At 46.4% G+C, this 72,089-nt stretch overlaps 2 protein-coding genes and 1 long non-coding RNA gene across 9 annotated transcripts in view; all 3 read left to right on the forward strand.

Annotated features, from left to right (window-relative positions):
* The first annotated feature begins 8,347 nt into the window (after window positions 1–8,347).
* Window positions 8,348–11,598, forward strand: LOC120695852 (putative receptor-like protein kinase At4g00960). 3 transcript variants are annotated; one of them, XM_039979084.1, is made up of 8 exons: window positions 8,348–8,884; window positions 9,072–9,466; window positions 9,619–9,747; window positions 9,832–9,953; window positions 10,055–10,265; window positions 10,743–10,812; window positions 10,905–11,052; window positions 11,129–11,598. In XM_039979084.1, exons 1-8 carry the CDS (start codon window positions 8,448–8,450, stop codon window positions 11,465–11,467), a joined length of 1,851 nt encoding a protein of 616 aa, XP_039835018.1. In that variant the 5' UTR covers window positions 8,348–8,447; the 3' UTR covers window positions 11,468–11,598. The 3 variants fall into 3 exon arrangements, with proteins under 3 accessions (XP_039835018.1, XP_039835012.1, XP_039835008.1); XM_039979078.1 differs by having other exon boundaries at window positions 8,351–8,870; window positions 10,575–10,812; XM_039979074.1 differs by having other exon boundaries at window positions 8,352–8,884; window positions 10,575–10,812.
* Window positions 11,599–20,090: 8,492 nt separating this feature from the next.
* LOC120695875 lies at window positions 20,091–21,955 on the forward strand. The gene is made up of 3 exons (XR_005683933.1): window positions 20,091–20,458; window positions 20,585–20,760; window positions 21,051–21,955. It is a non-coding gene; the product is annotated as an uncharacterized LOC120695875 (long non-coding RNA).
* Window positions 21,956–71,893: 49,938 nt separating this feature from the next.
* The window catches only part of LOC120695883 (glucan endo-1,3-beta-glucosidase 7-like), a 3,012-nt gene continuing 2,816 nt past the window's right edge, over window positions 71,894–72,089 (forward strand). For 2 of the 5 annotated variants that reach the window (XM_039979115.1, XM_039979107.1), the window contains exons 1-2: window positions 71,903–72,016; window positions 72,088–72,089. The exon at window positions 72,088–72,089 is cut by the window's right edge and continues 105 nt beyond it. Coding sequence is in view for 1 of the 5 variants with exons in the window: in XM_039979097.1 (XP_039835031.1) it covers window positions 72,053–72,089 (37 nt within the window). In the remaining 4 variants the exon portion in view is untranslated. The other 3 variants (XM_039979105.1, XM_039979120.1, XM_039979097.1) reach the window with 3 other exon arrangements.

A 72,089-nucleotide genomic window follows, 5' to 3' on the forward strand; every position in this document is an offset into this window, starting at 1 on the left:
TTACCAAAATCATACACAAAGGTCCCTTGGCAAGTTTGTTTGCGTGGCTAGGGATGATATTACGGACTTGCGAGCAAGTGGGCGTGTAGCAACTTGACAGCGGGCCAAACCGCAAAAGATCTTATCTCCCGCGAGCACAGAGGATCCGATCCGTCGAAGAACAAAATCGGGCACGCGCCGCGCGCTGGCCGCAGACGTCGGCGCGAGCACAAGATAGCAGCAATAATGCCGGCCCTGCCGGATCTTGTCCGCCACTGGCCCCTTCCTCCCGTCGCCGTCGCTTTCTCCCTCCCTCACAAAACCTACCGGCTGGGCCGGCCGGCCACCGGTTCTGCATGCTTTGCTTGCCTGGAATTCAGGTACTGCCGCCTCCGGCTCCGATCCACTTGGCCACCCATGGCCAACAGCAATCGCAGGCTGTTAGGCGATTGATTATTATAGTTAGTATCCTAATCACCCAATCAAGTTGCCGGCTTGCTTTGCTGCACATTATTGGACGGAACCTTTTTTTTTTGGGAACAATTATTGGACGGAACCTGGCGGTGCCTGATGATGCTTTGCTAACTTCACACTCCAGAAAGACCCTCCCCCCCAGGACCCTATATAAGCACACACTGCCCTGCACCTTTGGCAACCAAGGCACTCAGACTCAGCTGCATCTTCCTCCTTCCAACCCCTCCAAGCACCAATTGCCATTGTGTCCACTGCTAGCTCCACTTCGTTGCGCAAGATATCTAAGCTGCGCACGCATGGCGGCTCAGATGTGGAACCTGCATGGAGAGGATGGTGGTGGACGTGGCATGGGAGAGAGCTGCCACGTCGGCCCCGGCCAGGCCGCGGACCTGCCCGGGGCCGAGGGGGCGCTCCTGATGGAGCTGATGGAGGAGGATTTGCCGGCCTCGGATGCGCTGGATGGTGACGTGGATCGGCTCAGCCACGTCATCCGGTCACTTGAGGCGGAGATCGGTGACGTGGGGACAGGGATGGTCGACAGCGAGGGCGTGGCCGTGGCCGGAGCGTCGGGCGAGGATGGTGTTATGCTTGAGGACATGTTGCTGGAGCTCGATGATCACCATGAGGGTGGGTTGTCGTTCGGGTGTTGGCCTGAGGTGCCCTTAATCGGGCACGAGGCAGAGGCTAATTGGTATGTGTACTCTAACGGGTATGAGGGTGGCGTTGTGGGGTATCAGGACATCGATCACCAGTACCAGTACCAGTATCATTGCTGTGCAGTAGAGGGCTTTGTTGAGCAGGTGTATAGCCCCTTGTGGGAATGATAGAAAAAGGACAACATGTATATATGTGAATAGTTTTCTCTTAATTTGTGGAAAAAATTGTACAAGTTAAAGAAAGGTGATCGAGAAGGTGGAAATCCAACAAGACACAATGCAAGTTTATTCTCCCGACCATGGCCTGAATGTTCAATTTTGTCCCGTTATTAACAAGGAAGAACCCTTGTGATGATTAGAGTTTCTAAAATGTAGAAGTGCACGCAAACACCACTACAAAAATTGATTAACCAAGGCACTTTGAAAAGGTCTTGGAGGCGCGCACGTTAAAAAACCGTCTCGGTTAATGCCTGTGATTAACCGAAGCAGTCATTTTTTTATTAATAGGCGGTCTAAAAAACCGCCTCGCAAAGTCGATTAACCGAGGCGGACACCTTATAAGAAACTGCCTCGGTTAATACCTCTATTTTCTGAGATGGACACCTTATAAAGAACCGCCTCGGTTAATGGACTGAGCCCAAATAAAACTCATATGAGCCCAATTATTTAGAAGACTATATAAATGAAGCAAAACCCTAACCCTACTCACTCTCTCACACTCCCTCCCCTCCCGCCGCCCCTCTCTTCCTTCTCATCTTTCCTCTTCCGCAGCCGCCTCCTGGGTCGCGCCGCGCCGCGCGCGGAGGGAGGGAGGGACGCCGACAACGGAGCCGGCCGGCCGGTGCGCGGATCCCCCTCCGTGCGGCTCCTCTTCCGTGTGCGCGAGGGCTCGCTCGCCGCCGACTCCCGCGCCGCCGTCTCCGTCGAGATCTACGCGACCGTCGAGGGCTCCTCGTGGGCTCCGCGCCGTCCCCGCCGTCCTCGGCCGCCTGCCACGCCGACGCTGCCCCACCTCCGACGCACGGCGCGGGCGCGGCCGAGGCTGATCCGGCGGCAAGCAAGGCGAATCCGGTGGCGCTAGAGGCTAATCCGGGGGCGGGCGGGCCGGATCCGGCGGCGCACAGGGCGGATCCGCCGGCGGCGGCGGCGGCCTCCCCGTGGATGGGCTCGGCGGGCCTGTCCACGGGCTTTCTATTTTTTTTGTTTTTTCTATTTGATTAACCGAGGCAGGCAAGCAACCGCCTCGGAAAATGAGTTATTTACCGTGACATTGTGTCGGAGGCGGTTGCCCAAAACACCTCGGTTAAGCGTTTTTGCCCGTCTCGGTTAATGTTTTTTGTAGTAGTGAAAAGCCGGCATATCCAATAATGTCCCTTCGTTTCTATACATATAACTAGTTGAATATCCGGCGTGTTGCTGCAGGATTTTAGAGCAAAAATATTGAAATTGAGTGTGCAGAAGTTATGAAGTTGCAGATAATTTTAGCATTGGAGATATATGACATGATTGTATATAAAAAATGCTTAAATACTGAAGTTGATGTACATATAAGAGATTCGAGTTGCTGAAACCGATAAAAAGAGAAACCATAATAATTACAATAAGGACACTTTAATGTTATTCTGGGAGGAAATGGAAATGTCTGTATCATTTTGTGAAGCAAGAGATTGGACTTTGCATTGACTCTCTTGGATAAGTGAAGTTTCTGCAAAAAAATTTAAAAAATTAAGTGTTGGCAACATAGTTGTGTAAAATGTTGATAATTGGAAAGAAGTATTTTGTTTAAGGGAAAAGTCTGTTTTTCAACCCTGAACTATCACGATAGTCCGATTTTGGCCCTTGAACTACGAAACCGGACATCCTACACCTCCAACTAACGAAACCGTTTGAAAAGCAACCCTGACTCAGCCAAAGGCCGTTTTGCTACAGTTAAATTTCCGAATTTCTGAAATTTCACACCTCTCTCAATTAAATAATAAAGAAAGCATAGTTAATATTGTCTAAAAATCATGATATTTTTTTGAGGGGTAGATCAAAACACAAGGAATCTATTTTAGCTAGATGTGCTACAATAGACATAAAGGAATTTGAATTATAAAATTTTAAAAATAGGTAGAATTCAAAATTCCTTGAATTTTTAGGTCAGCTAAACCTATGATAAAAATGCATTAAAAATATGATAATTCATAATTTTTTATTTAGTTTAGTTAGGTACTTTTTATTGGCCCAAGTTCTATAGAAAATTCATAAATTAAAATTTGAGGAATCAAATTTGATTCAAATTTGAGCATTGCGAAGGAATTCAAAAACTTTCATAAAAACTTGGGCCAATAAAAAATACCTTATTAAACTAAATAAAAAATTATGAATTATCATATTTTTATTTCATTTTTATCAAAGGTTTAGCTAACCCAAAAATTCAAGAAATTTTAAATTCTAAATATTTTTAAAATTTTATAATTCAAATTTCATTATTTTTAATGTATCACATCTAGCCAAAATAAATTCCTTGTCTTTTTATCTACCTCCCAAAAAAATATCATGATTTTTAGACAATATTAACTATGCTTTCTTTCTTATTTAATTGAGAGGTGTGAAATTCCAGAAATTCGAAAATATTACTGTAGCAAAACCGCCCTCAAAACAGCTTGCTACAGTGCTCGAGGGGGTGATTCGGACGGTTTTGCCAGTTCGAGGGCCTATGTTACCCGGTTTCGTAGTATGAGGTTGAAAAACAGACTTCTTAACTAGTTTGAGGTTGTAAAATAGACTTATCCCTTTGTTTTTGTTTAATGGTTCTAGTACCTATGTTTCATTGGACGGATGTAGATATTTTGAATTGGTTATGGATTCTCCACCATCGTGATCTGCATCACTATAGTATAATAGGATGTTAAGAATGAGCGTGATAAAAATGAATGAGGGATGTTAGCACATACATTATTTTGTGATGTTTTGTTGCTAATTCCGTCATATGGCAATAATAAAACCAAGTAAAAAGGAAAGAACTTTCAGTGGGTTGCGGAAGGCTAGGATATGAGCTTTTATTTTCATTCAGATCCAATGGTGGAAATAAAATGATGACGTGGCTTCACCATATGTGAGAGAAATAATTATTAATGACTCTTAGTGGGCTGCACTTATATAAGATATATAGATATAGATGTCATATATTTAAAAACGAATGTAATATTAACATTAGTAAAGCTGACTTCCATGTGGTAACCACTTTAGGATCCGTCGGCAACACTTGGAACGAGGCCCGTTCAACCTGGAACGCTGCGGCTCTTATTGAAGCCAGGTGGATTCATTTTGGCCTGTTTGGTTCGGCCTGGCGTGGAATGGAAACCAGCCCGGCATGGCCAATCCGCCCCTCACCACGACGGAACATATCGACAAATGTTAAAAGTCACACATATAACTGGCAGTCAAATCATCACATAAGATAAAATAATTTTTTATTACTGAAACAATTGAAAAATTATTTCGTAACAAACAAAATTATTCCAACAATAAAAAGTTATTCTAGCTATGAAACATGAGTGGATCGATTCGTTGGACCGATTTTAGGTCCAAAACACAGAATCCGGGAGGGATGGGCTGCATGCGGCAGGTTCACTCGGGGGTCACGTGCGTAACCTTGAGCAGCACCCGCTGGACCTCCCACCCTCCGGATCAAATCCTGCCTTGTGTGAGAAGGAATGATTGGAGGAAGAGGATCCACTAGATCCTATCCTGATCTGGTTTTGGACAGGAACCAATCCATCATCTGCCAAACGGGATCTCGTTTGGTCTTGTTTGGACTTCTAGAGTGTAGAATGTCATATTCAGGGAGCGGGACTGCTCATAGGCGTAGAATGTTCTAGAATAAGAGATGTCACGTGGACCATATCTTATCCTCTTGTAACTACTCGGACACGAGTAAAACTAGTCGAAATAGAAGAAAACTACTCGATCGTGTTCTAGTAGGACTCCTAAGCTCGTATCTGGCTAGAATTTCCATGTAACCATATCCCCTCAAACTATATAAGGGCGTGCAGAGACCTCCCACTCTAAACACATCAACCTCTAAGGCAATACAAACCAACACACATGACATAAGGTATTACACTCTCGGCGGTCCGACCTGTCTAAAGTTTTGTATTCCTTGCACCATCGTGTTCCAGATCTCGGCGATTTCTCACATGAAACTAACCACCTTGGGGTATCTTTCGGTGGGCTTAGTGGCTAATAAACACCAACATAGAAGCAATGGCAAACATAATTAGATACTGCTAAAGTGCTACAATACCCGTTTCCTCTATCTAGCTTCTGCCGTAGTTGCAACGAGCCCAAAAAAATGGTTTGCAAAGTTTTCTTTTCGACAAATTTGTACTCTGTCACTATATGGAACCAACTAAGAAATTCATTGCAAAGCGCCAAAGCCTCTATGCAGTTGAGCAAAGCATTTTTTGGGCCCCATCTTAACGGCTGCCCGCTTGGTAAGGCCCGTCCTCGTGGGCGTGCAGCCGGTTCAGCTGAACAGAGCCTCAATTTACAGGGGCCTCCAAATTCAAGATCTGCAACCTGCTAGGTCTGTCAATATTTGGCGGTCTATGTCATTGGCTCCTGGTTCCCAACGGAGGGGGATTAAGATCTCCTTCAGTTTTTTAAAGTAGCTATGTCACGTCGAATATTCGGATGTCAATTTAAATATTTGAATGCCAACTTAATATAAAATTAATTATATAAGTTTAATTAAAACTCTAGACAAATCTATTAAGTATAATTAATGCACGATTAACAGATATTTATCATGAGCGGATCTAGTACTGGGTCAGCCGGTGCTCGAGTCCCTCCTACATATCTAGAAGCATGAAACCCCTCCTAAGGCCCCTTATAAATTTGTAGCCATTGAAGTTTGAAAGAAGTAGCTATACGTAGATGAAGAGAATAAGTCTGTTTTAATATTTTTTCTAGATCCACCGCGGATGGTTACTACAATAATTAGTGGTCAATTATTATGAACTAATTAAGTTTAATAGATTCATCTCATGATTAAGTCACGACTTATAAAATTTGTAGTAAGTCTATATTTAGTACTGCTAATTAGTGTTTAAATATGTGATGTGACGAGACTAATGATTTAAACCGAAAAACCAAACCTAACCTATGGGTGAGAGAAAACACACCAACCACAAGAACTTTGGCTTATAAAGGCATGTACAACGGCGAGCCGGTGCCGTCGACTTGCATCAAACCAAACAAAATGCATCCTCCGTGAGCCGATACAATGAGGAGAGAGAGAGGCGTCGTCGCCTCCTTCGTCGACTGCGGGGGTGCGTGCTCCGATGGAAATCGACAGCTCCGAGCGACCGCTGCAGGAGCGGAGGCGAGTCGTCGCCGGCTGCAAGGATCCGATGCGCGGGCGGGAGGGCGCGCGCCGAATCCATTTTGGCGGCAAATCGAGCGCAATCTCCGCTCCTCTATACCAGGCCTCTCCTCCGACTGCCGTGGCTGCCAACACAACCGGGTGATAAAGGAAAACCTACTATGATCCTTGAAGCGGTAGCATCTCGGGATCTTCGTATATGGCATGTTTTTTTGGTATCGCTGGATCTAACAATGATATCAATGTTTTGAATAAGTCACCACTATTCATTGATGCGATAAAAGGAGAAGCCCCGGGAGTTAATTATAATGTAAATAGAAACCACTATGACAGGGTGTACTATCTTCTGATGGGATTTATCCACAGTGGGCTGCTTTTGTGAAGACAATATCAAAGCCTCAAGCGGAGAAACATAGATTATATGCACAACATCAAGAAGGGGCATGGAAGGATGTTGAGAAGGCCTTTGGGGTATTACAGTCCCGTTTTGATATTGTCAACCGTCCGGCACGGTTTTGGAAACCGAGTGATGTTGTTAACATAATGCAAGATTGCGTTATCCTTCATAATATGATAGTCGAAGATGAAAAAAGAGTTGGTTACAATTTCATTGGATTTGAATGAGAATCCGAGTGCAACCATTGTCTTACCACCGGAAGTGAGTACAAATGACAACCCTAGTCCATGCTTTGCGGAGGTGCTTCAAAGAAACTCGGCTATACGGGCTCGATCTACACATAGGCAACTCAAGAATGATTTAGTTGAGCACATATGGCATCGTTATGGGCGAACGGAAAACTAGAGCAACATGTTCAAGGCGAGCCATGACTTTGTTATTATATCATGTCATATATTTCTATCCATATAAATATATATTGTATACATTATTATTCTAAGAGTCATACTAATTATTTGATATATTGTGTATTCTTCCATGTATGCAATACAGTGGTTACAAAGATTAAAATATGCACTAGATCACCATGATTCATGTGTCAAAGAGTGAATTAAATACCTAACAGACAGCTAAACAGACAACCCGTTGTACAAGCTGTCTGTTTAGTTGTCTATGTGTGACAAACAGACAGCACTGTTTGGACCTTTGTACATGCCCTAAAGAGGAGTGTACCAAAATCAAGCTCGGGCCACTGCCATCGACCTATCATCACCGGACAATAAAAGTTCACAGGAAGACGGATTTATTGGCATGACCCAAAGTACAACACGGCACAAAATATTTTGGACCGTGCTGGCACAACACGAACACAAGGGCCGTGCCGTGTCTAGGATCTTAGCACGATGGGATGTATGGCACGACCCGAATTTTGAGCCGTGCTTGAGCTGGCACGGCACGGAAACAGCCCATCGACCAGTACGTAGCCCGTTATTCTACTATGGCAGTTATTCTTCCTTTGTAATTAACAACAATCATGAAAGAAAATATTATTCATTGAAGAAAATCACGTAATTTTCCTACCGTCAATAGTTTATGTGTTTCCTAATTGCAATAGTAATATTTCTGCATGAATGCATATAAATCCAATTGCAAGTATCCGAAGAGCCGTGCTTGGACCGGCACGACATGAAGACGTGCCGGCGTGTTGTGGGCCGTGCTTGGGTTTGATAATAGACTTGTCATGACAGCACGGCATGACACAATGTGCCGACCGTGGTTAAAAATCTAGACCCGACACGGCACGAGGCACGTTAGCGCCAGTCCGGGCCGGGCCGGGCCGGGCCGGCACTGCACGGACCAAGTCCCAGCTCTGTCGAATAGTTGTCCTTTCCTTATCTAAAGAAAGAAAAGTTTTAGGCCATCAGGATGCGGCCTGGCAAGTTTGACTCGTCAAGTCGTCATTTTGTCGAGATCGCCGCCGCGCCAGTGCAGGCATCTTTGGTGTTGATGGATCACGACGTTCAAATAGGAAGGGAAAAACAAAAAATCCCCACCCAACCCCCTTGCAGCGATGCTCGCCGGCGCCGGCTATGGCATCCTCGCCGTTGTCCTTGTCCTCATGCTTCCTCAGGTTACCTGCTTCTCCAACCAAACCGTGTGCGACAACGGCAGCGAAGTCGCCCCCTACGCGGCCAACGGCACCTTCCGGAGGAACCTGGGCCTTCTCGCCGCGTCGCTCCCCGGCAGCACCTCCGCCGCGCCGGCGGGCTTCGCGAACGCCACCGAGGGCGCGTCGCCCGACCAGGTCTACGCGACGGCGCTGTGCCGAGGCGACCTCAACGCCTCCTCCTGCCGCGCTTGCGTGGCCGCGGCGTTCGCTGACGCGGTGCAAGGCTGCCCCGGCAACCGGGGCGTCGCCGTGTACGAGGACGCCTGCAGCCTCCGCTTCTCCGGCCAGCGGTTCACCGATTTCCTCAGGGAAGACCAGTGGAAGGTCTCGGAAATCCTGTACGTGCATGCTATTCGATTCGACCAGTAGCTTGAACTTGTAGCTTTAATAAGTTTTTTTTAGGAAAATCGTAGCTTTAATTTGTTTCAAGCGTCCATGTATGTATCTCCCAGTCCCTGACTCCCTGCTACAGACCAGAATGCAACGGGGAACTAACTGGTTAATTATTCAACTGGTTACAAGCAGTTGGGAGCCTGAGCAGGATACAGCGACCGTGGAGGTCCCAGCTGAGTGGTTCAGCGCCGCCGTCACGAAGATCCTCGCCGCCGTGATCGACCGCGCGGCGGCGGGCAACTCGACGGCCACCAAGAAGTACTTCGCCACGGGCGAAGAGGACTTCGACCCGAGGATCTACGGGCTGGCGCAGTGCTCGCCGATGACGACGCCGCCGCAGTGCCGGGGCTGCCTTGGCTTGCTCCTCGGGATCGTGGCAGCGCAGTACTTGGGCGCGCGGCCGCAGTGGGTCAGAGTTGTCTCGGACTGGTGCAGCCTGATGTACAGCGCGCGGCCATTCTACGAGGGCCGGGCGATGCTCCAGGTCTTAGCGCCACCAGCATCTGCCGCTCCAAAGGCTGGAGCAGGTACAGGTCGCCTAGGCAGTAGCCACACACTTCTCGATCGCTCGCCCAGCATTTTTGGGTCTCCTTTGCAACAGAGGGTCGTCATGCTGAAATCTTTACATGGAAAAATATGTTCTAGCTACTTCATTGAAAAAGTTCGTGTTTGTACGCAGGGAAGAAAAGAAGTGAGCCAGGAATCCTCGCAGGCGTCGCATGTAGTGTTGTTGTAGTACTGATCCTATCAGTTTTCGTGTTCGTTCGGCGCAGGAGAAGGGCTAATAAGCCAGCCGAGAAGGACCACCGTGAGTAGTAGTACAGTGAAGTCTCTTCTTCAACAGTTTGTGAATTATCTGTGTTTTGACATAGTTCTTGTCATACGGCAACAGTATCAAAGAAAATAACGAGGGCACAATGCATGATTTTCGATTTGCCTGCACTGCAAGAGGCAACTGAAAACTTCTCAGAGAACAACAAACTCGGAGAAGGTGGTTTTGGTACTGTATACAGGGTAAGTTAGCAGGGAAAATGTTTAAGTATATATTGTGCTTGAGTTTTCAAAAAAAAGAGGAATTTGTTGTTGTGTATTGTCTGACAAATTACCTGCCGCAGGGAATACTCTCAGATGGGCAAGAAATTGCAGTGAAGAAACTTCTGGGAAGAACTGGGCATGGATTGCATCAGCTACACAATGAAGTCAGGGTACTGGCAGAGCTTCAACACAAGAACCTTGTTAGGTTACAGGGGTTCTGCTCGCATCCGGAAGAGACACTTCTTGTTTGTGAATATATTAAGAACGGGAGCCTGGACAACTTCCTATTCGGTATTTTCTTTCTCACTGACATCTTCAGAAGCATACCCAGAACTAAATTTCTTGTCACCGTAGAAAAAAGAAAATTGCTGTCCCAACATACATAAGTAACAATGAAGTTGTCAGTACCAGATGAGTGAATAGAAACGTAGACCAATTATGCAAGATAGCAAATAAGAATAAAAGGAGAAATGCAAAGATGCCAGTAAATGTTTAATGTTTACCATAGCATTTCCGGGCAAACCAGTTGTGACAGATACCTAAGACATTTTCTGAATTTTATTGGCGGTATGGTTGAGTTGAGTATTTTTGTCCCAATAGATGACAGTAGGGAAATTTCTCTAAATTGGGAGCAAAGGTACAACATCATTCTTGGAATTGCCAAGGGTATACTGTATCTTCATGAGGACTCCAAAATGAGGATCATCCACCGTGACCTGAAAGCAAATAATATTCTACTTGATGAAGACATGGATCCAAAAATTGCAGACTTTGGATTGGCAAGGCTGCTAGGAGAAGATCATTCACAAACTAAGACAACTAAAGTTGTCGGAACATTGTAAGCTCATCACTATAGAAACTATAATATCATACACAACAGCAGCTATCTAAAAAAACGCAGCAGATCGATTAACTGCTCATTCTCTGCAGCGGTTATATGGCACCCGAGTACGTAATAGATGGAAGTGTGTCAACTAAGATCGATATTTTCAGCTTTGGTGTGTTGGTCCTCGAAATTGTGACTAGGAGAAATAACAGCAGTTCTGAAGATCACGACGCGGTGAATCTCCTTAGCGATGTAAGTGTTAATCATACTCCCCTTGCATTGTATACTGAATTTTGAAAGTACTCACTATTACTATTTGGGTGGGCAGGTTTGGAATTGTTGGACAAAAGGGACAGTTTCACAAATGGTGGACCAACACCAATCCCTCGATGGATACTTTCTTCGACAAGCACTACGATGCATTCACATCGGCTTGCTCTGCGTCCAGCCGGACCCTGACGACAGGCCTCGCATATCATCCGTAGTTTTCATGTTAACCAGGGGAAACATGGAGCTTCCGCCACCGGCACAACCTGCATTCTACTTTGGAAGAGAATCTAACTTACCTTCTCCATCGTGTGGGCAACGCAGCTATGCTTATGGTCGACCTAATATAGGGGGCATTTCTGTAAATGAGGTTACACTTACTGAGCCGTATCCTAGATAACCGTGGGGGTATTGGAACATTTCAAATGCAGGAGAATCCAATTGTCAATTTCCTCCGGCGCCACCAGACTAGATGGAAAACGCTGTCGTTACGAATCATGCAATTCGTTCAATGCATTTTGTTTTACCACACTAGCCTTGCAAAATGATTATATTCAACATGTATTCTTCCTACACTACACCATGATTTAGTGGAGTGAGGCAAACTATATTTATGTTGGTCATTCACCCACCCCCTCCACTAACAAGGACAAGGTGGAACTAGGTTTCACTACTTCCACCATTCTATTAAACAGATGGGCCTTCAGCACGCGAGCTCCACCCGCCGGGGGCCGTGAGGCTTGCCCGTCGGCATGGGAGCTCCGCCAGTAGGGTTCGCTAGAGCTCTGTCAGTTGGAGGACGGCGGGGGCGGTGGGGTCACGGGGAAGGGAAAAAAAAATATATCGGTAACCAAGTTGAACCAACGAGCCATCGAATCGAGAACTTGAATGGTTAATCACCGGTCTGATTCTAATAACTATGGTTTTCATTTATGAAATAGACAATCTTCATAGTGTTTGAGCGACTTGTTCGACTGCTGTGAACAAGACCCTGTTTTTGTTCTTCTCGGCAGTGGAGACAAGTCCTGTCGAATAATATCAACAACATATTCTATCCATTCGCATACTTTATATACATCTACAATTTCATATTGTATTCTTTTACATTTTTACTTGTGTTCTTCGATTGCTTGCGGAGAAAGCTTTTTTGGTGGAATTGAATTGTGCTTTGTTGATAACCAACAGAGTAGCGGTGTAGCGATTGCAGAATTTGGTCATGTCTGATTCGAAGCCCGGAACGTGACCGTTGAGTGTTCCACCCATCGAATCTATTGTACTTATTAGAAGATTGGACCCGCCCCTATCACCCGCTAGGCCGCTATCCTTATGATCAGTAGGCCTAGGCATCTATGGGGTGGGCCAAGCCATGGAAATATGGAAGGTGGCACATGGTGCAAGACGCCATGGATCACAAGATATGATAGGAACTAGCCGAGTATAAAGGAAACCTCTGTTGTAATAGTATCTGACTCACTTTTCTTGTAACTGACTCCGATTTGTAACCCTACACCCCATCCTATATAAGGTAGATATAGAGATCTACCTGGTGCAACCCTAGCATCAACCACTACTACAGAAGCACCAATTAGTCCCGGTCCCTAAGCCCCTTTAGTCCCGTTGTAGCAACCGGGACTATGAATCCGGGACTAAAAATCCCGAGCTTTAGTCCCGGTTGCTACAACCGGGACCAACTACGAAAAATCCCGAAATTTAGTCCCGGTTGCTACAACCGGGACCAAAGGGTCCGTGATGCTACAAAATTTTTTGCGCCCCATGGGAATCGACGGATCTGGGATCTCTTGCTTCGCGCGTAGGTTGCTTACCACACCATCTACATAGCATATGTGATTCTACATGGGATGCCTTTCTTTTGAACTAACCCATGGAGGGCCTTTTACTCCCGAGTGGTACCACCTGGGACTAAAGGGTTGGGCCTTTTAATCCCAGTTGGAGCCACCAACCGGGACTAAAGATAGATTTTTAGTTCCGATTGGTGGCTACAATCAGGATTAAAGGGCCCTTTGGTCCCCTAGGGGTTGGAATCGGGACTAATGTCTATTAGTCCTTGGTCCAATACCAGCTGTGACAAATATAAAGGATCAATGATCCTTTCTGTAGTAGTGAATCTATACAGAATACGATTTGCTCCTTGTCAATCGGTTGAGAATATGTATATCCATCAATCGACGCTATAAGCCATCCGATCAAGGCTGAATGTCTGTGATGATTCAGTGTGTAATTTGTGTTGTCGGGTCCGCATGCGAGTTTCTTGTTGCCCGTTTAGATGTTGTCGGGTCCGTTTGTCTTGTCCACCTACCTGTTTACCTCACCGGCCCGGCAAACATCACTATCGCCCCAACCCATCCTCACTCTCCCGGAGCCGTAGCAAACATCGTGTCTAAACCTAGATCTAGACTTCACCTCCGGCGATCTCCCGGCCATGTCGGCATGCCAACCTGTCTCCTCTCTTCTCCGCTCCTCTTCCTGTCTCTATGAAGCCTCACTCGCTGCCCCCACGCCCGCAGCTGCCGCCGCAGCACTGCCCATCCCCGTCCAGGGGTAACTCATGAATCACTCAGCCGCTTTTGTCTTGTCCGCTGCAGCTCAGGCAGCGCCTCGCCACCCTGCCGTGAGAGACCGAGAAGATCAGGTAATTAAGCACCCAATGTATGGACGAGAGTTTGAGACAGAGTAGCTGTTTGCGGTTAGCGTGTCCTCAACACTGGCTCCTCCATCGATGTAAGGGCGCCCTCCATTTGTCCCCGCTGCTGACCCGCGTTCCATTTTGTGATGATACAACTTGATCTGATGAAGGGTGGATCCAATAGTGTCAGATTGATCTGGGGCACGCATATCTGAGTAGCCTATGATTAGGATTTTAGATCTTCCGCTGTAGCATGATCATTGATCATTTATCCGGTGCCTTGTGGTTTATTGGTGTTCATGACCTTTTGTATTGTTTATGGTTTATTTTCCTGTATACACATTTTCAAATATAATTTGTTGTGAATTTGTTTTTTTTGTCATTTTCAATTATAATGTAAAGGATTTAAGTTGGTAGGTGCGTGTTTTCACAAGTTTATCTATCTTGTCCCTTATTTCACAATATCTTTTTTGAATGAATCCCTTGTTCTGGGCCTTCTAGTTTGTGATGGTAATTTGGGGTTGTCTGATTTGTGCAGGTTCTAGATGCCCCAGCAAAGGAAGTCTACACTACTATCAATAATTAATATACTATGGTCGCAATCCAGTTTTCCTGACTTTGAATCGAAGACTGCAAATATTGTGCCTTGAACATGCTGGGACAATTCATTTTGGACAGGTGTAAGTCAAAGCGTCGATATTTATTTTCAAAAGTATAATTTTGTCCAACAGATGGCAATGACCTTTGCGGTATGGAAAAGTCTATTATTTGTCCATGCCATGAGTGTGGAACTAATAACCTGACACCTTTTACTCAATAGAGTTTTGTTGTTTCTCTTACCTACGTTTTATTGTTTCTAAAAAATATCTAAAATTTGTGTGTATTAACTAGCACCTCTAGCTAAGACAAGGCTGCTAGAAAGGCAGTTACACTTTAGCAACTAGCATGTTTTGCATGCTCTATTCAGCTTGTGCCGAGATTACAATTTTGTACAATGTTCAGAGATTTAGCAGCAGCTCTATTCAAGGTCAGTGGGAGCGTCCTTCCCTGTTGATCGAGTTTTTTATTCAACTTGGTTGTACCGAGTAATATAATGTACTTTTGAGCTCAGAAAAATGAAAAATCTTGTATATGATAATTTTCTAACATCATTTTTACTCAAAACTTCCTCTGGTTTTCGTGTTTCATGAATTAGTTATAGTTTCCATCTAAAAACTTACAAGTTTTACATATAAATATTACACTTTTATTGTTTATGTAATTTTCAATATAATTGCATTGCGCCTTTGGTATATTTTTTTTTCAGTTTGACCAAGACTGATACGTGCATTGCCAAATAAGACAAGTGATGTTTGTTTGCAGTAACTTGATAATGAATATTGTAGTGTCATTGCATAATTTTCGTGCCTCTACTATGTTGGAGTCTTGACTCCTATGGTGGAAAGACCTTAATATTGCAATGCTCACTTTTACTAGACTGACACAATTTTTTGTTATATTTTACTACCAGTGCTTCACTTTTGAAAGAGGTTAATTATAACTTTTAAGTTTCCGATCCGTTGAAGTACTTAAATTTTAGAACTTATTGTGTATTCTTTAATTCCTTAATGATAATTTATCTAAACCCCTACCAGACGACCCATTCTCTTTTTAAGTAATCCATTTCTCTAGTTACTAGTTCATAGCACATTATACTGTGATGTATAATCGACTAAGTATTTGTTTCTCTTTTTTTGTTCTTATATGGCGATTCTTTGGAATTCTGCTTTGCAGGTTGAGGTACACCAAAAGCATGTTATTGGTTGAATTTATAATTATTCCTTTGTAAATTTTATTTATTTACTGGACTTTATGTCTATGAATTATTTTGTCAAGTCCGAAAGCAGGTTGCCGGTTGAGGTGCACCAAAAGCCTATCTCTTTCATTGCGATAGAGGCACCAACCCACTCATCAACTCCAAGTCCAAGGTACACATTTCATAGTCAACAAACATGTTGAGTTCCCTTTGTTGATATATATGATGAGCATCCTCGTTTCTCATTTTAAGTTTATACAATGTTCTTATGGCGTTAAGGCGAGTTGTGGTGAGTCACCACCGCCTAGCCGCCTAGGCGGGCTAAGGCGACGCCTAGGCGGGCTAAAACGCCTAGGCGGGCCAAAATAGGGGAGCGCCTTGTCACCTAGGCGACGCCATAAGAACATTGAGTTTATATAGGACTAAAAGCTGATATTTCACTTATCTCTACTCATTTGTCAAGAATCATATTATTAGATTGTTGTCTCTTTTATAAAATTGATGTTGTATCATAGAGACCACTGTTGTGTTGTTTACTCAAAACTTATTTTTCAATTTAAAAATTCAAACAGCATACATAAATATTACACAACTACTACTTATATAATTTCAATAAAATTGTAGCATAATTTTTTTTGTTTAAGTGTTACCTACAATAGAACTTCTGGTCGATATGGGTATTCCTCATCGAATTTTTCTTTGTCCAGTTTATAGTTGACTAGATTTCCATTTTTACTGTATCTTGCTAGCTGGTACAAATCATACTTGATGTGAGCTTTTCCCTTGTGATCAAAGTATCTCTGAAAATTTTAATTTAATCACACCCTGATGTAGCAATATATTTCTTTTCTTATTTTGTGGTCAGTTGACCGAATCATTGTGGCTGTAGCTAGCTATAGATGTCATCACTATAAAGGATTATTATGATTTGATTTCATTATGTGTACACCATCTAGATGATGATTTTTATGCAGATTTACAAGAGTCTTGTGGTTCTGAATGCCTCAGCAGATAATTCCATCTTAAGCATACTAGCTTATAGAATTCTATGGTAGATATCTCTGTCGGTCCAATCCTGCCCTCATTTTGTGTTGTGCTTGTATGCCATCTATAGCCTGTTTAATTTCTTAGCATTTTTGTGCGATGGCTATCTTGGTCGGTCAAGCTGTACTGTAAATATGTGTTCTTTTTTGGTTATTTGACCCATTCGGCCTTGTAAAAAATAACTGTCAGAAGTTATGTGCTTAGTTACTATCATAGTCAACTAATTTTTCTATGATACAAGTGGTGTGATTTTTCTTGAACAAGATTAGTGTAATTTTTATTCAATTATACACATTATTTGTGTATTCTGCTACTTCCATCCATGCTCACTCTACCTTCATAGTTGTATTTTATCACAACTGTATATTTCTATACTTTGAATTTTTCTGTCCCTCTATCATATTAGTAGCATTGTAACTTATATAGTGCATATGAACTTAATGTAGGTTCATACATAACTACTATCAAATTTAATTCTAATTACGTAATATTTTGACTATGTAAACATTTAATTAGTCGGGTAAGTTTTGTATCTTATACTTGATATAAACTCATACTTTTTTCTCTTAGGATGTACATGTATAGATGGGTTCTGCAGAGTTTCTTCCAAACTCGCTAGCTCTGTCCATGACTTCATTGTCAATGTTCTAAATTCTAGTCTCCATCATTCCCTCCATTTCTCTCTATGATGTCCATTTTTCTTATCAAGCATGTCTTGGTTTTAAATATGAATCTTTGAACTGAGTGCATTGTTTTTTTAATGAATGGAATTGGACTATGTATGAAGAAAAAAAACTTTCAGATTCTTAGTTTTCTTTTCATAGTTATGGGATTTGAAACCTTGAATCCCATAATTTACTTTGCAGGACGCAATTCAAAAATGGTGTGGATCATATATATATAAATATATATATATATATATATACATATATACATATATATATATACATACATATATACATACATACATATATACATACATACATACATACATACATACATACATACATACATACATACATACATACATACATACATACATACATACATACATACATACATACATATATACATATACATATATACATATATATATACATATACATATATATATACAACATATATATACATATATACATATATATACATATATATATACATATATATATGTATATGTATATGTATATATATATGTATATGTATATATATATGTATATATGTATATGTATATATGTATGTATGTATATATGTATATATATATACTCCCTCCGTATCGTGAATAGATGTCGTTTTGGGCGATGGGTGCAGTTGCACAATAGATGTCGTTCCTCCCATCGCCAGCCAAAACTGACGTCTTTGCCCCTGCATGCCTCTTCGATCGCCGCACGCGCTGCTTGGCTCAACGCCGCACGCGCCGCTTCGCATTAACTCCGTTGTTTAATCGTGTGCTGCGCACCTCGCCTCTTCTCGTCTCCCTCGCCATCGCCCGCCGCTCGTCTCCCTCGCCGCCGCTGGCCGCTGCACGAACCACCCGCGCTCCTCGCTTGCTGGTCGATGGACCCTAGCGCTCGCGAAGCCATGGATGCGCCGGACTTGGCGCTGGACTCCATGGAGGCGGACGAGTTGGAGCTCACGCGCACGCCTGGCTCATCACCGGCCTGGCTCACGCGCACGACTTCTTCATCTCGTTTCGTTGCTATGGAGACCGGCGGCGCTCGGGTGCTGGTCGCCGTGGAGTCGGAGGCGCTCGTCACGGAGGACATCGGGCAGGAGTCAGAGGAGGTCGCCGCGGAGGACGTCGTCGACCCGCTGCTGTCCGTGGACGACTCCGACCCGCTGCTCTCCGTCGCACAGGATTCACAAGAGCCGGATGAGGTTATCGTGGTGCTCGCCGCGGACGGCATGGTGCCGGATTCGCAGGAGGTCGCGGCGGATGGCGTGGCGCTGGACTCACAGGAGCCGGACGAGGGCATCATGCCGGAGTTGCTGGATCCCCCGCCGGACTCCATGGAGGTGGTGCCGGATTCGCAGGAGGTCGCCGCGGACGGCATGACGCTGGACTCGCAGGCGCCGGACGAGGGCATCACGCCGGAGTTGCTGGATTCCTTGCTGCCGGACTCCATGGAGGTGGTGCCGGATTCCTTGCAGCCGGACTCCATGGAGGTGGTGCCGGATTCCTTGTCGCCGGGGGCGTTTGTATGCCGTCGCTGTGGTCTCGTTCATGAGGATCGCGAAGCATGGAACCGTGCACACTCGCGGTTCCATCCATGCCCTAGCTGTGGTCTCGTCCACGCGGACTACTCCATCGGCGCCATGCTCGGGCGCATCAAGGTGGACTACGAGATTTTCAAGGAGCAGTACAAGGGCTTGCTGCCGAACGACGCCAATGCATCGGTAAGAAGCATGTTCTAGATAAATGCTAAACTGTTACAAGAATGCCTACTAATTAAATTGTTTCATGCAGCAAGAATGACTACTCCTCGGCAAGACATTCCTCGGCTTCATGCAGCACTGATGGATCACAAGGGATACAAGATGGTAGCCGATCTTCTCTTTCTAGAGTTTCTTTTTTCATGTGAGGAATCTGAAACTTGTTGCAACCTTTCACTTTCATTGCTTCCATGAAGACACCTTGTAGTGTTAGAAACATCCGGTTTGCAAGGTGTGGCGAGTACTCCATAAAAGCCTACAAAACAATTGTGCAACAAATGAATGAATGAGAAAATTTGTTGTTCAAAAAAACATTGAAACATGTGTGACCAATTTGAATTGCTTCCATGAATTGCAAATTACCAACGCGCCAGCATGCGTCCCGTGTCCCCGGCCCAAAACAACACGCATGCACGTCCGCGCGCCATCGCGTCCCGCCCGAACGAAAGCAACGCGCCTGCATGTGTCCGGTGTCCCTGGCCGAAACCAACGCGCATGCACGCCCGCGCGCCATCGCGTCCCGCCCGAACGAAAGCAATGCGCCTGCATGTGTCCGGTGTCCCTGGCCGAAACCAACGCGCATGCACGGCCGAAACCAAACCAACGCGCATGCATGTGTCCCGCTCGAACGAAAGCAACGCGCCTGCATGCACGCGCATGCACGCCCATGCAAAAACATGATAAACAAAATAAAACGGGGCCACTAGTACTCGAACCGGCGAGCCCGCACCTCGGGACCAGCTTCCATGACCAATCGAGCAGCGTGTGTTTTATGCTCAGGGTGCACCCAACACCATATTTAATAAGGGCAAACATGGAAAAATCACCCCTAATCAATCACTCCTTGGTATGCTAACTCATGTCCTAAACGTCATCTAATTAGGATACGGAGGGAGTATATAGTATTGCTATATGGTACCCGGGTACCGAATACTTATTCAGTACCCAGCAGCACCGCGTCCGCGTCCGCAGGCTCCAGGCCCCTGTCCGCTCACGCTCAGGCTCCCAGGCCAGGCCCAGTTTTTTCCACGCCGATGCCCGGCCCAGTTTCCAGTGCCGAGGCCCGAGCACAATCACATCTCGTCAGCTCCCCCACTCCACCCACGATAGCACGTTCTTTTCGGTTACCCCAAACTCGTCCGCTCGCCTGCTCCATACCACCCGCCGCCGGCACTACTCCTCGACCCACCACCTTCGTCGGCGCCGCTCCTCAACCAGGCGCCAGCGGCCTCACCAGCCTCGCCGGAGCAGGATCCCACACAGCCAAGGCCCGTAACTGCGGAAGTAGCGCAGCACGGTCCACACGGATGGTGTCGTTCCGGTTGCGGATCCCGTCCATCGGCGCACCACGGGACCGATTCGTTGGCACCTCGTCGTCATCCATGCTACCAGCGTCCTGCTCCCTCCTTAGTCCATGGAAGCGGCGGGCCATGGTGGAGTGCCCCTGGCTGTCGAGCTGGGATCCACGGAGGCTGGAGGTTTTTCCATCTCCTTTTTCGTTCTTTTTTTATTACCTTCTCGGTGAACTCCTTGTGTGCAGACGTTGTGACTGCTTAATTTATGTTGATAACCATTCTTGCTTTCCTTGGACGTGGATCTTGCAGTTGCTGGCTGATTTTGCACCTATTCTCACCGCCTCACCGGCACTGACTCCTCTTGGATCAGGCGTAGTAGGCCTAATGATGGATCAGGCGTAGTAGGCCTAGGGAGCAGCTGATCCCCACTGTCTGGCTGTATCGATGCTTTCTCCCACAACCAAAGATGGCATCCAGTTCCCCAGGTTGTCTTCCCGTTTGTTATCTTTGCTTCACCTGTCTGGACATGGCGTTGATTCCTATTTTAGTTCCGTTAGAGATTGTAGTATAAAATCAATTTCTTTTTTGTGTAGTCACATCTATAAATTCTATTTGCCTGTGATCTTTGACAAATCCCAGAGATCTCCATCCTATTCTCAAAATTTCCACTTTACTCTGATCTGAATATTTATTAGTTATGCTTCCTGGTTCTAGCTAATAGTTTCATCAATGTTATTTATCCTCTTCTCACTTTTTTTGTATTTTTTTTTTGCAGATCACAAGCGCTTGCCATCAAAGCATCCTCATCCATCTGCTCTTCATGATTGCTCACATAGGTAGTTTCTTCTACAATTACTGATTTCTACAAAGCACCCAGCACCTTTTCGCAACTCTTTATGCTATGTACTTTCTAAACAACAAAAGCCTGCTAAGCACAATATGTATTTACCAGCCTTTATGTGCATTAATTTTTCAGAATATGCAGTATCAGTTCTAGCTGAGTTCACTGGTTAGTTTTTTTTTGGTTTATATGGAACGAAATTGTAGCATGTTCATGGTCAGATTACAATCAGAATTCTAGGTGTGCTTGATTTTAATCTGCTAACTGCAGGGGGAAGAATAATTATATAGTCAATTCCAAAGTCATCTCAGTATACATATGATGAAATCATAATAAATGGTTGCATACTCGTTTTCAATGATACTTCTCTCCACCAAGTTCATGGCTTTCTATATCACGTCTTCAATTTTTGTGTATGAATTTTTGACCGCTGAACTTGGTGATGCTGACCATGGTGTTCCTCTGCAACGACACTGGCATCACCTGTGACCATGCTGGCTGCATGAGATTTTCGAGCTCTGGGATGGCAAGTTCAAGCTGCCGAGCGACCGTCATGTTGCATGTGGAGCTAGCCTTGTGCCGCGTCGCTCTAGTGTGTGAAGATTCGATCTTTGTGATCCTAACATGTGAATTGTGTTGACAAAATCTGTGTGTTCAAACTGCAAAATGCTAGCTTTGATGACCACTGAAATGATCTGGTTTCGCCCTAATTGTACTCAAGTTGGAAATTTTAGCTTTTTATACATGGTAGAGACAAACCAGCCATTGATGAATGAAACAGATACTGGTTGTTACGACAACAAGGTGAGAATGTAAATTGCTAGCTTTTCCGAGCTCAACTGCAATGAATGATAGTAAAAAAGACTTGTCACAACTCAATTCAAATAAATAAGTGATTATGTAGTACGGTATTAAAAATTCCTTTCAACGAGCAGATAAAGGTACCAAATCAAACAAGTTTGCAAGCCTTTGGATCCGGTTGTAAAAGGCAACCAGCCACGACCCCCACGACCCAGGTCGGAAAAAAGAAGAAAAAAAACGGAAACAGTAGCGATTCCCACGACCCCAGGTCGGGAAAAAGAAAAAAAATGGAAACTGCAGCGACAGGAAAACCACGAGGGGAGGAAAACCAGGGGTGCGACATGACTCGGACGGCTCCGGGGCTCGTTCTCCTCGGTGGAGATTGGACGCTGGGGACCAAATGCCTATTTGGAACCCGGGGACTAAATAGTGCTGCCCTATATATATATATGTATATATGTATGTATATATATATGTATATATGTATATATATATGTGTATATATGTATATACATATATATGTGTATATATATCTATATGTGTATATATATATGTAAATATGTATATATATATGTATATATATATGTAAATATGTATATATATATGTATATATATGTATATGTGTATATATATATATGTGTATATATGTATATATATATATGTGTATATATATATATGTGTATATATATGTGTATATATGTATATATGTATATATATGTGTATGTATGTATATGTATATATATATGTATATATATATACACACACACACACTAGGGGCAGATTATGCTTATTGTGAAGATGTGAATTTGGTTTCCCGATGGTTAGTCTTCTCTAATTTCATTCATATGCTTCAACAAAATTTTCCTTGTCTTTGTGTTTGTTTCTCTAACTGACTTTTATGCCCTTGAGTGGTATAATGAATTCCACATGTACTGAGAGTTGGTATCACTCCATAAGAAATATGGCGACAAAAGGTACCTTGCATACCTGTTGTTGGTCAAAACCGACTGGCGAGTAGCGACAGGCAACACGAAGAGCCGGGAGGTCGCCGGGTGAAGCGTCCCCTCATCAGAGAAGACTTAAATATGATACAAAACATCAGTCCCAGGAGGCTGATGCCACATTTATTACATCAGATGGTTCAAAACCTTACAAACCTTGGCGGGCACTCGATACAGATAATGATAATTATTAACCAGGCTACAACATAACACCAGACCGCGAACCACATAGGGTCTACTACGGGCTCAGAGTACTGCGACAGCGGAGACATCTCAACAGGGCCGGTTCCACAGGCAAGGTTGGGTGTAGAACGGTAACCCTACTCGGCATCGTCTGGCACGAAGTCTGGATCTTCTTCTGTAAAAGTAAGAGTGGGGTGAGTACAGACGTACTCAGCAAGTCCAATCACACCCACGGAGGGGGTTTATATCAAAATAATATGCATAGGTAAAACAAGGATAAGGTTACGGTTTAATTTGCGGAAAAACGATATTTCATGCAGGGGTTTATTTTAGAGAAAGCCTTTATGAAAATCAATTTCAGAAGTAACACGGAGTTTCCAAATTTTAAACTGCTACCGGACTCCCCGTCCGTCGTAGCACACGGCACCACTGCCGGACCCATTTCCAAAACAACTCACACCAGCCCATCCCAAGGAAACACTAGTTATGTGACCACACCATAACTCGCCCAATACCGTGGGCACGGACTATTCGAATAGATTCTTAACTCTGCAGAGGTGTGCAACTTTACCCACAAGTAGGATACCACAACTCGAACACCGTCGTGTCGGTGTAGATCCCAACATAGCCATTACCCACCATAGCTAAGCCTGACTAGCCATCACGGGATGTACCAAGGGGTCATCGACCGTTCACTTAGGTATAACCGGGCATAAGTCACTCGGGGCTTATCCCTTTTCCTTAGTCACCCGTTGCTCTCAGCTCTCCTGATGGCTACCACACCAACTAGTGGGATTTATGCTACGCCGTTGCCCATTCAACGGCCGAGTGGTTTGCACGATAATGGAGTTAGGTGAGATGACACACCAACTCGGTCCTTAGACGCGACAAGATGGATAACTCCCTTCTTTGCCCTGCCACACAGGCATAAGCACACCAATCGGCAAATCGCACAGAAATGCCGTCCATCTCGCCCATACTCATCTTTCGAAAAATCCACACTTTATCCCTTCCCACACGCACACATTTTCTTTATAAATCAAATAGTATTATGAGTAAAGTCCTAAGCATTCTAATATCGATTAACGTCCAAACAAAATCAGACATTAATCTAGGTGGTCAAGGAAATGGTCATCACAAATCAAAGGGTGGCTATCCAACCGTGTTTTCATGCAAATAAAACATATGCAATTTATAAAACAGGCCATTGGGTTGTGTTTATAAAAACTAGGACAGAAACATGCATCAAAGGATGGGATTGAACTTGCCGTCTTCGAGGCCTTCGGGAAAGTCCTGTCCTTCGGGCTCGGGGTCGCGGAACTGGTCCTCGCTCTCTTGCTCGCAGTACTGCTCGTTAGCGGGCTCTCCTTCGTTCACACCGCGGTCTACAGCACACACAACAAACATCCAATCAATACAAGATCTATCGTTGAGCTCGAATCGGAATCACATAAAATATGGAGATAGAAGTGACATCTTTGAGTGGTTTGGTAATAGCGCGGCCCGAAACTATAATAGAAGTGACATGGTAAAGTTTGGGGTCAATCGGAGTTGTTTAGGCGCATGAAATAATAGGTTTTATAAGGGTTCGTGGGTTAGTTAAGGGGCCAGGGGCCTGGTTGCAAATAATCTTAAGTAGGCAGGGGTCTGTTTGTAATTTTTGGAAGCTTTTGGGTTATTCTGGAGAGGTCAGGGGTATATTTGAGGTTAAGTTATACTGGAAGAGGGTTTATTTGCAAATACACTAAAGGTGGGGGTGTTTCTGCAAAAAGGCAAAAGAGTGGAATGTTTCTTTAAGAAATAAAGGAAAAGGGGAGGGGTTTTTGGCATAATCGCCATCCCCTTCCTCCCTCCCACGCTGGGAAATAGGGGAGGCGTCCCCGTGCGCCGGCGGCGGCCGATTTGGCCGCCGTGGACAACGGCGGCGGCCGGGGGTGAGGGGAAAAGGGGAAGGGCGGTTCTAGGATTCGTTTCCCCCCTTCGATTTTGGGAAAGGAGGCCCGCAGGGCGGGTTCCAGGGCGGCGGGCGGTTAGCAAGCGGCGGCGGCCATGGTGGCGCCGCGGTGGGACTCGGTGGCGGCCAATGGGAGGAGGGAGGTGAGGAGGTCCAGTGGCACCCCTTACCCAGGGCAGAGGCAGCGCGAGGAGGCGGCTCCGCGGCGGTCGGTGTGCTGGGAAGCTATGGCGGCGGCGGTGGCACTGGGAGGAGGCACGCTACGGCGGAGGCGGTTGTGGAGCGGAGGGGCGGCACTGGGGCTCCTTTATAGCGCGCGCGAGGCGGTGGGGTGGTGTGGGTCGGTGAGGAGGCCGGCGAGCGGCGCGGGGCGCTTTAATGGCGCCCGGCGTCGCGACGCGGCGGCGGCGCGGGCGGCGAGGCCGGGGCGAAAAGACGGCTCGGGCAGCGGCGCGGTGTGCGTGCACGTGGAGGGCCCCAGGGGTGCTATGCTTGTCGTGGGGCGGCGGCACTGGGCGGCCGGCGGCGAGGGCGGTTGCTGCGCGCGCGGGCGGCGCTGGGCGGGGCGGCGACCGCGTGCGCGAATCAGCGGCTTGCGCGGCGAGCGGCGCGGCACGCGAGCTAGGGAGGCGGGTGTGGGGTCGGCCGGGCGCGCACAAACGTGGCCAGGCGGCCACGGCACGGCGCGGGGAGCCCGTGTCGTGGTAGCTCGGTGCGCCGTGGCGCGGTGCGTGCGCGTGCTTGCGCGGGTGCGCACGCGTGGGCGTGCGTGGGAAGTGGCGGCGTCGCGGGCAGGGGCGGTGCGCAGGCTGGGAGCGCGCGCGGGCTGAGCGGGCGGCGGCGTGGCGTGGCACGGCCGCGCGCGCGGGCGGGCCGGTGTGCGCCGTGGCGCGGCGAGCGCTGGTGTGCGCGCGTGCTGGCCGAGCGGTCGTGGGCGCAGGGCAGGTCGGGGGCATGGGCGCGCGGGCGGGGCAAGGGGCCGGGGCGGTGGTCTGGGCGCGCTTAGGGAGGAGAGGGGAGGTGCGCGCACCGGAAGCGGCTCGGGGCAGGCTCGCGCGTCGGGGAAGGAAGGGAGGAAGGAGAGAAGGAAGGGAAAAAGAAAAGGGTGAAGGAAAAAGGAAAATAGGAGGAAGAAATAAAGAAAAAGAAAATGGGGAGAAAAGGGAGAGAGAGAGAGAAAGGAAAAGAAGGGGGAGGGGCGGTGCGCGCCAGCGGCGACCGCGGCTGCGGTCGGCCACGCGGGACGCGGGAGGTGGGGCACGCGGCCGGAGGAGAGAGGGAAAGGAGGGGGCGGGATTCGCGGCGGCCGGTCACGACGCGTCGCGTTGGATAGGAAGGAGATGAGACGTGGATTGAAATCGGGTGTCGGGTCAGATCTCCGGGGATTGGGAGATTGGAGCAGGAGGGTTTCCGGGAAGTTAGGGTTCAAGGTTTAAGTCGAGCTCGACGATAAAAACTTCTTTAGCGCATGATTTAATTTGGTGAGTTTTCGGGATGTTACAAACCTACCCCACTTAAAATGAATCTCGTCCTCGAGATTCGGCTGATTCCTAAACAAGTGGGGAAATTCCTTCTTCAGAGCGTCTTCGCGTTCCCATGTTGCTTCTTCTACTCCGTGTCTGCTCCACTGGACTCTGCATATCCGTACTTCAGAGTTTCTGGTCCTTCTGGTGACCGTGTCGAGAATCTTGACCGGTACTTCTTGATATCGTAGGTCTGGCTGTAGATCTATCGTTTCTACTGGCACGTGCTCTGCCTCGGGTACTTTCAAACACCTCCTTAGCTGTGAGACGTGGAACACTGGATGTATATCTGACATTTCTTCTGGCAGTTCCAAACGGTATGCTACTGCTCCAACTTTCTTCAGAACTCGGTATGGTCCAATGTACCGAGGGGCTAATTTTCCTTGTACCTGAAATCTTCGGGTTCCTCGAATGGGTGATACCTTGAGATACACAAAATCCCCTGGACTGAAACTTATTTCCCGCCTTTTCTTGTCAGCGTAACTCTTCTGTCGGGACTGGGCTGCTTTCAGCTTCTCTCTGATCTCGGCTACTCTTTCTTCTGCTTCCTTTATGAGGGCGGGCCCGACTAAAGCACGTTCTCCAACTTCTGACCACATCAGAGGGGTCCTGCATTTCCTTCCGTAGAGAGCCTCGAACGGCGACATGCCCAAGCTTGCTTGATACCCGTTGTTGTATGAGAACTCGGCATAGGGTAAACTCTGTTCCCAATCTTTGCCGTAGGTGAGAACACATGCTCTCAACATGTCTTCCATAATCTGATTCACCCTTTCTGTCTGACCATCTGTCTGCGGGTGATAAGCGGAACTAAAGTCTAGCTTGGTGCCCATGGCTTTATGCAAGTTTTTCCAAAATCTAGAGGTGAACTGGGTCCCTCTATCTGAGACGATTCGACTAGGCACACCATGCAACTTTACTATATTTTCCACATAAAGCTTGGCTAGCTTCTCTCCGCCATAGTTGGTACGTACGGGTATGAAGTGAGCCGCTTTAGTGAGTCGGTCCACTATTACCCATATGGAATCGTGTCCTTTCTGGGTCCTGGGCAGTCCTACCACAAAATCCATCCCTATTTCATCCCATTTCCAAACTGGAATGGGTAGGGGCTGCAACAATCCTGCCGGCTTCTGGTGTTCAGCTTTGATTCTCTGGCAAGTATCGCAATGGGCGACAAATCGTGCAATATCTGCCTTCATCCCATTCCACCAATATTTCTGTTTTAAGTCCATATACATCTTGGTGGATCCTGAGTGAATAGAGTAGGCTGAGTTGTGGGCTTCATCCATGATTATTTGCCTGAAATCTCCCTTCTGGGGCACACAAATTCTATCTTTGTACCACAATGTTCCCCTATTGTCCACTCTAAAGTCTGGTGCCTTATTTTCTCCGGTTTGCTTCCGGATTTCCATCAGTCCCTTGTCCGCTCTCTGGGCTTTCCTGATTCGTTCTTCTAGAGTGGATTGAACGTTCAGCACTTGGCTGGAGCCTCGAGGGACAATGTGCACGTTTAATCGCGCCATTTCCTCTTGTAAATGGTCATTCTTGGGCCCATAGGATTTCCGACTCAAGGCATCAGCTACTACATTTGCCTTTCCCAGGTGGTAATGAATTTCCAAATTATAATCCTTGACTAATTCTAGCCATCTTCTCTGCCTCAGGTTTAAGTCCGGTTGGGTGAAGATATACTTCAGACTTTTATGATCGGTAAAGATTTCGCACTTATTTCCAATTAAATAATGCCTCCAAATCTTAAGTGCGTGCACTACGGCTGCAAGTTCCAAATCATGAGTTGGGTAGTTTTGCTCATGGGTCCTGAGCTGACGGGAAGCATATGCAACGACTTTCCCATCTTGCATCAGCACACAACCCAATCCTTGTCGGGACGCATCACAATAGATGACAAAATCCCGATGAATATCCGGCAGGGTTAGCACTGGGGCTGTCGTCAATCTTCGCTTCAACTCCTGGAAACTTCTTTCACATGACTCCGTCCAGGTGAACTTCTTCTCTTTCTTGAGCAGCTCTGTCATGGGCCGGGCTATTTTAGAAAATCCCTCAATGAATCTCCGATAATACCCAGCTAATCCGAGAAAACTCCTGATCTCACTGACATTGGTTGGTTGCTGCCAGTTGGAGACTGCTTCGACCTTCTCGGGATCCACTGCTACTCCTTCTGCGGTCAGAATGTGACCAAGGAAAGCTACTTTCTCCAGCCAGAACTCACACTTGCTAAATTTGGCGTATAGCCTATGCACTCTCAATTTTTCCAGAACTACCCTCAGGTGTTGCTCGTGCTCCTGAATACTCTTCGAGTAAATAAGTATGTCGTCAATGAAGACTACGACAAACTTATCTAACTCGTCCATAAACACTTTGTTCATGAGGTTCATGAAATAGGCAGGTGCATTTGTCAGTCCAAAAGACATCACCGTAAACTCAAACTGACCATACCGGGTGACAAAAGCTGTTTTCGGGATGTCGTTCTCCCTGATCTTGAGCTGAAAATAACCGGACCTCAGGTCAATCTTGGAAAAGTATTTGGCTCCTTTTAACTGGTCGAAAAGGTCATCGATCCTGGGGAGAGGATACTTGTTCTTGATAGTAACTTCGTTCAGTGCCCGGTAATCAATGCACAACCTCATACTTCCATCCTTCTTTTTGACAAACAGAACCGGGGCTCCCCAAGGCGACGAACTTGGCCTGATGAAGCCAATCCGTTGTAACTCCTCTAGTTGTTTCTTTAACTCTGCCAACTCGGAGGCTGCCATCCTATAAGGTCTCTTGGCTATGGGGGCCGTTCCAGGAACAAGATCAATGACAAATTCTATGTCCCTATCTGGTGGCATACCGGGAAGTTCTTCGGGAAAGACATCGGGGTACTCATTCACTACTGGGACTTCTTCCAGGGACTTAGCTTCCATGCTAAACACCATCGGGTTTGCTCCACTATCCCGGGTATGGCAGGTCACTCGGACTCCCTCGGGGTTTGTTAGATGTACTACCTTATCCGTACAACCTATGAGGCCGTTGTGTTTACTCAGCCAATCCATTCCAAGGATCACATCTATCCCTTCTGACTTAAGTACTACTAGATCTGCTAAAAACTCTACCCCACTTAAATTGATCCTTACCCGTAGACAACCCAGTTGACACCTGATGTCTCCTCCGGGCGTCCGGGTTAATAGGGGTGTTTTTAGTAGTACTGTAGGTATTTTATGTTTCTCCACAAAACTCGAGGATATAAATGAGTGTGATGCTCCAGAGTCAAACAGTACTGTTGCAAGAGTTGAGCTGACAAGGTACTCACCGAGTACTACGCCCTGAGCTCCTTGAGCTTCCTGCGCGTCGATGTGGTTGACGCGAGCTCGTCCAAAAGTCTGCTGGGGTTGCCTCTGCTGGTTGCTGTTGTTGTTGGTGTTGCCACGGAGGGGCACTCGGTTGGCTCCGGTCAGCACTGGCTTGGGTCCGTTCACTGTGTTGGAGAAAGCTGAAGTGGCTGGCTTGTTCTTGGCATAAGGGCAGTCGGCAATGAAGTGACCCGTCTCACGGCAGTTGAAACAGGCCCTCACATTGCTGTTGTTGTTGGTGACTTGGCTCGCATTACTCTGTGGGGCCCTCATGGTGTTCTGGCTTCTGAGCTGTGTGTTAGGGGCCCGTGGTCCTGTTGCTTGGGACTGGGTTCTGTACTGCATTGGGGCTTGGGTCCTTGGTGCATTGTAGCTGAAACTTCTGGCCTTCTGGGAACGATCCTGCTGGCGGGCCTTACTCTCCAGGAACTTGCGCTTGTTATCCTTTCTTTCATCACTCTTGGCCTTCTCAGTGAGGATTGCCTTGTTCATCAAGGTGTTGAAGTCAGGATAGATTTGAGGGGTGAGCAGGGTCCTGAGTTCTGGATTTAGTCCCTTCTTGAACATATCCTGCTTCTTCTCATCGTCGTTCACCTCTTCTGGTGCATAGCGAGCCAATTCCATAAACTGGTGTGTATATTCCTCTACCGTCATATTCCCCTGCTGAAGTGCGCGGAATTCATCTGCCTTGCGCTTCATGGTAGCTGAGGGGATGTGATAGCGGCGGAACTCTCTCACGAATTCATTCCAGGTGATGGCGGAGGCATCTCTGGCAGCAGCGCAGTAATTTTCCCACCAGGCTAAGGCAGTCCCGGTGAGTTGATGTGCTGCCAGGAGGACTTTATCTCGATCCTGGCACCCAAACGGCTCGAGCTTCCTCTGGATTACGCGGAGCCAATCATCTGCATCCAAGGGGTTGCTGGATCCGGCAAAAGTAGGTGGCTTAGCCCTCAGAAAAGCTGTAAGCTTGTCGTTGAAGGTCTGCTCTCATGGCTGCCTGTTCATTAGAGCATTGGCCAGTGTCTCCAGTATGAGAGTCTGGTTATGGATCACTTGTGCCAGGTCCACGAAGGGTGGTGGTGGTGGTAGCTGTGCATCCTGATTTTCTCCCCTGCCCTGACTCACTTCTTGTTCTTCCTGAGGATGGTTTTGCCCGTTAAGGCGTACTCCTGCATCAGCGGCGGCAGGGTCCCTGACACGGGAGGCCCTCGTGACGCTTCGGGAAACCATCTGCAGATTTGGTAGGGTTTTTGTGAGATTGGGATTAGGTGATGTTTAAGTTATTTAATTCGTATTTTTGAAAAAGGCAGAATTAACCTTCTGCCGAAAGGCACACACACAACAAGCACACAACAAGGCAAACAAGCAACTTTTACTAAAGCGAGGTAGGGTACAACACGGGAACATGACTAGAACGCGTACTACACGTCCGGGTACAGGTTCAAACTAAGGGTACAACTTAAACCGAAAGGGCTAGAAGGGTACAACAACAGGGTAGGGTTGGACACTCTACTCGCGGGGCGAGTCTTCTTCTGGGGTGGTACGAGCTTCCGGGGAAACAAACGGCTCGTCGTCTTCCGGGTTCCCGTTCTCTTGGGGCTGAGCAGCAACTTCTCTTTCTCTGACAGCAGTAGACCCTTCGGGGTTCTCGGGTGGAGCTCGAGGGCTTCCAAAGAGCGTTCCCCATCCTATGACGGGCGTCCCAAGTAGAACATGGTCTTCTCCGATGGCCGGAACTGGGGTCCCACTCCTGGTCCATTCTTGCATGCGCCGGTCTCGGGCCTGTCTGAGGCTCTCCTGTGCCACTGCTTCACTGCTGATCGCGGCTGCGGCTCTTGCCTCGGCTTGGGCTGCTCGGACCTGTTGGAGCCTCACCGCGAGTTCAGCTTGCTCGGCACGATTGGTCTGCTCCCTCAGCAGGTGGGCCTGCTCATCGAAGAGTTGGTCCAAAGCGGCCAGATAGTTAGCCACTTGGTACAAAGGGTCTACTTCATGGCGGCGCCGTTCCAGGCTTCTCATGCGGGCTTCCCAAACAGGGGTCCTGATGGCCGGCGGAAAGAACCTCATTGGCGTGGGTGCTAGGTGTTCTTCGAAAATCCGGCATAGGTACCGGAGTGCCTTTCTGACAGCCAAGGGATAGGTGTCTTGGTGCCTGAATCCCGTAGCGGTCACTCGCCACGACTAGATGTTGGGGTGGCGCTCACTTCTGGCGATGACAATGATCACCCTGCAGCGGAGAGTGCCATGATGCTCGTACTCTCTGCTGTAGTACCTTGGGCGTTCTGTAACGCCAAGGCTTTCCAGGGCGTTGATCAACAGGCTGGGGAAGCCAGGTGCAGCTTGACAGTCGCCCTGGGTCCATCCTTCCTCAGCCATCTGAAAATAAAGATAGAGTGAATATCTTGCGCGAATATTTGCGGTACACAAAAGGGGTAGATGGTTTTTATTTATGGCATCACGATGGGGTACAACTTCATGGGTACATGATCATTAGAGCAAAGGTTCTAGCTTAGAGACTACTCCTATCATGGGGATTCTTCCTCAATTCTAAAGGAGCGCTTCTTCAGTGGAAGGTGCTGATCCATCACATCATCCTCGGTCTGAGTTCCTTTATCCCAGTGGGTTTCTTCGGGTTCTTCTTCTTCAGTCTGAGTGCCAACGTCCCAATGGGTTTCCATGGGTTCTTCCTCTTCTTCGTCTTCCTCTATCCATCCACCTATTCCCCAGCGAGCTTCGTACCTCCGCAACTGAGCTTGGAGAGCGGCCAGCGAGTTCTCGGCACGTGTGGCCCTTGTCCGCTGCTCCTCCAATTCTGCCTCTTTTTCATCCATTTGGACTTGGAGAGCAGCCAGGGAATACTCGGCGTGGAAAGTCCTCGACCGTTGTTCCTCCATCTCCTGGGTTGCTTTTTCTGCTCTGTGGACCTGCTGTTTCAGTTGTGCTGCTTGCTCGCGATAGAGCTCATCCAGGCCGGTGAGATAGATGGATAGATGGGAGACCGTGTCTTCTAGGTCTTCCTCTTCTCTTCCAAGTCCTCTCATCCTGGCAATCCATGTGCGTCCTCTTCCTTCAGTCGGCGGGAAAAATCCCATAGGAGTCCGCTGAAGGTGATGCTTGTAGATCACTCGGAGCCGTCGCAGGGCTTTACGGGCGGCTTTCCGATAGGTATCCGGGAAACGGAATCCAGTGGTGGAGATGAACCAAGGGTCCACATCAGGATAGCGGGTGCTTCTTGCTATGAAGATCATCAGGTCACACCGAAGAGTGCCCTTGGAGTCGTATTCCCGGTAAAGAAACTCTGGCGGATCCACAACTCCAATGCGTTCCAGGCTGAGTATCAACAACTTAGGAAGGCCGGGCTCTGCGAAACAGATTCCGCCGATCCATCCATTGTCAGCCATCTGGAACAGGTCAAGAACCAAAGGTAAGTGTTTGTGTGAGGAAAGGATTAAGGATAGAAAAGTCCTAAGGTGAAAGGTCCTGAAAATGGGTTTCGCTTCTAGGGTCACGTCCTACGGCCAACCTACGGCTCTGATACCACCTGAAGCGTCCCCTCATCAGAGAAGACTTAAATATGATACAAAACATCAGTCCCAGGAGGCTGATGCCACATTTATTACATCAGATGGTTCAAAACCTTACAAACCTTGGCGGGCACTCGATACAGATAATGATAATTATTAACCAGGCTACAACATAACACCAGACCGCGAACCACATAGGGTCTACTACGGGCTCAGAGTACTGCGACAGCGGAGACATCTCAACAGGGCCGGTTCCACAGGCAAGGTTGGGTGTAGAACGGTAACCCTACTCGGCGTCGTCTGGCACGAAGTCTGGATCTTCTTCTGTAAAAGTAAGAGTGGGGTGAGTACAGACGTACTCAGCAAGTCCAATCACACCCACGGAGGGGGTTTATATCAAAATAATATGCATAGGTAAAACAAGGATAAGGTTACGGTTTAATTTGCGGAAAAACGATATTTCATGCAGGGGTTTATTTTAGAGAAAGCCTTTATGAAAATCAATTTCAGAAGTAACACGGAGTTTCCAAATTTTAAACTGCTACCGGACTCCCCGTCCGTCGTAGCACACGGCACCACTGCCGGACCCATTTCCAAAACAACTCACACCAGCCCATCCCAAGGAAACACTAGTTATGTGACCACACCATAACTCGCCCAATACCGTGGGCACGGACTATTCGAATAGATTCTTAACTCTGCAGAGGTGTGCAACTTTACCCACAAGTAGGATACCACAACTCGAACACCGTCGTGTCGGTGTAGATCCCAACATAGCCATTACCCACCATAGCTAAGCCTGACTAGCCATCACGGGATGTACCAAGGGGTCATCGACCGTTCACTTAGGTATAACCGGGCATAAGTCACTCGGGGCTTATCCCTTTTCCTTAGTCACCCGTTGCTCTCAGCTCTCCTGATGGCTACCACACCAACTAGTGGGATTTATGCTACGCCGTTGCCCATTCAACGGCCGAGTGGTTTGCACGATAATGGAGTTAGGTGAGATGACACACCAACTCGGTCCTTAGACGCGACAAGATGGATAACTCCCTTCTTTGCCCTGCCACACAGGCATAAGCACACCAATCGGCAAATCGCACAGAAATGCCGTCCATCTCGCCCATACTCATCTTTCGAAAAATCCACACTTTATCCCTTCCCACACGCACACATTTTCTTTATAAATCAAATAGTATTATGAGTAAAGTCCTAAGCATTCTAATATCGATTAACGTCCAAACAAAATCAGACATTAATCTAGGTGGTCAAGGAAATGGTCATCACAAATCAAGGGGTGGCTATCCAACCGTGTTTTCTTGCAAATAAAACATATGCAATTTATAAAACAGGCCATTGGGTTGTGTTTATAAAAACTAGGACAGAAACATGCATCAAAGGATGGGATTGAACTTGCCGTCTTCGAGGCCTTCGGGAAAGTCCTGTCCTTCGGGCTCGGGGTCGCGGAACTGGTCCTCGCTCTCTTGCTCGCAGTACTGCTCGTTAGCGGGCTCTCCTTCGTTCACACCGCGGTCTACAGCACACACAACAAACATCCAATCAATACAAGATCTATCGTTGAGCTCGAATCGGAATCACATAAAATATGGAGATAGAAGTGACATCTTTGAGTGGTTTGGTAATAGCGCGGCCCGAAACTATAATAGAAGTGACATGGTAAAGTTTGGGGTCAATCGGAGTTGTTTAGGCGCATGAAATAATAGGTTTTATAAGGGTTCGTGGGTTAGTTAAGGGGCCAGGGGCCTGGTTGCAAATAATCTTAAGTAGGCAGGGGTCTGTTTGTAATTTTTGGAAGCTTTTGGGTTATTCTGGAGAGGTCAGGGGTATATTTGAGGTTAAGTTATACTGGAAGAGGGTTTATTTGCAAATACACTAAAGGTGGGGGTGTTTCTGCAAAAAGGCAAAAGAGTGGAATGTTTCTTTAAGAAATAAAGGAAAAGGGGAGGGGTTTTTGGCATAATCGCCATCCCCTTCCTCCCTCCCACGCTAGGAAACAGGGGAGGCGTCCCCGTGCGCCGGCGGCGGCCGATTTGGCCGCCGTGGACCACGGCGGCGGCCGGGGGTGAGGGGAAAAGGGGAAGGGCGGTTCTAGGATTCGTTTCCCCCCTTCGATTTTGGGAAAGGAGGCCCGCAGGGCGGGTTCCAGGGCGGCGGGCGGTTAGCAAGCGGCGGCGGCCATGGTGGCGCCGCGGTGGGACTCGGTGGCGGCCAATGGGAGGAGGGAGGTGAGGAGGTCCAGTGGCACCCCTTACCCAGGGCAGAGGCAGCGCGAGGAGGCGGCTCCGCGGCGGTCGGTGTGCTGGGAAGCTATGGCGGCGGCGGTGGCACTGGGAGGAGGCACGCTACGGCGGAGGCGGTTGTGGAGCGGAGGGGCGGCGCTGGGGCTCCTTTATAGCGTGCGCGAGGCGGTGGGGTGGTGTGGGTCGGTGAGGAGGCCGGCGAGCGGCGCGGGGCGCTTTAATGGCGCCCGGCGTCGCGACGCGGCGGCGGCGCGGGCGGCGAGGCCGGGGCGAAAAGACGGCTCGGGCAGCGGCGCGGTGTGCGTGCACGTGGAGGGCCCCAGGGGTGCTATGCTTGTCGTGGGGCGGCGGCACTGGGCGGCCGGCGGCGAGGGCGGTTGCTGCGCGCGCGGCGGCGCTGGGCGGGGCGGCGACCGCGTGCGCGAATCAGCGGCTTGCGCGGCGAGCGGCGCGGCACGCGAGCTAGGGAGGCGGGTGTGGGGTCGGCCGGGCGCGGGCGCGCACAAGCGTGGCCAGGCGGCCACGGCACGGCGCGGGGAGCCCGTGTCGTGGTAGCTCGGTGCGCCGTGGCGCGGTGCGTGCGCGTGCTTGCGCGGGTGCGCACGCGTGGGCGTGCGTGGGAAGTGGCGGCGTCGCGGGCAGGGGCGGTGCGCAGGCTGGGAGCGCGCGCGGGCTGAGCGGGCGGCGGCGTGGCGTGGCACGGCCGCGCGCGCGGGTGGGCCGGTGTGCGCCGTGGCGCGGCGAGCGCTGGTGTGCGCGCGTGCTGGCCGAGCGGTCGTGGGCGCAGGGCAGGTCGGGGGCATGGGCGCGCGGGCGGGGCAAGGGGCCGGGGCGGTGGTCTGGGCGCGCTTAGGGAGGAGAGGGGAGGTGCGCGCACCGGAAGCGGCTCGGGGTAGGCTCGCGCGTCGGGGAAGGAAGGGAGGAAGGAGAGAAGGAAGGGAAAAAGAAAAGGGTGAAGGAAAAAGGAAAATAGGAGGAAGAAATAAAGAAAAAGAAAATGGGGAGAAAAGGGAGAGAGAGAGAGAAAGGAAAAGAAGGGGGAGGGGCGGTGCGCGCCAGCGGCGACCGCGGCTGCGGTCGGCCACGCGGGACGCGGGAGGTGGGGCACGCGGCCGGAGGAGAGAGGGAAAGGAGGGGGCGGGATTCGCGGCGGCCGGTCACGACGCGTCGCGTTGGATAGGAAGGAGATGAGACGTGGATTGAAATCGGGTGTCGGGTCAGATCTCCGGGGATTGGGAGATTGGAGCAGGAGGGTTTCCGGGAAGTTAGGGTTCAAGGTTTAAGTCGAGCTCGACGATAAAAACTTCTTTAGCGCATGATTTAATTTGGTGAGTTTTCGGGATGTTACACCGGGGCGCAGGCAGGCACTGCTCCCTCGTCAACGGCCCGCAATCCTGGCACACGCCGCGGCTTTCTAAGACGCAGGGCGTGCCACCTGACCTATACCTGATCAGGAAGGTGCGAACGTACTTTCGACGATTTGCCTACAAGCACAGACACGTGTAAACATTAGTCCGAGCCGTGGTCGGCTCCCCGGGACGACTCTTGCATCAGCTTTAAAGAGCCGATCGAGTCCCGGTGTCAGATTGGATATGCATATCCAGATGGTAATGGATAAAGCAAATAACTACAAAAACTGCTTCAATTAAATCTAGCTAATCTAACCCACGACGGTAAAAGCTTCACTGCTAGATCGGAACATCCTACACGTAGTTAGGCCTAACGAACGCAAAAGATAACCGAACCTTAACCAAAAAAGAGGCCTAAGAACAAGCGAAAGCTGATTCCCGGATCAATCCCTATTAAGATCAAGGCAAAGCATCTAATACGTCGCCAGATCGTCCAACCCGTTTGCAAGGCCTAAACTAGCAGATATTACGCCAATTCTTAAGTATAAGAACAAACCATAACAGATTAGATCTACTAGATAAAATAGAAGCAGAGTGTCATCTCTACGCGACTAATTCCATGCAACGAGAATTAGTATAAGATTAAAATATAATCGCACAGAGATGACATGATATTCGTAGATGATAAGCAACAAAAGCACGCTGAATCTACTAAAAATCATGCTACGAATATCAGGATAACTAGCACTACTCGCCATAAAAAATGTTTCAGTACGAGTACTACCAAGGTAAAAGCAAGAACAACGCTGCCCTGATCGCAAGAAGCGATCAGGGCAGCATAGCTCTTACTTGGATGAAACTCTAGAATTTGCGGTGGCGGTGCGCCGAGAGTTGTTGTTTGCGAAACGTGATGACGTTCTCCTTTGACAAATGTCATAGAGTACATATTTATAGTCCGGAGACTTGGACAACAATCTAAACTAACGTGTCCATATCGGAGTCTATCTCTAACTCAAACTGAACTAAATCTAAAGATACATAGCCCACATGGCCCAAACACTCACGCAGGAGCCGATTCACAAGCCTTCTTTAATTCCTGCTTTAAGCCCAACTTGCTCGCGGGCCATTAATTAACCCTATTAATTTATGGCGATAACACATGCCCCCTAGTTTCAAATTATGAATGCTTTGAAACTTTGTATAGTCGACGCCTCAATCTGCATGATGGACTCAGCGCCTCGGCTCTTCTGATGCTGCTCTTCTGATAGCTGATGCTTTACTGATAGCCAGCGCAAAGAGACGAATCGACTTTACTCCTCCTGCTAAACAACTTGGATCTTTTGAACAAAAAATAACTTCACTCCTCAAATGATTCTCTCAAATCGCTCAATGTGTATGATTCCTCACCAAAGCATTATATTGCCTCCTTTCTCCCTATCTCTAATATGGCTTTTTGTGGAGTTCAGGGTAGGGAATGAAGAGGTAGCATACTCGGGCCGTACATGTTGCAAAATCAAAGACTAGATCCAATAGAGAAAGCAAATCATACAATCAGATCAAGATGTGCATGTGTGTGGAATTTTTGTGGCTGGAACTCGCATCTCCCTTTTGCAGAACTCTCCCTTTTATCTTTTGCTGAGATATGAGCTGTCTTTCATTTTTCTTTCTTCTTTTTTTTTCTTCTCATGCTTTTTGGGCACGGACATTTATATTTTTTTCTTCTTTTTTTACATAGCCCAAATCTTTCTACATGATGAATATAAAGAGTTCTGTCAAAAAAGGAATGGAGCATTTTTATGGATGGAAGGCATATACTTGCGTAACTTCCAGTGTAGAAGTCAGCATATGAGTGGTTGAGTACATGGAGTGTACGTGATCTTGATCTTAAAAATATGAAGCGAATCTCACAAGGATCACAAAGAATTTGACAATGCTCAAAGCAAACACAAGCAGCATATGTATAAAGGTTTTAAATGTATATATGGCTCTGGTAGGAATTTAGCATATCACTGAGGAGCTAAGCTATTTAAATTCAAAATTCCCAAGTATTTTGCAGTAGGAAATAAAGTTTGCTCATCATACCGGTATCTGCAGTGTTGGCGGCATCGACAATTTGTTGGTGATCTCCTGTAGCTTCTCGATGCTCTCAACAATTGGTCGATAGAATAGATCCTGCTCTTTTTTTACTGGCCAACTCAACGTGTTGGCCTATCTCATTTTTTACTTTTTTTTTACTGGCCAACTCAACGTGTTGGCCTTTCTCATTTTTTCTTTCTCTGGCCAACTCAACGTGTTGGCCTTTTATAATGCAGCCAGATGGATCTCATCGGCTCTTGTTAGTCGCCTTCCCACATGCTCGGAAAATATTTCTTGAGGTGTTGGCCATTGACGGCTACAGGAAACTTGACACCATCTAATTCTTCAAGCATGTACGCATTTCCAGGCAGGACCTGATCAACCTTGTACGGTCCATGCCAAGTAGGAGACCACTTACCATACTTCCTGTCTTTTGTTCCCAATGGTAGCACTGCCTTCCAAACTAGGTCTCCAACCTGGAATTCTTTCGGTTTGACCTTTTTGTTGTATGCACGAGCAACTTTAGCCTTGTTTTCCTTGATCTTCTCGAGTGACCAAAGTCTTAGCTCTGTAAGATCCTCCACATTATCACCCATTAAGGCTGCATACTCTTCAGACGATAGATCATTCTGAAACTCAACACGCCTTGATCCGGCCGTGATCTCCCATGGCAACACAGCATCTTGACCATAGACCAAATGGTATGGTGACGTCTTGATGGATCCGTGACACGAAATACGATATGCCCACAAAGCCTCTGACAACACCTCCTGTCAGCGCCTAGGATATTCATCGATCTTCCTTTTGATAAGCTTGATAAGGCTCTGGTTGGATGCTTCAGCCTGTCCGTTAGCCTGGGCATAATACGGGGATGATCTGATCAACTTGATCCCTGTGTCATCGGCAAACTTTCTAAATTCCTCCGATGTGAAGACCGATCCTCCATCGGTCATAATGGTCTGAGGAATCCCAAACCTATGAATGATGTGCTATTTAACAAAACTGATCACATCTTTCGATGCCACCGACCTCATGGGTACCGCCTCCACCCATTTTGTGAAAGAATCCGTGACAGCTAAGACCCATTGGTGACCTTTGCTAGATGGCGGGTTAATCTGGCCAATCATATCCATGGCCCAACCCCTGAATGGCCATGAGTTAATGATAGGATTCATTACTGATGCCGGCACCATCTGAATCTTGCCAAATCTCTGACATGCCTGACATCCCTTGTAATATTTAAAGCAATCCTCAAGCATGGTAGGCCAGTAATATCCCGATCGTCTAATCAGCCATTTCATCTTATGAGCCGATTGATGAGTACCCCAGGCTCCTTCATGAACCTCATGCAAGAGCCGATTCAACTCCGAAGGCCCCAAATATTTAAGCAGCAATCCTTCCAAAGTCCTGTAGAACATGTCGTCCCCTATCAGAACATACTTCATAGCTTTGAGTCTTATCCTTCTGGGTGCCCCCGAGCCGAATCCTTCAAATAATTGAAGATATCGGCTCTCCAGTCTCCAGGTTCTAGAAACTGAACCTCTACATCGACCCCATCGGCTGTTTCCTTGTATCCGGAAGCCATCTATTCAAGTCATTGGCTTCACTATGCAAAATCCTTCATATCCAGTGGAAATTAATGTACCTAAATTGTGACATCAACTCACGGCACCGCATCCATATCGGAAAAAGAGCCTCGCTCTCACATTTATATTCTTCTGTTAGCTGAGAAATCACCAGTTTCGAATCCCCAAATATTTTCACTGCTTCTGCACCAGCCTCCAGGAGTAATTCCATCCCCTTGCGAACGGCCTCATACTCTACTAAATTATTGGTGCATGGAGTAGCCATCCTGATGGAAAAAGAATAAGTCGCCCCACGAGGCGATACCAAAAGAATTCCTACGCCGCACCCATTATCACAAGCCGATCCATCGAAAAACATGGCCCAGTCACGTATAAAAAGTGCAGACATGTTAGTGTTGACCTTGTCTGCAATGATATCCGCCAGTGCCTGTCCCTTGACTACCTTTGCAGGTTGATATCGAATATCGAATTCTGACAACACAAAAATCCATTTTCCTAGTCGGCCTTTTAGAATAGGAGCCGACAGCATATGCTTGATGACATCCGATTTACATATGACGATCGTTTCCGCCGAGAGCAAAATATGTCGAAGCTTTGTACATGTAAAGAATAAACAAAGGCAAAGCTTTTCAATCTCAGGATGCCTGGTCTCGGCATCCAACATGCGCCTGCTGAGGTAGAAGACAACCCTCTCCTGATCGTCATGTTTCTGAATCAGAACCGAGCGATGGAAGTGTCACCCACGGACAAATACACGTAGAAAGGCCTGTCCTGTTGAGGCGGAACCAATACTGGAGGCTTCGAAAAATATTCCTTGATTTCATCAAAATCCTGCTGCTGTTCTGCCCCCTAGTGAAACTCATCCTCGGACTTGATCTTCACCAGACCCATGAACGGCTCGATACGCCCAGACAGATTGGAAATAAATCGTTTGACAAAGTTGATTTTGCCGATGAGCTTCTGTAACTCCTTCTTCGTAGTAGGCGGCTTCATTGTCTTTACCGCTTCTTGACTCTTCAAGCCGATCTCGATTCCTCGCTCATGTACCAGGAATCCTAAGAACTGACCAGCCGATACGCCAAAGGCACATTTCTTCGGGTTCATTCTGAGCCCAAACTTCCGAGTCCGCTCCAAAACCTTACGCAAATCTTCCAGATGCCCCCCAGCCGATGTGGACTTGACCACGACATCATTAATGTAGATTTATACCAGTTTGCCGATGAGATCATGAAAAATGTAATTCATGGCGCGTTGATACGTCGCACCGGCATTTTTCAATCCAAAGGTCATAACCAAGTACTCGAACAAGCCAACCGCGTCTGGTACTCTGAACGCGGTCTTGCTTATATCCTCTAGGGCCATGAAGATCTGGTTGTAGCCGGCGTTACCATCCATAAAGCTCAGCATTTTGTGACCAGCAGCGGCGTTGATCAATGTTTCTGCCACGGGCATCAGATATTCGTCCTTTGGCGTCGCTCTGTTAAGGTCTCTGAAATCCACGCAGACTCTCCATCGGCCATCCTTCTTCTGTGCAGGGACCACACTGGAGATCCATTCTGCATACCTACATGGCCTGATGAACCCTGCGTCTAACATCTTTTGCACCTCTTTCTTGACCTCCTCCAGGACTTCAGCCTTCATCTGCCTTGCTCGTTGTTGAAATGGCCGAAATCCTTTCTTAAGCGGGAGCCGATGTTCGACGATGCTTCTATCCAGACCAGGCATTTCAGTATAATCCCAGTATTCCTTCAACAGTGCTATCATCGGCTCACGCAGGCTCGGGTCTAGCTTCTTGCTGATAAATGTTGTTCGCGGCTTATCCCCGGGACCTATATCAACTTCCTCCAAATCGTCAGCTGATGTAAACCCATACCCCAACTTGCCGTCGCCTGTAAAATCGACTGTGGACGCAGGCGACTCGTCATCATCTGCCACGTCGACAGCAAACACGGGGAGATGACAAAAGAAAATTTTTGGCCGACCGCACGGGCCGGCCATCTCTATATTACCCCTCGAAACTGAATGCTCATTAATTAACCAACTGCCAGAGCAGGCTAAAGTCGGTCCGCAATGTAACAGTTTCGACTCTAAACAAGAATTGTCTATTTTTTGGGGCCGGTCACTGGGACCGGCCTCTCTAAACCTGCTTGGCTTCGTAGCGTGCTAGGATGTATTTATTCTGTGAGGCCAGTGGATAAGACCAGCCTCAATCCATTTTTTGTCGCTTCGATCCGATCACAGTCTTCCAGCGCGATCCCTGAGATCGGCTCTTGCCCTTCCGCGTCCCAGGCGTTCATGTCTGCGAGCGAAACCTCGCTGGAGTCATCTGCACGGACTACCTCCACTTCGTCGCCATCCCATTGGACCAAACACTGGTGCATCGTGGAAGGAACACAACAATTGGCATGAATCCAATCCCTCCCAAGCAGCACTGTGTACGTACTTTTACTGTTGATGATGAAGAACGAGGTTGGGACGGTCTTACGGCCAACTGTCAACTCCACATTGAGGACGCCCTGTGCCTCCGACGGCTGGCTGTTGAAATCATTGAGCATCACGTTGGTCTTGATAAGATCATCAGCAGAACGACCCAATCGGCGCAGTACTGAGTACGACATTAGATTGACCGCGGCGCCAGTGTCGACCAACATCCTGTTCACAGGCTTGCCGTTGATGAGGCCCTTGAGATATAATCCCTTCAGGTGCTTGTAGCTTTTCTCCTTGGGATTCTTGAAGATGATCGGCTGTGGGCCAAGATCCAGCTGCGCGACGGCCAATTCCTCCGGTTGGGGTGCCCGAAACTCCGACGGGAGCACAAACACCACATTCACATCAGCCGATGGCTTTTCATCGGCTCTTGGCTGCTTGGGGCGCCACTCCCTCCTTGGAGGGCGCCTTTCCACCCTTCGCGGGTGCCTGACTTGCTCCGCGAGATCCGGACGCGCTTTCCTCAGCACGTCGAGGTACCTTGCTTCTGCCTCCTCGAGATTGCGTAAGCGCTGCACTCCTCGCTTCTGTGAGCGGCTGAGCCCGTCAGGACACCATCGTGGACGATGATACTTATCTTCCCCTTCTAGCTCAAGATCATCCCTGGATGGCCGCTCAAAATGGTCGTCGTGACGTGTTTTGGGCCCCAAGCGCTGGAACATCGACGTCTCGCCTGGCTGGCGTCCCCGAGGCCTGCACTCCAAGCAATCATCCATAGTAGGCAATCGGCTCATGCCGGAATTCCAACAGTACCTGAAGAATGGGCAATACCAGTGGTCGCGCATAGCCTAGCGCCTCCCCAGCGTCCTCCCTGTACGGTGCTCATACTCCTCCTCTTCCGATTCATATCGGCGGCGCAACTTGTATTGATACTGGTATTTTTCAAGAAGCCGATTGGAAGCTGGGAGTTGATTGCGGATGTGACGCACTTGTTCTTCAGCTACATGTTGCTGCTCCGGCTCGTCTTCATCCTGGGGCCATTTGCCAGAAGCGGCCTCTTTCCTCTGCTTGTCACGGTGGCGCATGGGTCCCGCCATGTTAATCTGGAACGCCAAGTTCTGGCCCTCAGGTCTAGAATCAGACAACTCCACCACGTTAGCTTGTGGGAATGGTTGACTGTCCACCTTCATCGTGTGTTGGGCCAGAATTAATCGGCCTTGCTCGATAGCCGATTGAATTTGTCGACACAGCTCCTTGCAGTCATTCGTGGCATGGGTGAATGAGTGGTGCCACTTGCAGTACAACCTCCCATGCAGCTCTTGAGCCGCTGGCAGCTTGTGATTCTCTGGGAACTTCAACTGCTTTTCTTTGAGCAGTAGATTGAATATCTGCTCTGCCTTGGCCACGTCAAAGTCAAAGCCCTTCACAAGCCCCTTCTGTTTGACCCACTTGCACGGGACGGGGTTTGCCCCCCCCGGGTCCATTCTGCCACAGCCACTTCTTGTTCCCCGCTAGAATCATCAGAATCATCTGCTTGGGCCACATTCACATGACGCTTGAATCTTTCCCGGTACAAATTAGGGTGATAGTGTTCATACGCTGTGAGCTTCTGTACCATATGCGCTAGAGAGGCGAATTCCAACTGAAAAGCCAGATGCTTGATCGGCTTAGCGAGCCCTAAAACTGCCAAATCGACTGCCTCCTTTTCTGTGATGCGCGATGAGTAGCTTCGATTCTTAACCTCTCTGAAGCGCTGTACGTACTCCGACACACTTTCCCCACGCTTCTGCTTGACTTGGGCGAGGTCAGCAATCCCGGCTTCAGCATCCTCTGAATGATACTTGGTGTGGAACTGATCTTCCAGCTGCCTCCAAGTCCGGATCGAATCTGGGGGCAGTGACGTATACCACCCAAAGGCTGAACCCGTGAGAGACTGGGAGAAGAAACAGACCCTTAGAGGATCCGACACTGAGATCATCCCGAGCTGCGTTAGGTATCGGCTCACATGCTCGATAGAGCTGGCCCCTTCTGACCCGCTGAACTTGGTGAACTCTGGGAGCCGATACTTGGGTGGCAACAGGATCATGTCGCAATCACTTGGATACGGCTTAGAATAGTCGATCGCCTTTCTCTTGGGCAATATGCCGAACTGGTCCCTTAATATTGCACTGACTTGCTCCACACTCAGAACTCCTGGGGCCGAGGGCTCAGCACTCGGCCCGGTAGCGTACTTCGCTAGCCATGCCTACTTCTCCGCATCTGTCCTTGAAGCTCCCGTATTCGCCAGCTGTCCTGCGTGCGTTGGGTTGATGTTATCAGGTATGTACACGCACGTGTAGCCGTGTGGGATCTCCTTAGGAGGCTCGCTCAGGAACTGGCCTTCTCCAAGGTCACCGCCGATCTTGTAGACGACGTAGATCGGCGAACCTTGCGGTCCTAGGGCCGTGAGAGAGTACGATACTAGTGGCCTAGAGTGGAGCAAGGCTTCTCCCCTGTGACTCCCTAGGATTAGTCCTGATGGGGAGTACTGGTTCTTGATCACCTCCTGGACGACACGATGTGCCACACGCTCGAGCTCATTCACCAGGCTTTCTGAGTGCCGATGAAGCGTGTGAGCCACCATGTAGTTCATCTCCTGGCGCAGGGCTCTAGTGCGCTCCTCTGATGGTACGGACAAGTCAATGTTGTCTAGAGCGCCTTCGGGTGAGAACCCCTTCCACCTGATGCCGTGGTTGTGGGTCCTCTCGAAAGAGCCGATGAGATCGGCTTCGAACTGAGCTTTGACCTCATCGTATTTCTGCTTGTGTTCTGGAGTCAGCTCTTCATATGTGACAGGTTTGGTAACCGGCGGAATCGGTGCTTGGTCCTGAGGTCCTGTCATCTCTGCGGCGGGTGTTGTTGCTGATGAGGGTCCCACCGGTTGTGCCAGAATGTGTTGTCGGTCAAAACCCACCGGCGAGTAGCGACAGGCAACACGAAGAGCCGGGAGGTCGCCGGGGCGTTGGCAGGCACTGCTCCCTCGTCAACGGTCCGCAATCCTGGCACACGCCGCGGCTTTCTAAGACGCAGGGCGTGCCACCTGACCTATACCTGATCAGGAAGGTGTGAACGTGCTTTCGACGATTTGCCTACAAGCACAGACACGTGTAAACATTAGTCCGAGCCGTGGTCGGCTCCCCGGGACGACTCTTGCATCAGCTTTAAAGAGCCGATCGAGTCCCGGTGTCAGATTGGATCTGCATATCCAGATGGTAATGGATAAAGCAAATAACTACAAAAACTGCTTCAATTAAATCTAGCTAATCTAACCCACGACGGTAAAAGCTTCACTGCTAGATCGGAACATCCTACACGTAGTTAGGCCTAACGAACGCAAAAGATAACCGAACCTTAACCAGAAAAGAGGCCTAAGAACAAGCGAAAGCTGATTCCCGGATCAATCCCTATTAAGATCAAGGCAAAGCATCTAATACGTCGCTGGATCGTCCAACCCGTTTGCAAGGCCTAAACTAGCAGATATTACGCCAATTCTTAAGTATAAGAACAAACAATAACAGATTAGATCTACTAGATAAAAAAGAAGCAGAGTGTCATCTCTACGCGACTAATTCCATGCAACGAGAATTAGCATAAGATTAAAACATGATCGCGCAGAGATGACATGATATTCGTAGATGATAAGCAACAAAAGCACGATGAATCTACTAAAAATCATGCTACGAATATCAGGATAACTAGCACTACTCGCCATAAAAAACGCTTCAGTACGAGTAATACCAAGGTAAAAGCAAGAACAACGCTGCCCTGATCGCAAGAAGCGATCAGGGCAGCATGGCGCTTACTTGGATGAAACCCTAGAATTAGGGGTGGCGGTGCGCCGAGAGTTGTTGTTTGCGAAACGTGATGACGTTCTCCTTTGACAAATGTCATAGAGTACATATTTATAGTTCGGAGACTTGGACAACAATCTAAACTAACGTGTCCATATCGGACTCTATCTCTAACTCAAACTGAACTAAATCTAAAGATATATGGCCCACATGGCCCAAACACTCACGCAGGAGCCGATTCACAAGCCTTCTTTAATTCCTGCTTTAAGCCCAACTTGCTCGCGGGCTATTAATTAACCCTGTTAGTTTATGGCGATAACAATACCTCAATTGGATACTTGCATGTGCTTTTCTACTTCCCTCATAGTAACCATGGAAATGGTTTTTCAGTGCTTGGGGTAAGTCTTTTATCCTCTTATTCAACCTTTTGTTCTGAGCTGTATAATTGACAATTACCTACATCCTAACATGTATGTTTGTGTGTTAGTCCTCCATTTGATTTACTCTTGAACTAAACCCTCTCATGTGTTGTTGCCCCTTTAATTATTTGCATAATATAGAATAATGAATTATGTGTTGTTCCCTCATAGTAACCATGAAACTCTCTCATGTTTTATCTTTACTTATTTTCTTAGGTGAGGCAAATAGATATTAATGGACTACTACTCTGCTAGGCCATGTTAGCCTTGTTCTGTTTTGTCAAAAGCATCCGGAAGGCTTATTTTGTGATCAGGAAGCCGAAGATATCCAACATATACTCACCACATGCGTATTCACCAGAGATTTCTGGTTTCACGTCCTATCAAGTTTTGGTTGGCAGATTTGTGTCCCCTCAAGACATGAATTCTCTTTCTCAGATTGGTGGAGGAAGAGTGCCAAAAAGATCCAGAAAGACAAACGGAAAGGTTTCAATACATTGGTTGTGTTGGGTGCTTGGATCATTTGGAAACATCAAAATGCATGCGTCTTTGAGGGTGCCAGACCGAGCTTGGACAACTTGTTTCAGGCTTTCAAGGATGAACATTTGTGGTGTCTTGCAGGCACCTGGAGCCTTAACTCCTTGAGTGCTGGTCAAGCCATTGGACTAGGATAAGTTCTATTTTTGTCCTAAGTGGGTCTCGTGGTCAAGTGTTCTTTTACTTTTAAGAAACCTAACATTCTGTATCTCAGCCACTCATAGCTCGGCTCGGAGTGAGGTGTGCTACTTGTAAGGGGCCGACTTATTCTCTCTATTAACACAAAGATACGCAGCTCTCTTGCGTATTCGAGAAAAAAAAGCATCCGGAAGAAATTGACGTCATGTAGGGAAAATTCTGAATTTGTGGTCATTTATCTTAGTAGTACCCTGTGGCATTGTGTTCCATCATTTTTTATTGAAACTCAGATCTGAATGTTGGGATCTTAGCTTCTTAGATGCCCAAACAGGGAGCATGAACAGTAAGAAAATGACAATGAAAGTAGAAACTTAATTCTCCAGTAATAACCAGAAAAAATCAACCCTTTACACTGTGGAGAGAGGGACTATTTATACCCATAGCCTTCGGCCGGGTTTTCCTAAATTGCCCCCTTCCAACTCATTTACAGCTCACTTACAACCGGTTTCGGGGTAAAATTACAAGGTTAGAGGTGTACAACTCCGATCTTCTCACGTATTCAGGTGCACAAACCCGACCTTCTCACGTATTCACGTTTTACACGCACGCTTGCACCAAGCGAAGGTCCTCGTTTCCTTCGGGGAGCTCCGGGGGTCACGGCCCCGAAGGTTCCGTCAACGAGCGATCAGCCGTCACCTTCGTTCCCGAAGGCGATCCCTTTACCCGAAGGTCCTGGTCTTCGAACTTGTGCTTCTGAGTAGCCATTCGTCACCTTCAGCCAACCGAAGGTGATATCCTTCGTCACCGAAGGTCTTGGTCTTTGAGCTTGCATTTTTGAGCAGCCATTCGTCACCTTCGGCCAACCGAAGGTGATATCCTTCGTCACCGAAGGTCCTGGTCTTTGAGCTTGCGTTTCTGAGTGACCATCCGACACCTTCGGGTTTGCTCGCCTTCCTCTCATTGGAGCCCTGCAAACGAGTTAGGGAGCATTTCCGAGGGTGGGGGCTTGACCCGAAGGTCCAATCCCCAACACTGAACAATGTTTTAAGAAATAATTACTACTGTATCCCTCTTATATAGTTTGTAAAGTTTTATTTGGCTGTACGGCATTGAAATTCCAACACAACTATATAAAAGCACGTTTCTAAAAAAAAACTATATAAAAGCACTCAATATGCAACTGTAAAATTTTAGAAATTGTATTTTGTAACTCCATTTTTTTCATGTCTTTTCTAGTTTGCCTGGTACAATTATTGTTTCAGTCAGTGGGATAGTAATTAGCTTCACATCAATAGCACCTGTTTAGTTAATTCTCCCCAAGGTTGCATTTTATTTTATTGAACTTTACTGATTTTGTAGCTATAAATTTTTTACTTTCACAATATAAATTTTTAGGAAACTGACAATCCCTTTGTGCGTCTAGCAGCTGTCCAGCTCCTATGTTACCAAAGAGTGAAAGACTACTGAAGGAGGAGATAATGCCAGAATTAAGTATGCATCTATGCAAGGTTGGTACAAGACATGAAAAATGTTCTGTGATGTCTTTTGACTTTAGTTGAGATTGTTGGGTTTGGATTTATATTTATTTGTAATAAAAAAGATGGGCTAGGATCAATTGACTTGTAACTTCGTGGCCAGCCTAAAAAAAATACAGATAATTTTTTTTTCATTTTTTTGGGCTTTCTGTTTTTTTAGTTGTGAAAAAAGAAAAAATGGTACATAATATTACGTGTAATTTTTTATTTTTTTTTAATTTTTACTACAGGTTTACATATAGTTTTTATTTTATTGGATTTTTTATTACATATTTACATATTTTTTTTACTCTAGTTGGAATTGGAAAGAAGACAATATATATGTATTTAGTGGACCGAATAAGAACTGCTAGACAGGTAGCGACAATTCTCTCTAAACAAACGGGCGGACAAAACATGACCCATGCTAACGGGTTAAAAATGACCATCACACCTGTTATTGACTGTGTCTCTCTGTCTGACGGTTAACGGGCGTGCAACAGTAAATTCCAGGCCCGTTAACATGCAAAACACAGAACACACATGTGGGCAATGACTAAGACGTTGGATGATGATCCAACGGCTGCGGCTGGTGATTGACACATAGGCTAGATATGAGTCGATTGACATGGAGACACTTTAGAATACATTCTGATGGTTTGAACCTATTTAAATTTTGTCTTGTGTTATCATTAAGCTATAGGCCCGACAATCACACCTTCCCAACAATCTATTACGATGACCGTGGGTACACACCTGGGGATTGCCAGGTACAAAACAGCGACAAGGTTGAACTCATAGGCAGCATGCATCAATGATGAAGAGTGGTCAAACTACTTGAGAAAGGGGCTTCGATCCGCAATAAAAAGTCTATATATTAGGTCACAAAATGACCATGTACTAACGCTAAAAAAAACCATGTACTAATACATCAATACCAAGTCTAGTGGCCGTGCCCCTGAAGGTTCATTGAATACTACTCCCTTCGTTTCAAATTATAAGACATCCCAAGAATTTTGCAGAGTTAAAGCAATCTCAAGTTTGACCAAGATTATAAAGAGAAATATAAAGATCTATGATATCAAATTGATGTACTATGAAAATATAACTAATAAAGAATCTAATGGTACTTAGTTTATATAATAAATATTATTATTCTATTATATAAATTTGATCAAATATGAAAAATTTTGACTCTCCAAGATTGTTGGAATGTCTTATAATCTGGAATGGAGGGAGTAGCTGATAACACTAATCGGTAGTTCATTACTAATGGTCTCGGTTACAAGTGGCACTGCGCGCTGTCTTCTGGCGAGAAAAGGTTCGTGAACTGTCCACACACTCGGGGCCGGGGGCGCACTCGAGCGCCCGTGCGCCCGGAGCGCACCCAATTTTTTTTTTCAATTGATTTAGCCGACGGATGGTTCGCTCCACCAGGCCAGACGGTCCTCTCTTCAAACAAGAAACCCATCAGGCCAGTTCGGTCTTGGACAAGGATTCACACCTGCGGGCACGGCCGGACGGTCCGCCCTACAAAGAAGACCTCCAACTAGGATTGGTCAGAAAATTACTAAGTGAAATAAGCGTCCACTATGCAAAGGCCGGAATGTTCACCCCGCCATTCAAAACTTGTCTTCTGGTGCAGGGAACGGTGACACGACAAACTAGTGCTGTGTGATAATTATCAGCTGCGCTAGTGGGCTTTTCTTCTCTGATATGACTTGTAGCATGAACAGAGAGACGAGCTAGCGAGGCAGCATGGCAGACAGAGAAACGATGCAGCATGCTGACAGATCGACAGAGAGACAAGCGCGGAGGTGGGGTGGCGTTGGCCTAGGCTGCCCGACACTTGCTGTTGACACTAATTTGTGCCAACACACTCGAATGCGCTAGAACGCTAGAACGCGCAGCAAGATCGTCAAAACGATCAACACCAGCAGTCTCCCTGCGCCGACCGGTTACACCGGTATAGCGGACCGGTCAGACCGGTACTCCAGGAAGACGGCGAAGACCTAGAACCAAGAGCTCGGGAGGGACCCCGTCGGAGCTAATGGAGCTAGGGTTGCTCTGAGGTCGGCAGGCCACTCAGAACGCCATCGAACGCCGTGGATACGAGCGAAGAACAGCAGATGGGGTTGGAAAAATTAGGGTTTGGAGGATAAAAGGTAAAGGTAATTGTATGAATTGATTGGGATTAACCTCAATCGGCCTTAGCCTTTATATTTATAGGCCGGGGAAGACGTACCCCTTCATGAGTAGGATTACATGAGGACTCTTTACAAAAACCCTAATTCTACTCGGACTGTACAAACCAGACCGGTCGGCCCGACCGGTCAGACCAGTCGACCTCGGCAGGTGCCAAATTTAGCTGTCAACATATGCCCCCTGCTTTTTGTGAGTTTCACAAGCCAAAAAGCAAGAACTATCATGATGTACATGTTTTTACACAGAGCATACAAGTCTAAAAATAAAACTAAGGGCGATATCCAATACCGGCCGTCTTCGTCTTCACGCACTTTGCCATACGCTAGGATAGAATTTCTTCAAGTATCTCCCATTGATAGCCCTGGGTAGACGTTCATCTTGCACCATCTCCACCATATACGAATTTTCGGAGATAACTTTGACAATCTTGTACGGACCTTCCCAACTTGGCGACCATTTGCCAAACTTGTTGCTTTTCATCCCAAGAGGCAAAATTGTCTTCCAAACCAGATTCCCAACCTAAAAAGATTTAAGTTTTACCTTTTTGTTGTAAGCTCTGGCCACCCGAAGCTTGTCTTTCTCAATCTCTTTCAAAGCCTTCAAACGCTTGTCGGTCACCTCATCAATATTATCCATCATCAAATCATGGTAATCAATAGCGGAGATGTCATTTTGCTTTGCCAACCTATACGCGTCCAGATTTACCTCAACGGGTAAAACAGTCTCTTGACCATACACAAGCTCAAAAGGAGTAACCTTAGTAAAACCATGTCTAGATATACGATGAGCCCACAACGCTTCGGATAACACCTCATGCTACCTCTTAGGATTTTCTTCTATCTTCTTCTTGACAAGTTTGATCAAAATCTTATTACTAGACTCGGCCTGCCCATTGGCCTGAGCATAGTATGGAGATGAATTGAGCAACTTAATTTTATAAGATTCGGCAAAGGCACGCACCTCTTTTGATATAAATGAAGAACCTTGATCCGTCGTCAAAATTTGTGGAATGCCGAATCTATGAATAATATGCCCAGTAATAAACTCAATTACCTCCCTATGTGTCATATTCTTCAAAGAAACTGCTTCGGTCCACTTAGTAAAATAATCTGTAGCAACTAACACGAAGCGATGCCCCTTTGAAGATGGAGGATTAATCTGTCCAATGAAATCCAACCTCCAACCTCGGAACGGCCATGGTTTAATAATAGGATGCATCAACGCAGCAGGCACCAATTGCAAATCACCAAATCGCTGACATTCTTCACACCCTTTATAGTATCTAAAACAATCGGACAGCATGGTGGGCCAATAGAAACCAGCTCTTCTGAGTAACCACTTTATCTTGGGAGCCAATTGATGAATACTACAAATACCTTCATGAACCTCACCCATAGCAACCCGATCCTGATCCGAGTCTAAACATTTGAGGAGCAAATCTTCGGCAATTCGACGATAAAGTTCATCGTCAATTAGAACATACTTGAAAGCCAAACGCCGAATATTTCTCTCTGCGCCACGACCAGGATCTCTCAAATACGACATAAAAGGAACCCTCCAATCCTGGGCTTCGGCCGAGACGATTGAATTATCTTTTTTGGCCGAATCAGAACTAACAGCTGCATCACCGGTCAGACCGGTCTCTGGACCGGTTTGACCGGTCTGGGCGGTCAGACCGGTTTCGCTGACCGGTCGGACCGGTGCGTCCAGAACCAGACACTCGGCTTTCATTTGCATCGGCTTGCGAATGTTGAAATATTTTTTCATAACATTATAGCCAGATACTTGTTGCGCCAGAATATTTGCCTTTCCATTCTCCTCCCTCGGAATATGTTTGATAACAAATTCATCGAAAGAGGAAATAATATCGAGGCATTTATCAAGATATGCATTTAGAGAACCATTATAACACTGGCATACCTTAGATACTTGCTGCACCACCAGAAGAGAATCTCCAAAGGCTTCAACATGCTTCACGCCCATGGATTGCAAGAATTCCAAGCCAAATAGAAGAGCCTCATATTCAACTTGGTTATTTGTGCACTTTTCTTCCAATCGGTTTGAAAATTCAAAAAACAGCACCATTCGGAGAAATAAGAACAACACCAATCCCTTGACCATCATCACAAACCGATCCATCAAAGTACAACTTTCATGGTGTGCAAGTAATATAGCTGACTTCTTGTCTCTGCATCAATAAGTCGTCGGCTTATATAAGTGATGACATACTCCTTGTCTTCGGTTCTTGAGTCAAAACAGTCCCAATGACATTATCTTCAACAGCCACATAAAGCCTGAAACGAACCCCTCTCCTAGACGCTTTGAGCACAGGTGTTGAAGACAAATAAACCTTGATCTTTTCAAAAGCCTCTTGCTGTGCTGCCCCCCAAGTAAATTCGGTTTCATTCTTTAACCGAAGAATAGAAGTAAGAGCATCAATATGCCTTGTTACAACTAGTTTGCCAATCTTCTAACTCGAATTGAAAAACTTCTAATTCGGCTTTTATCCGCTGATGTTGCAATTTTTAACCAGCTCAAGACCTTAAATACTTGATCAAAGTCTTGAGAGCCCCTTGCAAACTGATCTGTTGCATAGAAACTTCATGAGGTAAATTATCATTTGCCAATATTTTGCCCCCCGAGCACTTAAATGTCAGTCGAGCTCCATATTGCTGCTCTTTTGGCGTAGCCTCATGATCCACTAGCTCCTCATTGCCTTGTACCGAGAATGTTAGCGGTGTTTCTCCATCGCAAGGAACCGAAATAGGCATTGCCGATTCGGCTTTCTGTTCTGCTGCAACCTCAGCCGGTCTGACCGGTTGCTTGTACCGGTCAGACCGGTCGCTTGTACCGGTCAGACCGGTCTCCTGAGGCGGTTTGACCGGTCATGCTGGCTGGTCAACTGCTTTGACCCTCCATACCTTGCCTTGAGGGACCATTGGTTTGTAGTGGTTGGATTGTTTGTCCCTCAGCCTCTTGAACTCTTTTTCCTTCTTCTCCCGAGCACGTAGATGTTGCAGCTTCCTTCTTTGAGTACGAGTCAACCCTGAAGGACACCATCTTGGCTGAAAGTATTTTGATATCGAGTTACTGCTGCTGGCCTTATGATCATTGGCCATGATCGGCCTTTGGAAAGAAGGATTGACCGATTTACCAAGAACCATCGGCCTTGTACCCGCATCATTGACAACCACTTTGATATTGCCGATTTGCACAACATCATCGGCTTTAGCTTTCTCTAGATCAATAGTGGGTTGTACCTCTTCTTTCTTCTCCTTGACACGGTAAACCTGTCTCAGAGAATGAGCTTTGCCCGGCCTCTGATGAGACCGGTCTGACCGGTCAGCGGCGACCGGTCTGACCGGTGCAGGCTGTCGCCTCTGACCTGATTGGTTGGATCTCAATCGGTCATGCACTGGTCGTGCAACCTTGCCGAACACAGGCCTTCTGTGATCCTCCTCCCTGTGGTGAGATGGTGGGTATAACATCGGATAACAATACATCCAAATTCCTTAATGCCCCCATGTAGGACAAAAAAAACCCGATGCCGGTGACGCCCATGACGTAGCAGCATACACCTTCTGAGGAGGCAATACTGTAGTGCTATCACCCCTACGCTTGCTGGATTCTCTCCTAGGAGAAGAACGCTTTCCTTGATGCGGAGGCAAACTTGGTTCTTTTTTAGTGGCCGATCTTTTGGAACGGCCTTTGTGTATTTGTGCAGTAACTGAGCGAAGGTGAGCTTCTGCTTTGTAAAACTCCCCTGCACCTTTGACTCATTAACCTTCTGAGTACCTCCTTCCGGCCGCTTAGGCTTGAAAGTTCTGGGCCGGTCTTCTGCCTGACCAGTCTGACCGGTTGAGCCGACCGGTCTGACCGATCGTGCCTGAGTTGCAGGCCGACTCGTCTTTTGAGAGGAACTTTCTTGCCCCCCGGGCCTTGAAGCTTTGACAGTGATCTTCAGTGACTCCTTTCCATCAGGAGTCTTCTCCATCGTCACTTCCCTAGCCTGAATCTTGTCATAGATATTTTTCGGCCTTGGCTCACCAATGATAATATTTTTCCCTTTTGCTCCTTCGGCTTGTTCTGGCCGAATGAGTACCTTGGCTTTATCCAAATCAATCGTATGGACAGGGAATAACGTCTTGTCATCTTTTACCTCATGCATTGCCAATCGTCCTTCATTAACGGCCGATTGGATTTTTCGACGAAAGATATTGCAATCATTAGTTGCATGAGAAAAAGTATTATGCCACTTGCAATATGCATGCTGCTTTACCTCCTCAAGTGGCGGTATGACATGTGACAACTTGATGTTTCCGCTTCTAAGCAATTCATCAAATATGCGATCACACTTCGAAACATCAAATGTGAAACGAACTTGTTCTTGCCGATTCTTCGGAATCAGCTTAAGCGATGAACAAGAACATGGCTTTGCATCTGATGGCCATATGAATTCAGCAACATAAGCTTCCTTTTTCTCATCGTCCGAATCAGATTTACAATCGACATGTATGGACCGATGAGTATTATGGGCATCTTTTGCGCTCTGGAGTCTAAATTCTAAACCCAAAACTTTCATGTGCAAATAATTAATAGTGTAGTACTCAAAGCCTTCGAGTTATTTTTTCAAATAAGAACGCAAACCATCAAAACCCAAATCAGCCAATTCCTTTTCAGAAACTGTTAAATTGAAACATCGGTTCTTTATATCTTTAAACCTTCGGAAGTAATCCGAAGCATGCTCATCTTGGCCTTGCCTAACCGATGCCAAATCCGACAGTTTAGCTTCATTGTGCCCATTATAAAAACGATCATGAAACTTACGTTCCAACTGATTCCAAGATTGAATAGAATTCGGGGCCAATGAAGAAAACCAAGAAAAAGCGGTTCCAGTCAAAGATAATAAAAATAAGCGAATGCGCAAAGCCTCATGTAAACCAGCTTTTCTCAGTTGTAAGATATATTGGTCAATGTGCCCCCGAGGTGCTTCATTATCATCACCACTAAATTTCACAAAATCAGGAACACACCAACCAGCAGGAAAAGAAACTAAATCAAATTCAGAAGGATATGGCTTTTGGTATAATGTAGAATTACCTATATCCACACCGAATTTAGTTTTCATCGCACTAGCCGGATCCTCTTTTAACCTAGCGGGATCGGCTTTGCATCTACCACTCGTAGATGCTTGTGCTACAGAAGTAAGACGATGTTCTATAGGATTATCTTGTACCATCATCTGAATCGAACTTATCGGTGCATGTCCCGCAGAATTTTCATGTACATTAACAAAAATCGGTTCATGTGGAGAACCAGATTCTTGTGAAGGAGAATGTTGCACACAATTTGTCATCTCATTGGTTCGGCTAAGGATTGCCGAGCAAAGAGTAGACGTGTTCGGTGTAGATGTTACTGGGCTGACCACCATCGCACCGGTCTGACCGGTCTGTTGGACCGGTCTGACCGGTCCAGCCGCATTCGGCTGTACCAGCTGCAATGGTGATGTTTGCCCTGCAAAATAGCTCGTCGGCATGCCATATAGTGGTTCTTGAACAGATGCTAGCATAGCCGATGAATTAGCAGTTTGGAAAGCACAATTATCATCTACGGATTTGCATTTTTCATGATATCTATTTGATCTTTTAAATCATTCATGGGCTTATATATACCAGCAATTTTCTTATCCATAATAGACGATAATTGTCTAAACAAGTCGGAAGATGAAGTGCTTACATTGCTTATTACCTCGACTTGCTTATTCTTGAGCGTGAAGGAGGGCATCACGAAGTCTTGAACCCTCGTGACCTGGCATTGCTGATTTTTCTTGAATCCCTTCAAGAATTGTGCTTTGAAGTGCTCCCTGACCACCAAGTACTCTTGGCGCTCCTCCTCGCTGAGTTCCTCGATAGATGTGGAGATGTTGCCTTCGTCGATGTCGGTGATGACGCCCATCTTCTTTGAGAACTAGATTAGATCGGTTTAAAAACCAGATTAATCTGTCCCCAGCAGAGTCGCCAAAAAGTATGTTGACACTAATTTGTGCCAACACACTCGAATGCGCTAGAACGTGCAGCAAGATCGTCAAAACGATCAACACCAGCAACCTCCCTGCGCCGACCGGTTAGACCGGTATAGCGGACCGGTCAGACCGGTACTCCAGGAAGACGGCGAAGACCTAGAACCAAGAGCTCGGGAGGGACCCCGTCGGAGCTAATGGAGCTAGGGTTGCTCTGAGGTCGGCAGGCCACTCAGAACACCATCGAACGCCGTGGATACGAGCGAAGAACAACAGATGGGGTTGGAAAAGTTAGGGTTTGGAGGATAAAAGGTAAAGGTAATTGTATGAATCGATTGGGATTAACCTCAATCGGCCTTAGCCTTTATATTTATAGGCCGGGGAAGACATACCTCTTCATGAGTAGGATTACATGAGGACTCTTTACAAAAACCCTAATTCTACTCGGACTGTACAGACCAGACCGGTCGGCCCGACCGGTCAGACCGGTCGACCTCGGCAGGTGCCAAATTTAGCTGTCAACACTTGGCTCCACCATTTGTAACGAACATGACACCATTTATGCCATTTCGAGTGATTTTGGTGATCGAATGACAACGCAATCAATGGGACTAATGGTATTGTTAAGAGAACATTTATAGATCCCAGGGATAAAGTAAAAAGGCCATGCAAAGAAAAACACGAAGAAAAGAACTCAAAGAAATGCTGAATTGGACGAGTTCTTCAGAAATCAGTAGCACCGGAAGAACCAATGCTTAAGCATCAGTGCATCCGATGGTTGTTGGAAGATCCGACGCCCTGGTGTTTGATGCAAGTCTGAGCGTCTCTGAAGCTCAAGTGAAGATCATGTGAGGCACCGGTTGAACCGACGGCATCACGACAGGCATCGGTGCATTGGGCATATTATGTTCCAGAGACGATGTCAAGCGCCCAGGAGAAGATCCTTTAGCACCGGATGAACTGGTGATGCATCGGAGCAAAGCACCAGTGTAATGATGTCAGCAGAAGAGAAGAAAGCCAACAGCTGGTTGAGTGTTGTGAGTGACCAGTTTAACCGACGGGCAAGCATCGGTTCAACCGATGATCACTGTGTCAGCTGTTAGGAGTTCAACGGCTACTTCGGGTCTTAGAGTGACCGGATGAACCGACGCTACCACTGCCAGAGGCATCGGTTCATCCGATGGTACGCAGATTTTTTGTGACCATTGGAGCAACGGCTCCACGACTTGGAGGCCTATATATATGGCATCCCCCGGCCATTTGAAGCTTACTGGAGTTGCTAGAAGTCACACACACACCCAAGATCATCTCCAAGCCATACAAGAGCCCATTGATCATATCCTTAGCCTTTAGCACTAGCTTTGTAAAGTGTGAGTGCTAGATTAGCTCTTGAGTGAGTGAACAAGCAAGGTTGAGATCCTTGTGGCTGGTTCTAGAGTGAACCACATTTGTATTACGGTGCACCGGCCCCTTGGAGCAATTGGTGACTCGCCGGCAATTCAACGACCCTCCGGCTTGGTGTGGTGCGGCGTCGACAACATTGTGCGGGGGACGGAGACCCCTCCTTCGTGGGCAATCTCCCTTAGTGAAGATCGGGATCAAGGTGACCGTGATTGTGTTCACAGAAGAGACTTGATTGCCGGGAATCGATACTCTTCGTGAGTGCTTCAACAACGTGGACGTAGGGGCGCCTTTGTGGCAATCCGAACCACGGGATAAATCCTCGTGTCGAGAGTTCGCTTCCTCTCATCTCTCCATTTAAGCTTCCGCATTTCATATTGCAACTTGTGTGCCTTTACTTTCTTAGTGTAATATCTTGCTAGGATTGTTTATAGGTTGCAAAACTCTTTTGGGATGAGGGTTTTACACTAAAGTGAACCGTAGTTGAACATCTAGATAGCTTGTTCTAGTTTAAGTTTTGTGCAAACTAGTTGGAGCCATATGTTAAGGTTTTAATAGTGCCTATGGCAAATTCCATTGGCAAATTTGTGTTTACCGATCGCTTTCAATTGGTATCAGAGCCGGGACTCACTTCTCTCACAAAGAAAGCCAATTCCTTTGGCAAATTTGTGTTTACCGGCTCATTAGATCGGTAGGCTTCACCGCATAGTGAGTTAGCTCTTAGGAGGAAAGGATGGATCCTTTTAGACCCGCTCCACGGTTCGACAGCACAGGCTTCCAACGTTGGAAGGTCTTGATGCAAGCCCATCTCCAAGCATCGGGATTAAACGTTTGGAGAGTTGTGAGTGAAGGTGTAAATAATAATGGTCAACAAGATTAGCAATATGATGTCACCGCTAAATGCATAATCTTGTCTTCTCTTAGTGATAATGTGTTCAACCGGGTTTATTCTTATGAAAATGCTAAAATGCTATGGAAGACTATCATTGAGAACCATGAGGGCACGGAGGATGTAGCCAACGAAAGATATCATGTTCTCATTGATAAGCTTAATAGCTTTAAGCAACTTGATGATGAGAATGCCGAATCTATGTACTCACGTTTGAACACTCTTGTGAATAAGATTAATTCCTTAGGTGTGAAGCAAATTGAAGATTTGAAACTCATTCGCAAGATCCTTCACTCACTCCGAAGGCCGGACTATGATTTGGTGACCACAATTCTATATGAGAAAGAGCTCGACACAATGATACCAAATCAAGTCCTCAACAAGGTGATCGCCCATGAGCTACACAATGACATCAAGGCAAAAGCGCCATCTTCTTCACCAACACATAGCGCACTTGTATGCAAACATCTCAAGATGTTGAAGAAGATGGCTATCAAAGTTAGCTCAAGTGATGAGGAAGAAGAGGATGCAAGAAGCTCCTCAAATGATGAAAAAGAGCAAATGAACCCCAACCTCCACAAGCAAGTGAAGAAGATGAACAAATGCTTGAAGGAAATCAACTCAATGGGGTATATGGTCTTCCTCAAAGATGGGCCTCACCATCAACTTATGAAGGTTGAGAAGAAGTTCAAAAAGAACAAGCAAAAGAAGGAGAAGAAGCCCAAGCAAGAATCATATGCCGTATTTGGTGAATGGGTAAGCGGTGGTGAAGAATCAAGTGCAAGTTCAAGTGATGAATCAAACAAGAAATTCACCACCCGCATGGGATCATCATCCAACACTTGCTTCATGGCAAAAGGTATGGATGTCGATGTAAGTGATGATGACTCCGATTCTCCTTCAATTGTTGAACTTCTTGACCTTGTTCATGAGCACCAAAAAGTCATTAAGAAGAAATTAAAAGAAATTAAAAACCTTAATGCTCTCAATGATCTAAATGTTTCTCTTGCTACAAAATTTGAAGATTTGATGTGCAAATTCAAATTGCTTAGCAAGGAGCATGAAGAGCTCAAATTAAAACTTGAGAGCATTAATGATACTAATGACTCTTTGGAAATGAAGCAAACTATTTCTTGTGCAATTCCTATCTCTAGGATAGATGCTTCAACTTCTTGCATTGATTTAATTGATGATTCTTGCTCTAACCCTTGCAATGAGAAATGCTATGAGAATGTTGTTGTAGAATCATGTGATGATCTCATTGCTAAGAAAAAATGATGAGCTCAAGCAAGAAGGGAAAGGCTCATGAAGGACTTGTATAGATTGAAGGGCAAAGGCATAGAGAGAAATGTCCAACCTTCTCAAGATAACCGTGAAGACATGGTGAAGAAGCTTGAGAAGGGGTCTACCGTGACTTGCTCAAAGTGCCACAAAGAAGGCCACAAGTCCAACAAGTGTCTTCAACCAAGGAAGAGGCTTCCGGATGAGAAGAACAAAAAGAAGCTCACAATCAAGAGTTCTCTCATCTACACCAAGCCCAACCGGAGGAACAAAAGGAATAGCACCTCCTATGTGATCAAAAAGAAGACAAATGGTAAGGTGGTTGCTCACAAGATTGGGAAGAAGGAAAGGAGTTGGAACCACTCCATTTGGGTGCCCAAGGACATCATCACAAATATGAAGGGGCCTCAAACGGTGTGGGTTCCAAAGGAGACTTAAAGCCAAGGACGGCTTCGGGGGATTTGGAGGCTTAGCTTACAAGTTGAAGTGAAGTTTCAAAACAAAACAAGCTAAGCTCACAACTTGAACATGTGTTGCCCAAGTCCCTCATAAGGTAATGGTAGCAAGAGTTCATTTCAAGCATCATGTAGCTCCGTTGTTTTTGCTAGGATATTTGCATATTGCATCTCCTAGTGTTATATATGGTGGGTTGCTTGTGTCATGATTCTAACCCATGAGCAACCTACATGTTTTGATAAGTGTGTAGAAAACTACACAAGGTTATCCTTCATGGTACATGGATCTCATGAGGTATGTATTTCATATGTATACCATGAACACAAGCTATAGTGAAAACTTCCTAATTGTGTCAAAATCAATGTGCATACATTTGCTTAGTGATTCAAACACTAAATGCACACATTTAGGGGGAGTTCATCATATGATTTGTGATTTTGAGACTAACATGTTCCAAGTTTATCTTTTGTAGTCTCACGATGGAGTTAACACTCTAAGAGAATGTTTCTCACTTACAATGTGAACAAACAACTCTATAAGAGTGATTAGATAAATTGTGCTTTCATGCATATTGAGCCATGCTCTTTCGAACTTAAATGCTCATATCTAAGTTCATAGGCTATGTGCTCACCTCAAAGACTTTCAATTGGTATTCAACTTCATTTGGTATCATTTGCAAGTCACTTTCAAATTGATACATGCAAGGTAAACAAATTTCCCCCGGAGGTATGCAAGGTTCTAAATTCATTCAATTGGTATTCTTGTCATATTCTATTTATTTTAGAGCTACCTCCGTGCAGGATATGATCTAAGCTCTCTAGTTATAACATCTAGTTGTGCATTTGATTTTCACATTATCATTTTGTGCACATACTTATGGAGAGCTTAGCTCATGTCATGATAGTTTCGTGATTTTGTGATCCACCATAGTGAATTTTTCAATTGGTATCTTCATTGATATCATATCATTGGATCATGAGTCATGGAACTAACTCCCTAGGCTACTAATTTTCTCTTTAGTTATATTGTTTTGCAAGACCTCTTAGGTGCAAGACCTTTTAGGTGATTTGATTCCAAAGGGGGAGAAATGTGGATCAAAGCAAGGCATGTTTTCCAACAAAGGGGGAGAGATGTTTTCCCAAGAAGGAAAAGTATATTTCAAAGAAGGAGACATGACAAGTGAATCAAGTCATGAGGGAGAAGTAGCGAAAAAGGGGGAGAACCAAAGGGGGAATCATGGTTTTAGGGGGAGGCCAAGTCATCATTGGATGATGGTAAGCATCCAAGCAAGTGTAAGCAGTTTCAATTGGTTTCAATTAGTATCAAGCGGTTAAATTTGTCAATTATTGCAAATATTATGCTTGCTTTGATTGTGTTGTCATCAATCACCAAAAAGGGGGAGATTGTAACGAACATGGCACCATTTATGCCATTTCGAGTGATTTTGGTGATCGAATGACAACGCAATCAATGGGACTAATGGTATTGTTAAGTGAACATTTCTAGATCCCAGGGATGAAGTAAAAAGGCCATGCAAAGGAAAACACGAAGAAAAGAACTCAAAGAAATGCTGAATTGGACCAGTTCTGCAGAAATTAGTAGCACCGGAAGAACCGATGCCTAAGCATTGGTGCATCTGATGGTTGTTGGAAGATCCGACGCCCTGGTGTTTGATGCAAGTCTGAGCATCTCTGAAGCTCAAGTGAAGATCATGTGAGGCACGGGTTGAACCGACGGCATCACGACAGGCATCGGTGCATTGGGCATATTATGTTCCAGAGACGATGTCAAGCGCCCAGGAGAAGATCCTTCAGCACCGGATGAACCGGTGATGCATCGGAGCAAAGCACCGGTGTAATGACGTCAGCAGAAGAGAAGAAAGCCAACAGCTGGTTGAGTGCTGTGAGTGACCGGTTTAACCGATGGGCAAGCATCGGTTCAACCGATGATCACTGTGTCAGCTGTCAGGAGTTCAACGGCTACTTCGGGTCTTAGAGTGACCGGATGAACCGACGCTACCACTGCCAGAGGCATCGGTTCATCCGATGGTATGCAGATTTTTGCTGACCGTTGGAGCAACGGCTCCACGACTTGGAGGCCTATATATATGGCATCCCCCGGCCATTTGAAGCTTGCTAGAGTTGCTAGAAGTCACACACACACCCAAGATCATCTCCAAGCCATACAAGAGCCCATTGATCATATCTTTAGCCTTTAGCACTAGCTTTGTAAAGTGTGAGTGCTAGATTAGCTCTTGAGTGAGTGAACAAGCAAGGTTGAGATCCTTGTGGCTGGTTCTAGAGTGAACCACACTTGTATTACGGTGCGCCGGCCCCTTGGAGCAATTGGTGGCTTGCCGGCAAGTCAACGACCCTCCGGCTTGGTGTGGAGCGGCGTCGACGACATTGTGCGGGGGACGGAGACCCCTCCTTCATGGGCAATCTCCCTTAGTGAAGATCGGGATCAATGTGACCGTGATTGTGTTCACGGAAGAGACTTGATTGCCGGGAAGCGATACTCTTCGTGAGTGCTTCAACAACGTGGACGTAGGGGCGCCTTTGTGGCAATCCGAACCACGGGATAAATCCTCGTGTCGAGAGTTCGCTTCCTCTCATCTCTCCATTTAAGCTTCCGCATTTCATATTGCAACTTGTGTGCCTTTACTTTCTTAGTGTAGTATCTTGTTAGGATGGTCTATAGGTTGCAAAATTCTTTTGGGATAAGGGTTTTACACTAAGGTGAACCGTAGTTGCACATCTAGATAGCTTGTTCTAGTTTAAGTTTTGTGCAAACTAGTTGGAGCCATAGGTTAAGGTTTTAATAGTGCCTAATTCACCCCCTCCCCCTCTTAGGCTAGAGCACCCGATCGCTTTCACCATTGAACACAACTAATGTCTTAAGCAAAGTGGAATTATTGTAGAATTGTCAAGGAAATGGATACGACCATGCATTAGGGATGTTGGCTAATGCTTTGGTACTAGCCTGGATCCATTCTGCCTAACTAGCAATTTGGAAAACGGCACATAGTGCAATCAGTCCCATGCTGATTTAGACATTGATTATCGTGGACTGCATGCTATAGTGGACTGAACATGACGTGCACTGGCTTGGAAATATCAGTCTGTGTTGCTCGACCTGTCGTCTACACTTTCATTCCGGCCACACGATCGAGTGGAGAAACCATGGAAAACACAGCAATAAATTAGGCCGCGGATCTGCTAGCTACCAAGTGGTTCTCATAGAAAGCAATGGAGCTAGTAGGCAGCTGGTCGTCGTGTGAAGTTGTCGTCTGTGCCTTTTTTTTTTCTCTTTCTCCGCCAAGTCACTGGATTTTCTCCCATGAAAGACCTGCACTGTAGACTGTAGTACGTTCACAGGCAAGGTGAGGATATATACAAGTGGGCATCGATAATGCATCATATGGGAGAAAGGTATATATGCTATCTGTACGGGAGATATATGTATGCAAAGTATCATGAGACAATTTAGCTAGAAGTATCACGAGACAATTTAGTTAGAAGGAATTGGAATGGGAATAAAGCTTGCTGTTTTTGTAGTAAACCGGAAACTATCCAACACCTCTTTGTTGAATGTCATTATGCAAAATTTCTATGGCGTGCAATTCATCTTTTGTTAGGTATGTATACCACCGCCAGTAAATATTGAACATTTGTTTAATAACTGGTCTAAGTAGGGAGGGCACAAGCACAATATATTAAGCCGCAACTATATGCTGGTTAATTTTGCTCACAAAGAATGATACTGTGTTTAATAATTGTAGACCAAAAATATTTTTGCAGGTGCTTTTCAGGAGGACACATTGGCTCCAATCATGGGCTCAGTTGCAGCACATTGATGAGTGGCTAGTCGAAGCATGCCAGATTCTAGATTCTTCAGCTTTGCAGTTCTTCGCCTCCGATGGATGGCCCTTCATTTTGTGTATTGGTCTTTAATTTTAAACATAGTATGGTTTAAACTCTAAGTGTGTGATTGTAGTAATTCTGGACTGATACCTCTCTCCGGTTTCAAGTCGAAAGTTTTTCCATTATCTTAAAAAATAAAAGAAACACATGTACATTCTTGATGAGGATAATTAATTTGGTCGTTGTGGTCAGACTGTTATGGATTTCTGATCACATTCTCCATAGGTCCCTCTTAGATCTTCTTTCTCCAATCTTGAATTAGGGAAGAAGGAGATATTTATTTGCGACTACTGATTATAGGGTAGCTCATGATCTTCATATCTATCTATTATCCACATTTGCATCTATTCTTTCTTAGCTAAATGGGTAGAGAACCATCCAATTTGGTTATATCATGGACTCAAAAATGGATCTGCATGTGACAGAAATACACGATCTTCACGGATATCATTTTTCACGATACCTAAACCTAAAAGGTGAAATAATAGATATTTTCTGGAGTCCGCACCCAGCTGGCCGATCGAAACCATACCTGTAGAATGTGGAATCACCAATGGCCACATAATAAATGAAGAAGCTCCTAGCGAAGTGGGTTTGGCGGATAATCCATTGGACAAGTCAACTGGCACTCCCAATGTAGGTCAAGTCACTGTGACTTTGACCTATACGGGATTAGATGAGAACATGCGCGTGCCAATTGGAAATGCAACTTGAGCTAATGACACGAAGCATTTTGCATATACGACCAAGACGCACTTTCAGGAATGACTTATGACCAGATCAACAGTTTGGATTAACTTCTTCAAATTGAATATTTGATACCGGCCCTAAATAATATCAATTACAAAATTTTAGATGTTGCTGAGCACTAGAATTTTGGCAATAGAATTTTAGACCTAGCAACTCCTCTATTTGGTCTTCACTACCAGGACTATTCTTGTAATACCACTCACGGAAATACTACACCGGAGGCTCTGCAGAGAATTTGGGTAACGAAGGAGTCGGATTGCCAATGTAGAACCACTTTGATTTCCATTGAGAATCAACGTGAATTCTGGGCCACTCAAATTATTTTTCAATAAAATCTGAGCGCAGCTGCGAGCTAGCACAGCCAATGTTGCCTATCTTCTCAGAAGATGGTTGTGGAACCAAAGTGTATAAGCTTCGAAACAACTTGAAGTGTGGTTCAATTTCTAAAATGTTTCACAGTAGTGAACAAAAACAGCAATGTGCAGCACCGATTCTAGGGTAAGATGATGAATAATCCCATAATAATATAAAAGCCCCTGCAGGAAATCGCAGGCAGGGAGCGCTAGGCTGCTCCACAAAAGTGGAAAATAAAACTATCTCCGAATCTCTAATAGATGGGGAAATCTCTCCCAACGCATTCCGCCAATAGATTGAATCTTTTGGTTGAAGAAGGGACATCCGAACCAAAACTCGTAAGTCATCTTCAGAGAACTTACTCCGGACCCATGACGGTTCCTCTTCCGCTCACTCTCCCTCGTCACGTTTCCGTTTCTCTCCGCGATTGGAATCTGCAGATCTATCCATTTCGAAATCCAATTGCTCCTTGACACTCGGGGGCTAGGATTATGAAGAGACCTGTAGTACCTTTTCGCTTGGAACCCAAAAGGCTAAGGATGCAAAGAGGAAATGAAATGGCGGCGGCAAGAGCGTAACTTTGCAAAGTTACTGGATCTGGTTTTATAGGGAACATATCAAGTGTAAACCAACCTCTCCGTGCAAACTATGGAAACTTCAATCTGTACCATCGAATCAACATCCAAGGGGAGGGGCATAGGGGAGTGGGAGGGAGAATTTGCAAAAGTGTGATTACCCAATCCAAGGGTGGGTCCAGATTGTAAAATTATCCAATCCCTCATACCCCTTAGATGTTGATTCGATGACCCAGATTGAAGTTTCCATAGTTTGCACGGAGAGGTTGGTTTGCACTTGATACGTTTCCGGTTTTATAAACCTAACGATGACAGTTTGGTAAATAAGATGGTATACCAAATGGCACTTTTTGATATAAACCAAGACATAAGACCAATGTCAAACATTTATTCAGGGGTATTATTCCAATGAAAATAACCTGCTGAACTAGCTTAGCAAATTTTTGCTAAATCATATTTAAAGTATGCCACGATGTTTTGGACCCTTCTTTCCAAATATTGGGAATTTGGGTAAAAGGCTCGGGGCCTATTGGGTAGGTATCACACCCTGAAATTTTTGGATTTCAGGATGTGATTAAAATTTAAAATAAAGCAACAATTTTTCTTATAATTCTAAATTTTCCCCACATTTTTTCTTTATAGGGAATTTAGTATAAAAGAATATATTTGAATGTCTTCTCAATTAAATGGGGTCATTTTGTTTGTTATGCATTCATGCCACCCTTGCATTGCTTTATTGCTTGTTGTTCAATTTGAATTTGAATTCAAATTGAGTTTGTTTGTTTCAATCTTAAAATTCAAAAGCAATTCCTTTTTCCTGTCTACCCTTCCTCTCTTCCGGTCCAGCCCACTCTCCGTCTCTTTTTTTTTCTTTTTTCCTCCACTCGGCCCAAAAACCCCCAGCCGGCTCGCTCCCTTTCCTCTCTCGGCCCAATCCGCTCTCCCTCTTTCTTTCTTTTTTTCCAGCCACCGACAGGTGGGCCCTACCTGTCGGGGCCTTCCCCCCTCCCTGTGCCCGACCGGGACTCGGGCAAAGCTTGAGTTCGGCTGCGCCCCGCCTCGCCCGGCCTTTCCTTGGCCCGCACGCCAAGGCGGCCGCGCTCGCCCTATTTATAGCACCCCCTCTGGAACCCCTTCGAGCCGTCGCAGCCGCTCCTCGCTCAAACCCTAGCCGCGCTGCTGCCATTGGAGCTCGTCGAGCTTGGGCCACCGCCGAACCACCTTTTCGCCTCCGCTCTTCGCCGACCAAGTCTTCCCGTGGCTTCGTGCCGTGGTGAGGCACCCCACTGGCCACTTTTCCCTCTTCCTCTCACTCCCGTGCGTGCCCATTCGCTCACCGTTGCCCCGTTGAGCAAACTCGCCGTCAAGCGTGCCCTCCGCCGTGTCTACGCCCCGCGCGGACCCCCGCCAAAGCGTTCACCATCGCGCGTGCTTGCTCCCCGACCAAATCCGAGTCAGAATCACAGTCGGTATCGCGTTTTCGTGATTTGCCGGCGAGCTCGCCGCCGCCCGCCACCGTCAGCCTTGCCACCGGCATCACAGCGCTGCCGCCCGCTCCGCCCGCCAACCCTGGTCATTGGATTTAGATTCAATGGCCAAGATTAGGTCTATCCCGAGTCGCCAGATCTGAATCCAAGGGCCCAGATCTGTTCTGACCCAAGTCAACAGTCTCATACCGGTCAACCCTAGCACTTTTTGCACTTAAGCCCTTCTCTTTTCCCAAAATCAACCCGCAGTCCACGCTAGTTCAAAAGAATTTGCAAAGTAGTCCCTTTTCTTTTGACTTTGCCCCTGAAGTCTATAGTTAATCGCGACTAGATCCATGCAGCCTTGTTTCTCCCATAGTTTCCACATTTTAGATCCATTTCAACCCGTTCTTGTCGCGTTAGTGTTGTTTTAGCGTAATCTATCATGTTGCAGCGTTGTTTTATCGTAGTTTCTATTTTAAAATTAAATATAGATTTAATTTCATTAATATCCTCTCATCTAGCTTTTCTAATTAAAAGATAATTAAGTCTTTACTCCGGTTTTCCTAATTAATGTTAACTTGATTAATATCAACTCAAATGTGTTTCTAATTTAATTTGTTTGTTCCACACAAATCATATAAAGTTGTGCGTTTAGATGTTCTCACAAGTTTCCTTCCAATTAATTGTTTAATTAGTAAATTGTACATAGATAAATAAATAAAATTTGACTAAGTTCTACTTGCCTTTTGCAAATAAAAATATAATATGAGTTAATTAAAATTAAGGATATTTCTTTAAAATATCTTTTAAATGTGGTTTCTAATTAAAATAAATGAAGCTTATAGTTCTTTTGTTTTCTTTTATAATTCAAATCTTCCGATAGTTGTTTCTTTCCAATCCTAGCTCTGTTTTCCGCATTTCTTGCACTCTCGTAACCATTGTAGCGAGCCCTATCCTTTCGTGTGCTCTTTTAAAGCTTTTCTTTTGTTTTGGTGTATTGTTCTTTGTTGTACTTCTTGTTTGCTTTGTATGGTTGCCTGACAATTGCTTCAAGTAGAAGAATCGTTGTTTGAAGATTGAAGAATCAAGAATTCCAATTGAACAAAAGCTGAAGAGTAGTAAGAGTAGCTTTTCATTGGAGAAAGGAAAGTGATCCTAACCATACTTCTATCTATGATTATTTACAAGAGTATTATGAATTAATTGGAACATGGAGAACCACCCAAGAAAACCTCTGATCTTAGCTAAGTAACTGGATGAACTATATGTTGTGTTGGGGTGTTATCTTGGTGGTTATGAGTTTGTGTATGGTGGAGTGGGTGAAGGAAGTTGCGTTTTCTGAGGAACCGCAGAAAATAGGGACCACCACATACATATAGGAATTCCTTGGAAAGGCCTCGTAGTATCCCTATGCAATCACACCTCGGAAGTGTAGTATTGTGCCTAGCTAGCACAACGTGGTTGGGTTCAAAGTTATTTGGAACTTTTACCCGAATTGTGGTGAAAGTGTACAACCTCTGCAGAGTGTAAAACTAATATATCAGTCGTGCTCACAGTTAAGAGCGGCTTGGACACTCACATGATTAATTAAATTTAAAGATAGACTTAAATCATATTCTGGTTATTTCTTGTTGCCTTGTTGAGTACCAACCATAAGTGTACTCACCATTGCTTACTGTTGCTCAGAAAGAGAAGGTGTTTGAAGTTTCTGAAGATATTGCTGAGTTCTAGGCGTACGCAACCCCCGTTTGATTGCCTGTGAAGTTTGGAGCCTTTATTTTTAGAATAAGTTGTGTAACTCTGATAATCTTTTATTTATTTTAGTTCTCTTTTTTTTGTGATACTGTTACCGATTATTCACTTATAGTGTTACTATATGTATGAAACTTGATCCTGGCATACATATAATTATGCATTTGATTTTGTCCTTAAAACCGGGTGTAATAGTATGTGGCAAAAGGAATGTATTTTTCAAAAATACTTGAAAGACGTTTGATTAAATCCAAGATTCAAGATGGACCCTCAGCCTGAATTCTTCGATTCAACCTAAGTCATAGGGGCTACTCCATATGGAGTGCGATTGTTCATCGCACCCCATATATGAAGATTATCATTCGAGGGCATCAAGACTACTTGAGCTAGAGCACCATGCAGCTTCGGTGCAGTTCAAGAAGTACTCGGAAGGCACTTTCTACTTGAAGTTCAGGAACTACCTGGTGATGGCTGTAGAAGTACTCGAAGACCTGCGACTACTCAGCTGCGAAGAGCTCGGGGGGCTTGTCAGAGCCGGGGCCACGGGATGCCTGACGTGGCATGACTCGGTACTGGATATGGGATGGGCCATGTCTCATACCCATTTAGCATGTAGCTAGTCAGATAGACTTAGAACTAGTCGATATAGAATGAAACCACCCAAGTAGTACTCGGTGCAGACTCTTAGGCTCATACCGATCTAGGGTTTCTTGTAACCTTGCTCCCCCAGCCTATATAAGGGCAGGCAAGGATCCCTCCGCGGGGTAGAACACAATGCATACGATATAGTCTAGCGCTTACGCACCCATCTACATCCAAGCAATACAAACCACCCAACAGGATGTCGATGTAGGGTATTACACATCCGCGCGGTTCGAACCTGTCTAAACTCTTGTGTTGCTTGCACCATCGTGTTCTTGATCTAGGTGTTTTCCGACGAGGCGTCTTCCCACAATCACCCTTCTACGTAAGGGTATCCCTAAGTAGACGTGACGGTAAAACACCAAGCAACGGTGAGTGGGGGCCGCTCCGTCGTGACGCGGGGCGGTGGTGTTCGCAGTGTTGTGGTAGCGGCACTTTCCGTCGCTCTCAGCGCTCTGGATTAGGGTTTTTGTCAATGGGTGGGGGGGGGCATGGGTGGGGGGGGGCACGACGAACTTTGGTGTGTGTACCCCTAAGACCCTTACCTCCACTATATGACTATATAGCACTGCGTGACAGGGGTTCACTAGCCATGAGTTCGCTGCGCACCCCCAATCAGGGCACGAATCAAGGCACTACTCGGCCTTTGGGCCGAGTTGGAGAAGATCATCTAACAGCTTACTCCAGCACACAGACGGTGCAGCGATTCAACTTGTAAGGTTTTCCAGGCTATAAATTCCCACCCGCTGAATGCTCGTTTCCCACAACTCGCCTCCTTGTCTTAGCT

Source organism: Panicum virgatum, chromosome 1K, assembly GCF_016808335.1.
Source record: "Panicum virgatum strain AP13 chromosome 1K, P.virgatum_v5, whole genome shotgun sequence".
In the NCBI taxonomy this organism is placed as follows: Eukaryota; Viridiplantae; Streptophyta; class Magnoliopsida; order Poales; family Poaceae; genus Panicum; species Panicum virgatum.

What these genes read in the sequence shown, in the direction of transcription:
- LOC120695852 (XM_039979074.1), top strand. Translation starts at nt 8,448, where the DNA reads ATGCTCGCCGGCGCCGGCTATGGCATCCTCGCCGTTGTCCTTGTCCTC. An exon ending in TGGAAGGTCTCGGAAATCCT is followed by an intron (nt 8,885 to 9,071) that starts GTACGTGCATGC and finishes GGTTACAAGCAG; the next exon opens with TTGGGAGCCTGAGCAGGATA. An exon ending in CGGTGAATCTCCTTAGCGAT is followed by an intron (nt 11,053 to 11,128) that starts GTAAGTGTTAAT and finishes TTGGGTGGGCAG; the next exon opens with GTTTGGAATTGTTGGACAAA.